This window comes from Azolla caroliniana, unplaced genomic scaffold (assembly GCF_043228905.1).
Source record: "Azolla caroliniana isolate FFs.n. ecotype wild unplaced genomic scaffold, voAzoCaro1.0.p SCAF_12, whole genome shotgun sequence".
NCBI lineage: Eukaryota > Viridiplantae > Streptophyta > Polypodiopsida > Salviniales > Salviniaceae > Azolla > Azolla caroliniana.
Window position 1 is genome coordinate 2,291,444 of NW_028230447.1, and position 71,135 is coordinate 2,362,578.

The following is a 71,135-nucleotide window of genomic DNA, read 5'->3' on the forward strand; positions in this document are numbered from 1 at the left end:
ACCATAGTACGTAAATTTCGTATTTGTCGTCTAGCATAACATTCGTTGGAAAACGAATGCGAATGTTATTCAAACATTCTTGTTTTTTTTTTCCATTTTTTAGGTTTATTTACCTCATAATAAATAGTTAATCCAAAAGTATGGTATTTATCATTCTTTGAGGGTGTTTTTCTTACGCGAATGCACGTATGGTACGTACGGTTCATACTATGGTATTTACCATACTTCGAAAGGGGTGTTTACCATACTCGAATGATTGAGCAATTCACGAATGAGATGCACGTATGGTATCATACTATGAACAAGAGGAGTAATTGAAGTTGGTATTTATCATTCTTTGAGTGTGTTTTTCTTACGAGAATGCACGTATGGTACGTACGGTTCATACTATGGTATTTACCATACTTCGAAAAGGGGTGTTTACCATACTCGAATGATTGAGACATTCACGAATGAGAATGCACGTATGGTATCATACTATGAACAAGAGGAGTAATTGAAGTTGGTATTTATCATTCTTTGAGGGTGTTTTTCTTACGCGAATGCACGTATGGTACGTACGGTTCATACTATGGTATTTACCATACTTCGAGAAGGGGTGTTTACCATACTCGAATGATTGAGCATTCACGAATGCGAATGCAAGTATGGTATCATACTATGAACAAGAGGAGTAATTGAAGTGAAGGAAAAGAAAGAAGCATTTGTGTGTGTATGTGTAGGGGGGGGGGGGGGGGGTATTGTTTCTAGAATTTTTGGAAAGCCTAGCTATAGGGGTATCTTCCGAATTTAGATAAACCCCTAACCATTCCTTCTTCATCTTCTCTCTCTCTCTCTCTCTCTCTCTCAAGTCTCAGTCTCTTTGTCTTTCAATCTTTTTCCCAAGGTCCGCCATGGAAGCTTCAGAGGACGGACCCGCTTTCGCGCATCATCCTAATGGCACTGGAAGAACGGATTCTCCTCTCCCTCCTCCTGCTCCCTCGACTCTCCATCGCCTCTGCCTACACAACAGCCTCTCCGATTCTAAAATGCCTTTCTACACCAGCGATGGATCTCGCAGAGGTACTTTCAAGGACTTTTCACTGTCGCCTTATTTCTCTCTTCTCTCTTCTTCTTCTTAACTAAGCCTTGCGAAATTAAAGAAAGAAAAAAAATGGATCCTCTGTAGCTTTTGTCTGGAGAAATGCATAGCTTTCTTTAGGATAAAATCGTCATGTAAATTTCGATTTTTTATTTCTAAATAACATTCTTCGAGTGATATATATTGTCTGTCAGAATGTCATTTATACGCAGATAGAATGGCTGATTTCCGAGCAGCCCGAATCTTGGAAATATGCAGATAGAATGCCAATGAAAACATGCCTATGGCTCTCATGTTGTGTGAAATAAAGACTATTTAGGAATATAAATTTTCATTTCTTATGACAAAATTTAGTTTTTTCAAGATATGCCGAGATGCCATGTCCGATTGCTTAGTACCTGTATTCTTCAGAAATCAGTAATTGAAACTAGGCTAATCATTTTGTGGTCAACAGTATTCATGTAACTTCCTATCAAGTACTTGTAATTGTTATTTAGGATCTCATGACTTAGGCAATGCCAATGAAAACATGCCTATGGCTCTCATGTTGTGTGAAATAGAAACTAAGAAGAAAGTTTTTCATATCAAGTACCTATAATAGTAATTACACAAAAGATTTTGAGAGACTTCTGATTTCCTGAAAATTAGTCAAATCTTTATAGTTGAGAGGAAATTGTATAATGTTAATTGTGTGTGTCCCTAAACTATGGGAACTAATGGCTGTTCCCAGTGTTTATTTTTCTGATTAAAATTCAACAATTTTGCTAAAAATTAGAATGATTTGCTAGGGTTTTAGCTATGATGCAAACCTCAAAACTACAAGTAATCACCAAATGCATGATCTTATATATATACATAATCTCCAAATTCCATATTTTCTTTTTTCTCAGCCTTGAAATGTAGAATGTTTAGTAAAAGCTTTTCTGCTCAGGACAATGGAACTATGTGGAAATCTTAGTTTGCTCATCAGAAACAATTTGGGAAGATGCATGTTAGGCCTTTCTAGAAGCAGAAACAAGAACAGTGTCAGTTTCATAATTTTTTGTTTCATAGAATTAAACAGCATCTGATTTCGAACTGTAATAATAGTTTTAGATTACGATGTAAGCTCATGATATGTGTAGTATGATATTGCTAAATATATTGATAGATGCAATTATTTGCAAGTGGACTAATATAGAACTTCTGTTTATGTGGAAATATGTGGTACAAAATGATTCTAACAAGAAGCAGACATGTGCTGTGGTTGCAGTCACTTGGTATATTTGTGGACCAACAGTTTATGATGCATCTCATGTTGGTCATGCAAGAAACTACCTAACGTTTGACATTATTCGAAGAGTGTTAGAGGTAAATAGAATTAAGTTCCCTCCCTAAAAATCTAATTTTCAAGAAAGTGATGAGCTTCTTTGCATTCCAGTCTTTAATGCATTTTGATTGTACTTTTCAGAGATACTTCAACTACCATGTGCTGTATGTGATGAATGTCACCGATGTGGATGATAAAATAATTTTACGAGCACGACGAAACCACTTGCTGGAGGAATTTATGAACACAGCTGAAGATCCAAATGAGGTTTGCATTAGCTCAATTTAAGGACTTAAAAATGATTTAAGGTTGCAGATCAAATAAATGCTTCTCATGTACTTTAGATGACTAAGAAGTCATCAGAAAAGCTTTCAGTTTGAATATCATATCTACATTTTCTGTTTCACTTGGTCCTTTCCATGATGTAACATTGTTTTCTTTTTTAATTTTGACATACAACTTTTTCTTTTGACATACGTGGTAATGAAGAATGTGATTTTAAATCTCCTCACATGCATATTTTATGACATGTTTGAGGCTTCATGTGTTTATTCTTTAACGAGTCCAGACTTTGAGTATTGATGATTAGCGTGAAGATTACATATCTTTTTTCACAGCTATGCATGTATTTCCGTACTTCTTGAGATTTGCATACTGTAGGTGAATGTTGACTCGTTACTTTCATGTTCATATGCATGTTTCAAATTCAGTCTTGTTTACTATAATAATTGTTTCTTCCCTCCTTTTTGTCCTATTTTGGATTTTCTTTGCATTTGAAACTCATTAATTTCGAACTCTTGGAAAATTATGCGTTGGTAAACAAACATATTTGATAGATAAGCTACATCATTTGTTGGTATTGAAAAAAAAAACCAAGGTTAGAATGTGAGCTCATGCGTCGTGTGAAATCTTGTTCTGGGACTGTAAATATATATCGAGTGCTGGAGTCTCTAGAGCTGAGTAATCTATATGCTATTCTATTGCACAATAATCTCGTCAAATTGGACTCCCACTCCCCCTGCTCTCCTAGAGTGTTGTTGATCCAGGTGTACTACATTGCATATGTAGCTAATATTCACTTTGTTTTCTAAATTCTGAATGTAATGGGCAATCTGCAGTTAGGCATAAATTAGAGCCAACATTCCTCAGTGGTTTTCATCTTGTTTTGTCTGAGTAAGTTTTGAGTTGCCAGGGGCAAACTATTCGATTGGAATTCTTCTTTTTTGAACATTATTTATGTATTTACGTGTGTTTATATGTAATATTAAACTCTATTACCTTTTTGTGTAAGAAACGCTCATTTAGCATTCTGTATATGCAGGTGTTGAAAGAGCTTGAGCTTGCTTTTGATAAAGAGACGCGCAAGCAAGGAACTAAGGTATACACTTAGTGACTTGTTTTTCACATATTTGCTAACTTGTTTGTTAACTGTTTCAATTTCTCAATATTATATAGGTACAGGAGGCTAAAGATGAACTTTCAAAGGCCAATTCAAACAAGCAACGTCAAGAACTAGAAGATGTGAGTTTTTGTATTTTAATGTGAAATGCCTGATATATTTATATATTGAGCTATACTTTTTATGCTAATCATATGAATTGGTTTACTATATCTAGGTTGATTATCATTTTTCCAAGCATCTGATGACATGCTCCTTGATCTAAATATGTGCATGTTATAGGCTATAGCCATATAAAGATGCTGGTTCTTCTTATAGATTATTTTGTTTCCTTACTTTTCATACTTGATATCATTTCGGTTGCAGAAATTGAAACAAGAGGAGTTAAAGCTAGAAAAACTAAATCAATCTTTTGCAAGTTTAAAAGTTAGGGAGGGCAGTATTGCCGGCCTCGATAAGAAGGAAGGAATCCAAAAGCTAGTTGATGGAGGTGCCTCTGATGTTCTTGCATCACATCTTGATGACCTTAGGAAAGCTGAAATAACTGATTTGGCTATATTTCGTGCACATGCCGCCAAGTTAGTATTTGTTCTTGGCTCTTGTTTTTCAGTGGCTTTATATGCATCTTTTGCAAAATGTAAATGCTTTCCTACAAAGTGTTTCATGCTTCTATACCTTAATTTGTTCTTCACAATGTGACATTTCTCCTCAGTATCTTGTTAATTGTGACTAAGCAAATTTGTGATTCATTGTTTGTTCTTATCTGTTTGCAAATTGGATTATAAAGAGATTGCTCATAAATAACAATGGATGCAGATATGAGAAGGACTTCTTTGATGACATGCAAGTTCTGGGAGTTAAGCCTCCAGATGTGCTTACTAGAGTGACCGAGTTAGTGTCAATATTTATATTCTGCCTAGCCAAATTTTTAATTGAAGACATTGAATTGCTAATCTCTTGTAATCTGTTTTCTATTTCAGATATATAGATATTATCATCCGTTACATTGAAAAAATCATCGGAAGAGGCTTTGCATATGCTGCTGGTAACAGTGTCTACTTTGACACAAAAGCGTTCATGTAAGTATTTATGCATGCAGGAGTCTGCAAAATGATCAGTAATAATTACGGTTATTTAGTGATTTAACCAGTTCTATTCATAAACTATACCATGGTTATCATTTTTGAAGATATAATCAATATTTATTCTGTCCTAGTGAAAGAATAATCATGTCATGATCCTATTTAGAAAAGATGAATGTTGCACAATGTTATTCAGTGGTCTAGTGACTGATTAGCCTAGCATATCTTTGCCCTAGCTGCATCTTGTTTTGATGCAATTGGCGAAACGTTTATGTTTTATATACTCAAGAAAATTATGTTTTATTGTTATTAGTAGTATTATTTTTCCTGGAACCTTATGCTGATGCAAGTGTCAAGTATAAATTGAAGTGGGCTCTGACAGCAACCATGTTTGTAGCACATTGATGATAAAGGGGAAGCATGTTTCTTGGCTAGGGGTAGCAAAATCTGTGGCAATGATGTACCTAGAAAACTTCGTGGATCAGTTGATAGAAGATATTCATAGAGGTTCATGCATCAAAATTCTTAGATAGAGGATATGAAGAACTTATTATGAAGTAAAAAAACCTATGTCTTTGATCCATCATCATAGAATTCTTTTTTTTGTTGTACTTGTTATTCAGGGATGCTGGTCACACTTATGGAAAGCTCCAACCATGGGCTGTTGGCAGTTTAGGTTTAGCTTCTGAAAGTGAGTCTGATTTCTTGACAAAGGAAAAGAAGAACAACATTGATTTTGCGCTTTGGAAGGTATTACTCTATTTGCTCGATGCACCAATCCGTGCATAGTTATTACCTTATGCAATAAGGTATGTGAACCAAAGTAAATCTGAATGTCCTATAGGCAAGTAAGGCTGGAGAACCATCTTGGTCCTCTCCATGGGGCCATGGACGACCTGGATGGCATATTGAATGTTCTGCAATGGCATCGGATATTATAGGATCTGTTATAGACATCCATTCTGGTGGAAGGTAATTATCAAGTAGAAAGTTCAGCATTTGAGAGTTTTTGTGATTAAGTAGAAGTCTGTTAATTCACATGGCCATATTAACACTTAGCTTTTGACATTGGTCATATTTAATTCGTAGGGATCTGATGTTTCCACATCATGACAATGAATTAGCACAAGCAGAGGCATACCATGATTGCTCACAGGTTCGTAGATTTTTACAGGAATTGGATGTTCTATTCATTGCTACTATATTTCTATATATCTGTATCTCACAGGCAAATCCTTTATTGTGGTAGTGGGTGAATTTTTTCATACACTCTGGACATCTGTCAATTGAGGGTTTAAAGATGTCAAAATCTCTGAAGAACTTCATTACTATCAAAGATGTATGTATTATAAACACAGTTTGAGTTCAAGCATCCAGTTCTGTTTCTCTCTTAAATGACGTAGCTTGTTATCACTTGAATTTCCTTGTCAAAAGCATTTCGATACATTTAATGTATATTATGTTGTGGGATCAGGCTTTGAAGATGTATACACCAAGGCAGTTGAGGCTGTTATTCGTCTACCAAGCCTGGGACAAGGTATGCACTGCATAATCAGGCCAACTATGATGGGCTTCAGATGTGCTTCAGTTAAATTATAGCCCAAGCTTTATCTTGACATATTTCTCCCTCATTTTTTGGTGGATTTGTAGCCATTGAATTTTAGTGATTCTGTCATGAAAGAAGCTCTTACAAAAGAGAAGGACCTGCAAAGTTTCTTTAAGATTGTGAAGAACTATCTTCGAAAAGCAGTGAGCTAGTTTTATCATTTTCTAACAGCAAGCTTGTGTCATTCTGGTTTTCATATTTTATTGTTCAATAGTCTCTTAGCTATTTCCAAACACTACCATTATATTATCTGCAGGGAATGGATGGAAATACTTACGCAAAAGGGTTTGAAGGTCCTCAACTACTAGGAGAAGAAGAAAAAAAGTTGCGATATGCCTTAGAAGTGGCTGAATCTGAAGTGAGGCTATTTGTACAGCTCTCAATTTGCATTAGTTTCAAGAAATTTATAAATGGAGAGCATTATATTTCCAATGACAGGTTCAAGCAAGACTAGAAGATAACATTGACACAGGTGGTGCGCTTCTTGCACTCCTAAACTTGGCTAGTGCAGTGAACTCATTCGTTGATAAGACGGTAACATCTTGTATCTATTTGCCTTGTATCAAATTTAATTTTCTCTGATCAAATTATGCAACCTTGTTACGGTAATCCTCTTTAGCACAGAGAGGTACAGATCATTGTTCATGGTATGATTGTTTTGCACAGGTCATGTATGACCATGCAGGATTGTTTTGAGAAATATTTAAAAGAAGTTTTGCTTTTCTTGCCTATAAACTCAATAATTCAGGGTTATAACTGAATCTGAAGGTATACAGGGATCTGTTTTTGTATTTTCTCTGCAGAGAAATGAGAGCCCAAGACCTGCTTTTGTAAGGAAGTCTGCAGAATTCATCACTAAAATGTTGGTTATTTTTGGTAAGTGAAGATATCTTGTATTTGTGAAACTAAAAGTTACTCTTGCTAGATAATATTTATAATAGTACGTTTTGTTTTGTACAGGTCTTTCAGATGCTAGGGAAAACGAAATTGGATTTGGATTGGATGTTTCTGTTTCTTCTGGAAGTCAAGAAGCAATCTTGGTAATTGCCTGTTACGATGTCAAGTATTTTTTTAGATTAAAAAGATGTATTGATTAACAAACATTTTTGCAGACTCCTTACCTTGATGCCATAGCTGCTTTTAGGGATGAGGTCAGAGCTGCTGTTAAAGATGGTGTCTCAAAGGTGATCTACATTCTCAATTCTCTGCTTAGATCCTTAAATGCACATATATAGTTGCTGTGTATGAATTTCGGAATGCCCTATTCTGCAGGAAAAGATCATGGATATTGCAGATAGAATCAGAGATTACACTATGGTTGATCTTGGAGTCAGGCTGGAAGATACTGCAAGTGGTTCCATTTGGGAACTCGTAGATCCACAAGTACTGAGAAATCTCCGAGATGAAAAGATTCGTGAAGCCAAGGAGGCTAATCTAAGAAGTTTGCAATCAAAGCTGGAACGAAAGGTACCCTGTTTTAATAGTGTACTTGAATTACAGGGCCAGTTTTCGTACCAATGATATTTGCCTTGTTTGTAACTTGGTAGTCATAAAACTAATGCAATTTTTGTATGGAATGGATGATGTACTAAATGCTTTTTCTGATTGATTATTTTGGGGTTTCATTGATACATTTGTTTGCTTATGTAGCCCAAAATAATGTAACCCAAAAATAATCAATAACATCCAATTATGTAGTCATTAATCATCTTATCAATGAGTGAGTGGATGTATATGAATGCAAGCTCAAAAGCAACAAAGTCTTCTGTATTATGCAACTGGCCTCTTAAATTCATTGAAAAGATTAGACCTTCAGTTGACAGTCTGTTAACATTCGTTAAAAGAGTAATTAGTGAATTCTTGTATAGAAAGTTTGTTTATCATCCTATTTTTCAATTGTAGGTTAAAGATTTGGAAAAATATGAAGGAGCATTGGGAAATCCATCTGAATTCTTCATCAAGCAAAAAGCTGTGTATAGTGCTTTTGATGCGGAAGGTATTCCTACACACATTGCAGATGGTAAAGAACTTTCTAAAAAAGCTCGGAAGGTAATGGAATTTTTTTTGTGTTTATGATTCACCATGTTTTTGGCTGCCAAGAATTTACTGTAGATATTTCTCCAATATAGGATGTCGAGAAGAAGATGAAAAAAGCTATTGAAGAACACATAGTAGTTAAAAGGAAGGTTGAAGAAAAAGAAATTAATTTGGATCAACTAAGGGCAGATATAGACAGTTTGCAGAAGCAAATTGATGAAGCTTCCAATCAATCAGTGTAACTATATCAAGGAGTTATTTCAAATTTCACGAGTGTTTTTAAAGCTCCACTCATGATATGTAAAAGTTCAGCTGTACTATTGATTGAGCAGCTTGTGTTTCTGAGATTGAAAGTGTATATAAAGTCGGCTTGGTGTATGGGGTACCCAATATACCTTTATTCATCATATAAATTGAGAACAATTTGAGATTGGACTGATGAAATTTTGATTTGTTGCGCATTTGCTTTTTGTTCTGAGGTTTTCAGCCTTGGTTCCTGTTACATCTTATGAATGATTATTAGCTTTTAATAAAAAGCTCCAAATCAAATTATGTTTAGGAAGAATTATTTGCTTCTATTAAGTTCCAAATCAATTTTATTCTTATGATGATTTGTCTTCAATCAATGCATGTTCAGCTTGATAGCATATACGTTAAATATAATAACACATTGTTTATACAACAGCTTGAAACAAGGTTGGGCTGCATCAAGTTAATGGCAGTTGCTTCACTGATGCACAAAAAAAACATGGGGAATCTTTTGGCAGATATTTATCAACATCTGGCTTCTCATTTCTGTGCAAAACAGATTCATTATGAGCGTGTATAATCCTTGAGTCACAGGAAAAAATGTGAACATCTTTGTAACTTGAACCTTAAGCTTGGAGATTTATTTGAACCTCCCTATTGTGGAACTTTGGATGTTCTTGTGATGTCTTTATTGGGCGAATGAGTTAATTGTCCAGTTACTTTACTGTGGGGTTCACTACATTAGCCATGGATATGCAAGTGAAAATTTATACTATCAAGTTCACTACGTTGGTATGATTCTTCTTCCAATGTTTTTTAACAGCCCCTCTAATAGCATAGAGCAAAAGTTAAAATCACAAAAAGTTCCATGCTTGTGTAACACTGATTTCCCAGAATTTAGAAGAATGATTTTAGACACATGAACTTTACATTTTTCCATTTTTTGATATATACGTCATCTTAGACCTATTTTTCTATGTATAACTTCCCAGCTTCAATTGTGATGAGGCTTTCTCGGTCCCGAACTGGCATCTGTTGGAGCAACGAACTACCCCAGGATTAGCTTCGTTTTTTGCTTATTTCAATAAAATTTGATAAAATGTTAATGTTGTTGCTTCAATACAACATCGAATAGATTCAAATTTTAAGCTCTTGTGAATTGTTTGCTATTCTGCACCTTGGAATTTCTCCTGTACCTTGAAACAAAAAGTGCAAACACAAGCAGTACACTGAGCATCAAACTAACGCTCACCATTTTCAAATGGCCATTTACTAATTCAGCAATGCCATCTGCACCATTACTAGATACTCGTAACTGTTGTCTTCGAAGTGTGATATTATCGACTGATTTCTCCTTGATAAAGAAGGATACTGTTGTGGTTTCTTCATCCACATCTTTCTCATCATCCCTGTTCTCCTGAAAACCCGATGACTTATTTAAAGATACTTGTCCTTGGGCTAGAATCTGAGGTTCGAGTGTAAAATCCAGACGTGTCAAAATCTCTTCTTTAACATTAACCTTCACTGTATGGCTTTTATACCCGGACATACAGGCAGTGACTGAGAAAAACATTTTGTACATGATTAAAATCACTCCAAGAAACTGAAATTTTCATGTGAATTAATGAGGAATAGAACCTTCATATTCATCCCCTGGAGTGAGCAGCCTATGATAGTCGCCATGATTCTTGCTTGCAAACACCTGGATATATCCAAAGAATTTCAATCAAATTTATAGTTTATCAAAATTCTCTGCAACAGGACTATCCCTATTACAAACTAACTATTTTACATATTTACAGTACTAATTTGTACAAGAAGTATTTAATCGTTGCAACAAATTTTATGAAGATCAATACATACAGTGAAATTGATACCCTTCACAGAAATACTTGCAGGAAGAGGCCTGCCATCTAAAGATGATACGACTCTCCCATGGATGCCATACTGTAATGATCATACATAGCTGTAAAAAGGAAATGATTAAGATAAAAACAAGGAAAATCTTTTCAGAGTTCCTTTTACCTTCAGAACGCTTGCAATTAGCATTAGCATGCTAAGGCGATTTTGCTCCCAAATGTTTTCTATCTTCAATTCAAAGAAATTAAATTAAAATAATGTTATCCAAAACATTACAATGATTATAATAAATTAAGAAAAATCTTGATAGAAAAGAATTAATGTCACTCATGAATTCAATAAAACACTTGACAGAGTGAATCTTAGACAGTAACTCATTGGAAACAAGTAGAGGTTAACAAAGTTTGATTTCAAAGTGACACCTTGATCTATACATGGAGTACAATCAATCAAATGAGACACAAGAAAGATATGGGGGTTACCTCAGTTGCTAACGGCCATTTATCCTCAGTAATCTCCAATGTCAAATCCATGCACTGCCCATGGATATAATTCCAGTCTTGCATACCTCCATATAGAGGATACCTTCAGAAGAACAATATTTATCAGCTAAAGATATAGGCTTTAACAATATCCTGAAAGTTTGCACGCACGTATTATAAAAATTTGTTAACAAAAATTAAAGCTCGGGCTAACTGGGAGATATGAATGCATAATAAAATATCTGCAATCTACAAATCATCATAAGACTAATCTTAAAATTTGAGGTAACTGCATGAAATTGCGCTTATCAGTTACAGGTAACATACAGATCAGCACCTAAATAAGGGAGTTTAGAATATTTTAGAAGATGACCTAAATAACGAAATCATCAGGGAGTTTATATCATGGCATGCACAACGACATTAAGGAATGATGACATAAGTGCTAACACCAATATTCTAGAAATTTCTAGAAAAACCTGATTTTTCTGTGCCTGGATCATGACTCATGAGGATAAAAAGAACTTGGGCTTTAACAAGTCTTTTGGAGATAAACCTATATGCCCCATCCTCATTCCTGAACTTTGTCACTCTTCATCATTGTTCCTTGTGGACATGACTATGGTTGTTCTTCCTGAGTCCTTCATGTTGCCTATACCTACGATAGTTTTGGTTTCTTGGTGTTTTCAGAACTTTCCATCTGAACCTTCAAGGATTGGTTTTTCTTTTGCATCTTTAGAAGGTTACTAAATGAGATTGAATCCATAAGTCCCTTCCCAGCATCTTGTTTTTTCTGAATTTCCACGTTTTTCGGTAGACCAATTTGGACTAATCTAGTTGATATCAATACTGGCCAATTTGTTGCAATGGAGCCAACTGTATTGTGACATTTTCACTTTAAGACAGTAGTAAATTAGTTTTCCAGATTCACAGCAATATGGTAATATGCTTTCTAATCAAGAGAGAAATAGAGAATAAAGCTAGAGAGCACAAACCATGCAGCCCCATTTGTAATACCCCCAGAAAATTCATTGCTCCTTGACATGTTAGCATGGAAGGCACTGTAAATCTTGGCAAGGTGGCGGAAAGTCTTATCATCATCACACATGGAGTACTTTGTCCTACGAACATATGAAAATCTTTGAGATAAGGAAATCTAAGCATACAGACACATCACTAACTTCAGTTTTCAGTTTTGTATACCTTCCATCTGCAGTTCCATCCCACGGATAGTTTGCAACAATGGCACCCTAAAAACTTGTCCAAATTTAATATGCAGTTAATACTAAATGCACAACTAAAAAAGTGACATAGATGTAAACATAACAAATAGAAAAATACCCCATGCAAACTTGCTGACGCCACAAAATGATTGCTCCTTGTCCAGTTCATAATGGCTATGGTCTCTGGTTGTCTTAGACTTTCATTATTATTTTGAGGGAAAAACTGCATAGGACTTATACCTAACCTTTCAGCACTAAAAATATTTGAGGCATGATGCACAGCATTATATGAAATATCACGTAAATTCATTGTGATGACACCAGAATAGAATCAGTATCATCAGTCAAGAGAGATGCATTTCTTATTTTCTGATTTACATTACTGATCATTATAACATGAAACCCATGTCTAACGATTTATTTTGGGTTTATAACAAAATCAGTTTTTATGAAAGGCCAGAGAGAAAGAAAATCCTACCTGGTCTGGGAAATCACGATTTAAATCAATGTTCTTTGCATTATTACGAGATCTGAGCTGGAATCCATCAGGATTCATAGATGGTAAAAGATGGAGATGTAGCCCATTGACAATGCTGGTAGCCTGAAAACAAGAACCAATAATACGAAAACCAACATTCATTAGGAATTTTTTACCCTAATAAAAAATATACTGTGAGATGCTCAATGAAGCATTCAACAAATGAGATGAATATAACAAGTGCAATTCATTTAATATTAGAACTCATGTTTGTTAAGTACTTGCCATGCACTTCACTTCCCATGCCTTTCCAATGACATCATTTTGGCAAATGAGCAAGAGGCAAAAAGGAAGAGATACAAAAACCTATTGGTCACAATAGCATGAAAGGGCCGCAAAAAATGTAAAAATAAATAAAGTCACTTTTGGTGCTCTTTTGAGCTGCTTCTTTACTTTTTCGCTCTAGGTTAGGACTTAAACATTCATAATCTCTCTCTTTCCATCTCATTTATATCAAAGAGCTTAAGTCTTAAGTATTATATCAGCAGTACTTAAGCTATCTTGTATTAGTGTGGATTAACTGAAGTCAACTACGTGTGGGGAATTCTCCAATTGTATTGGTGGTGTGTCACTTGATTGCACCTTCAAATGAATATAATTATCTCTTTACTGAGTATAGTAGAGAGCTTAATTATTCGTCCACTGAAGTGGCTCATACTTCTTTAGTGGTTGACACATGTTCTTATCCGGCTCACATCCAATAGGGTAGATGCCAGCTTGAATTCCCCCAACACAACCTCAATGTGAGAGAATTCTGCAAAGTAAGAAAAGCACTCAAAGTGACAACACTTCGGGGACAGTAAAATATTAAACACTTCTAACCAAGCCCATTATTCCATATTCCAAACCCTAAAGTAGTGTGGCAGCACTTGCAACCAAAACTTAACCACAATAAAGCAGAGCAAAATATTCAGTACAATATCCTATCCATGGCCATCTTAGCATTTTAACTACCATATGATTAGAGGTATAAAATCCTCATATCACATTAGAATCTAACAAAGTGCACTTAACCAACATAGTCCCACCTGAAAAATGTTCACAAGTGACAGGAAAATCAAAATTTTCCAAGAAGAGAAAATCCTAACTCACAAGTGGCTGCTTCTTATAGTTGTCACATAGCCAGTTCGCTAGAAGTAGCAGTAATTCGCGTCCAACAGGTTCATCCCCATGCAAATTCCCTACATACTGCTTAGAGAATCAGAACGTAGATGTTTATACAATGCAAGAACTCTACTGCAGTTGCATTCTTGTATGTAGTTCATTAACCTTGAATGCAGGTTCTGCTTCTGATTCCCCTGGCTTATCCGAAATTTCTAGTACCCACTGCATAATGGTATTTATAATCAGATTTTTCATTTGAAACTAAAAGAAAGTGAATGAAATGAATGCTTACCAATGGAAAACCCATGTGACTTCTTCCGATACTATGTATGAGATAGTACATCCAAGTGGTACAACCATGGACAAAGGTTGGAAAAAGAAGAAACAGAAATAGTTGTAAAAACAAGGGAAAGTACACAAAGATATATTATAGCTTTTAGTCTAGATATTTGTTTAGATAATAATGCAGGTGTTATAGATAATAGCATTAGAAACTTTATAACAATCAACTAGGACTGACCAAGATGGTAATTAAAGTAAGGAAAACAAGGAGAGACAGTGGCACATGGAAGTATGCAATAAAGACAGTTTCATTCATCAAGTCAGAATGCCTTTAATGGAGAGATAAACTATCACTTTAATGAGTTAAGATGAAACCAAGTTTATTGAAAAATTTTAATTTTAACAAATATGAGCAAGTCTACATTTGAATGACACTCTTCAATCCAATATGATTCATAAAGCATCTCATTATTTCATTTCTCTAGTTAAAATGAAATAAAACTAGTTAAGCTTCGCCATTGTTTCTCTTTTTGAATTTTGATTTGATTCTAAAATCTATAAACACTAGCAAACTTATTCATGGTGGTTCTTACAAATTAAGTGTATGTGCAAGTGAGTAAATGAATGAGTAAATGAGGACAACTTTAGTAGTGATGCAACTGACATTAGAGATGGAGGAGATATGGACATTTCCAAATGTCTTGTTAGATATAATCAATGATCAGCCCAAGTTGTAAATCTATCCCCATATGTGCTCTTAGAGTGCACATTTTGTGATAGTGCCCCAAATGAGGAGCGGCTATTGTGCAACCTGACCATATGGGTCGATATGGTGTTAATCTAGGAAACCGTAGATGCGTAGGACACAATGGATTTAGGAAAGAGCAAAACAGGTAATAGGATCAGCCAATCAAGTCAACTAGAATATTTTGTGGGCAAGTTACAATGTACTTAATCTTGAAGTATGTGCCATTGACTTCAAGATAAGTACTATCTAGCACTAGCCTGTATCTAGGGAGTTGGATCATATTAAATGACAAGTCAATTGACAGAAACGGAATATCTCCACTACTATCAACTGACATGCACATTTAATGTTACACTCAGACCAAACAGAGAATATAATCCACTCTCTTACACAGTGGTGTATTTATCATCAGTCACCACTAATTTTGCAGTGCGTTGGTCCAGATCCCATCTAAGCTCTAAGGTGTGAGTGCATGGGTGAACTACCATTGTGAGCTACTCTCATATGTAATAGAAGTTTTGTTTTCATATATCCATCTCTATGGTTGTAACTCTATATACCTATCTAATCGATTCTCAATATTTCTAATATCGTATCAGAGCTGAGAGGTCAATCTAGATTAGGTATATACGGGTAGTTGCTGTCTAGCAGCACAGAGAAATAGAGAGAGTATTAATGGCCTTGTCCACGAATGTTGTGGCTGCTCCACTGCACATTTGTCCACCTCCATTGTCTGATGGAAAGCTAGATGGAACCAACTACACTCTATGGAAGTTCAAAATGTCTGCCATTTTGGACTCCTACGAGTTGTTGGAGACAATCATGGGACCCACTAAAGGCAGCACGAGGATTAGGGTTTAGGTCAAAAACAGAGAGGGAGAGAGTCTGAGTGAGAGAGAGAGAGAGATGCACGTTGTCTTGGATACAAAAGAGTGTACCTCTTTTTTTGGTTTTTAGATATTATGTATATAAAACTCAAAAGTGTGCTACGAGTGCGTTCACTCTCGTGCACTAATAAAAGGCACGATGGCCCTTTATTCCCAACAACCTCCCACCTAAAGGCAATGTGCCGTGAGAAAAAAAAACAAAAAAAAATGTCAGCTAAGTCCAAGTATGTACAAAGCTGAACTACATACATACATCTATCCAACTCCCATCATCTGTCGGCAATGAGCAAATTGCTCAGCTGGAAGACCCTTCGTGAGAAGATCTGCAGGATTATTATTTGTATGTACTTTGACAAGCTTTGACAAGCCATAAAGCCTCTTTGCATGCCTCAGTGGCAGCAACATACTCTGCCTCTGTAGTAGACAATGCAACACACTTCTGTAGTCTGGAGATCCAAGAGACCACTCCTCCTGTGAAAGTAAACACATACCCAGAAGTAGACTTCCGGCAGTCTGCGTGACCAGCATAGTCCGCATCCATAAAACCAACGACAGATGCCTTTTGCTTTCCAAAGCAAATACACAAGTCCTTTGTGCCTTTGAGGTATCTCATAATACCTTTCACCGCTTCCCAATGCTTTTTGCCGGGATTTGCCATATACCTACTAACCACTCACACTGCAAAGGCAATATCAGGGCGTGTAGCAACCATCGCATATATCAAACTGCCAACGGCAGAAGCATATGGAACCTTGGCCATTTCAGCCTTCTCATCATCAGATGTAGGGCTGTCTTCTGCACTGAGTTTCAAATATGGAGGCAATGGAACCCCAATTGTTTTCCCCCCCTCCATATTGAAATGCTGCAAAACCTTAGAGATATACTCCTGCTGAGATAGAAAGAGTACCCCTTTCGATCGGTTTCGGAGTATTCGCATGCCAAGGATGTGATTTGCATCACCAAGATCCTTCATATCAAAGCTGCCATGAAGGCTTTGCTTCAATGAATTCAAGGCATGAACATCCTTGCCAGCAATCAACATATCATCAACATACAAAACCAAGATAATCAGGCTGCCATCTCCGGCCTTCTTGGTGTACAAGCAATGGTCCACTTGACTTCTACGAAAACCTTGAGACTGCATAAATGCATCAAATTTATGATACCATTCTCTTGGTGCTTGTTTCAACCCATACAAACTCCCTTTGAGCTTACAAACCATCTTCTCTTTGCCTTTAGTGACAAAACCTTCAGGCTGCTGCATATATATGTCTTCATGCAGATCGCCATGTAAAAAGGTGGTCTTCACATCCATCTGTATGAGCTCCATATCTTCAGCTGCAACTAAGCCCAAAATGATTCTTAATGTAGTCATCTTGACTACAGGCGAGAAGATCTCATCAAAATCAACTCCATATTCCTGCTTGTATCCTTTTGCAACCAATCTAGCTTTGTACTTTGGCGAGGAATCAAAAATGAACTTCATTTTATAAACCCATTTGCATGGAAGTGTTTTCTGCCCTTTAGGCAATTGCACCAAATCCCAAGTATCATTTTTCTCTAGAGATTCCATCTCTGACAACATGGCTTTATACCATTTCTTATTGTCCTGTCTGTCCATTGCTTCCTTGAAGCAAGTCGGTTCGCCACAATCAGTTACCATGACATAATCAACCACATTGTTTGCATCAGGAACAAATCTGTCAGGCTGTCTAGTAACTCTAGACGATCTCCTAACCCAATGCTCATTGTTTGGTAGCTGTTGAGCCTGCAAATCATCATTTTCAATTTGCAGTCCAGGCATTTCAGCCTGCAAATCAGCATTCACAGCTTGCTGTTCTAGCTGTTCCTGCACATTTGGTGGCTCATCATTATTGGCAAAGACTGGATAATCATTTCCAACCTCATTTTCTGCATTTGCAGGTAATTTTACAGCAGGTGTTTGCTGCTGTACGGCGGGCACATTTTCCTGTCTAAAAGGTATTTCTTCTCGGAATACAACCCTACGTACTTCCTCAGTCTTTTCGGGTTGTTTATGCATGCAATTTTCCCGGAAGATAACATCATTGCTGCGTACTATTTTTCTTTTCTCGGGATCCCACAATCTATACCCCATTTCACCCTCGTCACCATATCCTAGGAAAATACATTTGCAGGACTTTGGCTCAAGTTTGTTGCGTTGTTCTTTACGAATGTGCACAAAAGCCTCACAGCCAAACACTCTCAAGTGAGCATATGAAGGTGGCTTGCCCGATCACGCTTCTTGGGGTATTCCCCCTCCCAAAGACCTGTTAGGTGACCGATTAATCAAGTGAACAGCTGTCATAACAGCCTCTGCCCAAAAACCATGGGGTAACGCAGCATGAGACAGCATAGTACGGACCTTATCTTGAATAGTCCGATTCATACGCTCTGCAACTCCATTTTGGGGTGGATTATAAGGGGCAGTGAGTTCCCTCTTTATCCCTTTGCTGTCACAAAATGCTTGAAAAGCCTTGGACACATATTCCCCACCATTGTCAGAGCGAAGACACTTAAGTGTCTTATCAATTTGATTCTCAACTAATGCCAAAAATGTTCGAAATTTGTCGAGCACTTCATCCTTGCTACGAATAGGGTAAACCCATACCTTCCGTGTAGCATCATCGACAAAAGTGACTAAGTATTTCTTTCCCCCTAATGATAGCCCTGGCATCTGACATACATCTGAATGTACTAACTCAAGCGGGGACGACTTCAGCGAAAGAGACTTTTTATGAGATGTTTGTACATGTTTACCATAAATGCAATGATCACAATGTTCAAAATCAGCATAACGAAGACACAGCAAGTAACCCAAAACGAGAAAGTACTTTCATACCAGTTTCACTCATGTGTCCCAACCGGCCATGCCACAAAGAAACACTAGGCTGCTCGGTTATGGCAACAACATGGTCACTCACACTAGATACATGGAGAGGATACAAAGTATCACTTTTACTACCCTTGGCAATAACTCTAGATCCCTTACAAATCTTCCATTTCCCATCACCAAAGGTTTTGTGAAATCCATCATCATCTAGCTGTCCTGTGCTAATCAAGCTCTTCTTGAGCTGAGGTACAAGTGTGAAAGCAGAACCATGCTGAAACTGTAATTGCACAATGCCAATACCTGCAATTTCACATGCATAGTTGTCCCCAAGATGGACAACACCATGTCGACCCCCTATGTAATCTGAAAACCACTCACGATGAGGGGTGACGTGAAAAGAAGCACCGGAATCGAGTATCCAAGTGTGCATGTCACCATCCGTATCTGCAAGTAAAGCATTTCTCTATGGCATGATGAAACAAAGAGTACATCATTTCCACTATCACTATCATGAGTGACTACATTCACCTCTTCACTTTTAGTATTGCCTTTCCTCGGTTGAATGTCTCTCTTTTCTTCTATGAAATCATCTATCTTCTTGCCCTTTCCTTTCTCTTTCTTCCATTTGAAACAATCACGTTTAAAGTGACCCTTTTTGCCACAGTGATGGCATTCTACATCTTTACCACGTGATTTACTACGGCCATAACTATCAAATTTGCCTCTTTGTTGTGACCTACCCCTCATATGCAACGCACTAGAGGACTTATTGGATGCATTATTTTGCCGACTCATCTCTTCCATGAGTAGAGAACTCTCTACATCAGCATAAAGAAGCATCGCATTTGAATTGCTCATAGCAGTCCTGAAAGTATCCCAACTTTCTGGCAAGGTGCAAAGTAAAAACGTGGCCTTAAACTCATCATCAATGATGAATTTCAAGGCAATCAACTGGCTGAAAATGGAATTGAACTCACTTAGGTGAGTTGACATGGGTGTGCCCTCTGTCATACGCAAATCCATAAGTTTCTTAAGCCAATAAACTTTGCTAGCTGCCGTCTTTTGGGCATACAGTTCCTCTAGTCTAATCCATATAGAATAGGCGGAGTTCAAACCTTCGATATTAAAAAGCAAGGCATCAGAAATCGACAACTCAATAGTCGAGCGTGCAAGCTCATTCAACTCTTGCCAATCATCTTCGTCCATATCTATAGGCTTTACCCCTTTGACTTTTATAGGCTTTGCATGCTTCTTTTGCAGCAAGATGTTGTAGCACTGCTTTTTCCAAACCGCAAAGTTATGTGCGCCCTCAAGCTTCTTGATGTGCATAAGGTGGCTACTTTCACTGCTGCTAGTCATGATTTTAGCCCAAATGGAGGACCAAACCTACACTACAGAAAACGTGACCTGCTCTGCAAAAAACCTTAAACTCTGCCTGCAGAAAACCCTAAACTTTTCTCTGCATAAAACCCTAAACCTTGGCTCTGATACCAGTTTGAAGGCAGCACGAGGATTAGGGATTAGGTCAAAAACAGAGAGGGAGAGAGTCTGAGTGAGAGAGAGAGATGCACGCTGTCTTGGGTACAAAAGAGTGTACCTCTTTTTTTGGTTTTTAGATATTATGTATATACAACTCAAAAGTGTGCTACGAGTGCGTTCACACTCGTGCATTCACACTCGTGCACTAATAAAAGGCACGATGGCCCTTTATTCCCAACACCCACAAGAGGAGACCCTGAGCCCATGGTGACCTTTAACCCTGCACACCCTAACACATCAATCCCTCCAAATGCTGATCTACTTCGAGCCTGGAAGAGAAGGAATGACGATGCGTTGTGTACCATAGTCACTGGTGTATGTGACTCTGTACTAACATTAGTGCAACATACAACCAGGGCACATGAAGCTTGGAGCATATTGGCCAGCCAATATGAAACCAGAAACTATACAAGGATACAAAACCTCGAAAATCAGCTTGCTGCAGAGAAGCTCACTGATGGAGAGAATGTAGAATCCTTTGTAAAACGGATTAAGGATCTTCAAGATCCGCTGGCAGCTGTTGGAGTAGTTGTCTCTCCAGAGGATATGGCTCATCAGTGCATTCGAGTACTTCCTTCCAAGTATGATGGCATTGTGACAGCATTGAACACTCAGGTTCGACCCACTTCTTTCAAATTTGATGAACTAAGTGCAATGTTGCTTGAAGAGGAGCTTCGGCTGAAGACAAGAGAAGGAAGGGAAGATTCGGCATTTGTCTCTAGGACTAAGGGTAAAGGGGCATCCAATTCAAACAATGCGAATAGGATATCAAAGAAGAAGAAGTTCAACAAATCGTATTTCTACTGTGACAAGAAGGGCCACACAATCAAGGATTGTCGGAAGAAGATTGCGGATGAGAAGAATGGTTCTAGTAGGACTTCTTGGAGAGAGCCCGAGTCCGCCAACAATGTCGTAGATGAGCTTGAGTTATGGGTCGCAACTGAATAAGTTTGTTCTTCAGTTGACACTCAAGTTGTCGACGACTCTTGGATTCTCGATAGTGGAGCATCCCGACATATGACCAATAATCGTGACTGGTACAGCTCTTGGACACCTCTACAAGAGCCCATCAATGTTGTGGTCGAGAACAATGCTCGATGTCCAGCCAAAGGAACCGGAACCGTCTCCCCCAAAGCAACGACCAGAGGGGCAAAGCATCTCTCTCAAGTGTTGTACGTGCCAGATCTCAAGAAGAATCTATTGTCCATTTCTGCGCTGACCGACAAGGATCTTGATGTTCGATTCAAGAAGTCGGGTGCAGAAACAACATATTCTGCTGGCAAGGTTGTAGGAATAGGGGTAAGGCGCAACAATCTCTATGAGCTGAGCGCGTTTACAATTTCTACTGACCACAACACAAGTACTAACACAAAGCAATGGCATGAGAGATTTGGGCATCTCAATGTTGTCGTGTTGAAGGAGATGAAGAAGTCGAATATGGTAGTTGGGTTGCAACCCTATCTGACTTAAGTCATGTTTGTGATGCTTGTATGATGAGCAAGCATCAAAGATCAATCATTCCAAAAGAGAGTCAAAATCGGACAAAGATTCCTCTACAGCTAATACACATCGACCTCTCTAGAAAAATGGTGACTCCTGCAATGGGTGGATCTCTCTACTATATGCTAGTAGTTGATGACTTCAGTAGAAAGATGTGGGTTTACTTCCTTCGGGAGACGGCTGAAGCTTTTAAAATCGTCAAAAGATGGCATAAGTTTGTCGAGCGGGAGTCCGGAAAGTTAGTGAAGGAGTTACGCTCTGATCGAGGTGGAGAATTCTTATCAATAGAATTTTGTGAGTTGCAAAGAGCATGGAATTAAGCGCCAACTTACAACTGCCTACACCCCACAACAAAATGGCGTTGTCGAATGTCGAAACCAAACAGTTGTCAAGATGGCTAGGTGTATGTTGAAGGCACAAGCATTGCCCGACCCATTCTGGGCTGAAGCAGTGAATACAGCAGTTTACATCCTCAATCAGAGCTACACGAAGGCACTTCAAGGGAAAACACCCCAAGAAGCTTATTCAGGCAAGAAACCTTCAGTGCTGCACTTCAGAACCTTTGGGTGTACGTGCTAAGCACATGTTCCAGATGTGAGCAAAAAAAAGTTGGATGCTAAAAGCAAGAAGTGTATCTTTCTCGGATATAGTGAAGAGTCAAAGGCCTATCGACTCTACGATGCAGAGGCAAGAAAGATATTGACAAGCCGGGATGTGGTGTTCGATGAGGAACGACCACAGCTAGCTGAGAACAGCAATTCTCAAGTTATCTCATCAACCAAAGAGGTATTCCCCCCAAACCCAACCCACTGTCCAGAAAAGGAAGCTGAACCATCTGATGGTAATGGCTCACTAGTTCAGCCTATGCCCGTGCCACATGTAAAGACAATACCTAAGTGGGCTCAACAACTCTTCAATGACCGTACTCCTAAAGTTGAGTTTCCTGAAACTTCAACCGATGGATTACGAAGATGACGAAGAATACAGGAGCAAGGGAGAACCTCTGACCACATTGTCAACATGGCTCTGATGGTGGACATCATAGGCTCAGTGAGTGAGCCGACCTCGGTGGAGGAAGCCATGGCCGACCCAAAGTGGAAAGAGGCGATGATATCAGAATACGATAGCATCATGAAAAATGACACATGGGAGTTGGTAGAGAGGCCAACAAAGAGGAAGGTGATAGGCACCAAGTGGGTGTGGAAAGTAAAGTATAAAGCTGATGGTTCTTTGGAGAAATTTAAGGCCAGGCTAGTAGCGCAAGGATACTCCCAAATTGAAGGGTTCGATGTACAAGAAACATTTGCCCCGACAGCTTGCATGAAAACAATTTGAATGGTCATAACGTTGGCTGCTTCAAGAGGATGGCCGATTTATCAAATGGATGTCAAATCGGCATTTCTGAATGGGCATCTCAAGGAGGAGGTATACGTGACACAACCACCAGGGTTTGAGATGCCGAATTCAGAAAACAAAGTCTACAAGCTGAAGAAGGCGTTGTATGATCTAAAGCAAGCACCGAGAGCTTGGAACAAGAGGATAGACAGCTTCTTATAATCAATCGACTTTAAGCAATGTGCTTCAGATGCAAGTATGTATGTCAAAATGAAGGACAGGAAACAAGTCATCATCATCATATACGTGGATGATCTAGTACTTACTGGTGACCATGAAGAGTGTATAGGCCAAACACAAGAGTGTTTGAAAATTGAGTTTGAAATGACAAACTTGGGGATTTTACACTACTTCCTTGGAATTGAGGTTTGGCAAACCTCGGTTGGCATCTTCATGTCACAAAGGAAGTACACAACAGAGATCTTGAAGACCTTTGGGATGATGGACAGCAAGTCGAAGTCGGCTCCAATGGAGTCAAAGTGCAAGCTATCCCGACTCCAATGGTTGACATAAGGAAGTATAGACAGCTAGTAGGAAGTCTAATTTTCCTATGCAACACTAGGCCGGATATTTGTTTTGCAGTCGGTGTGGTGAGTCGATTCAGCAACAAGCCGAAGGAGACTCATTGGAAAGCTGCACTACGTGTATTAAAGTACATTGTGGGTACTTTAAATTACGGAATCTTCTACAAGCCAACAATTGACGAACTTAGTGGATATTGCGACTCCGACTGGGCTGGAGATAGTGATTCTAGAAAATCAGTTTCTGGATATTGTTTTTCAATAGGCTTTGGAGCTGTTTCATGGAGTAGTAAAAAACAACCAACAATGGCACTATCTTCAACGGAGGCAGAATACAAAGCAGCATGCATAGCGGCATGCGAGGTAGTTTGGCTAAGAAGAATCCTTATGGATGCGGCAGTTCCAATAAGGACGGCAACGGTATTGAGGTGTGACAATCAGAGTTGCATGGCCATTGCCAAGAACCTCGTATTTCATGCACGTACTAAACACATAGAGATTCAGTATCACTATGTGCGGGAGCTAATAAATGATGAGACTGTGGAGCTTGAGTACTATCCGACATCAGAAAATGCTGCGGATATCTTCACAAAGGCGCTTGGAGTAGAACAGCTACAACAACACCTTCGACGACTAGGAGTTGGCCCAATTCCAAGTGAACTCAATGGGTTGACCATTGAGGGGGCGTGTTAGATATAATCAATGATCAGCCCCAAGTTGTAAATCTATCCCCATATGTGCTCTTAGAGTGCACATTTTGTGATAGTGCCCCAAATGAGGAGCGGCTATTGTGCAACCTGACCATATGGGTCGATATGGTGTTAATCTAGGAAACCGTAGATGCGTAGGACACAATGGATTTAGGAAAGAGCAAAACAGGTAATAGGATCAGCCAATCAAGTCAACTAGAATATTTTGTGGGCAAGTTACAATGTACTTAATCTTGAAGTATGTGCCATTGACTTCAAGATAAGTACTATCTAGCATTAGCCTGTATCTAGGGAGTTGGATCATATTAAATGACAAGTCAATTGACAGAAACGGAATATCTCCACTACTATCAACTGACATGCACATTTAATGTTACACTCAGACCAAACAGAGAATATAATCCACTCTCTTACACAGTGGTGTATTTATCATCAGTTCCCACTAATTTTGTAGTGAGCTGGTCCAGATCCCATCTAAGCTCTAAGGTGTGAGTGCATGGGTGAACTACATTGTGAGCTACTCTCATATGTAATAGAAGTTTTGTTTTCATATATCCATCTCTGTGGTTGTAACTCTATATACCTATCTAATCGATTCTCAATATTTCTAATATGTCTCCTTTGGCCCCTTTGTGTTCCAGAGATGCCAAACTCTTATACATCTATACATAATAATAGTCCCCACTAATTTTGTAGTGAGCTGGTCCAGATCCCATCTAAGCTCTAAGGTGTGAGTGCATGGGTGAACTACCATTGTGAGCTACTCTCATATATAATAGAAGTTTTGTTTTCATATATCCATCTCTGTGGTTGTAACTCTATATTCCTATCTAATTGATTCTCAATATTTCTAATATGTCTCTTTTGGCCCCTTTGTGTTCCAGAGATGCCAAACTCTTATACATCTATACATAATAATAGCTAAGATTTTTTTCTGACTGCCCCTCTACATCTCGAGCCTAACAATGTTGCTCATTCACTTTCCAAAACATTCTATGACATACCTGCTTTTGAATTTTGAATTCTCCATCAAGAAACAAATGAAAAGTAGGTGCCAATGCAAAATCTAATTTATCTTTATCCATGATAAAGAAGAAAACAAGCAAAGCAAAAGAAATATCTCTAACCTGTACAGCCGTGTTATGTTCTGACATCTTTTTGTAAAAAACTTCAATGACTCTTCCAACTCCAAATTGTTCCTGTAATGTAACTCTGGACTGGGAAGTAATCAGAATGTTTCCTTTAAAAGAAAGGTCGTGGAGCCATAAAAGTGCAAAACAATAATAAATGTCTGAACTTGTTTGCCTTACTTGAATTATCTAGATGTTGTCTGTCACTGAGAATTTCTCTTGCTTTAGAGCGTTCTGTTTGTAACCACCCTTGCCTAGAAGTGGAAACTGAGATATAATACATAAACGTTGATTAAGAAAATATGATTGCTAAATAATGTTACTTGCAGAAGAACACTTCATATTCCTAGTCATTGGCACTCTAAATGATTTTTGGAAGGCAAAAAAGACACTAGTATATTGTCTTAAAGGTTATGTGAATCTAATTATACCTTCTACGTATCACTGTCCATCAACTAAGGTACACAATCCCCCTGAGTTATTAATATTTAGAATTTTAAATGAGGTTTAAACTATATATCCCAATGTCCATCAATTACCATATATAACCTCATTAAGTTGCTAATATTTCGCATAAATGGGGTTTAAACAATATATGGCTTCTTAATGGAAATAACGGCTTGAATTACAAAAAAAGTGAGCTAAAACTCGAAGCACTGAAAAAACAGAGCACCCAATTATGCTGCATACATCCAGATTTTACTACAATGCAGCTGGATAAGTGTGATCATGTCATTGAACTTGCACATTACCAGCATAATGAATATCAAAGTAGTATGCACAAGAATCCAATTCCATTGAACATGGAAAACATAAGGCAGACTTAAAGAAGCGGTATCGTCTTGCAAGTCTACCTCATTTGAACATAACTTTGCTGAATAAAGAAATGCAACAAAAAAGCCATATGTGAGGATTTTTTAACTAGATCTAGAAAAATCTTTGTAATAACTTATTCCATGCATGAGGCATGTTTGTGTGTGTGTAGATGTTTAAGTATATAAAGAGGTATCTTCCTGAAGTAGCATCATGTGCATCTTGCTTTACATTCTTTCTCCATTCTCTAATCTATTGATTGCCTCTATATGAGTGGTAGCAGCCAAATATATTTGCACACTCCGAACTCAAGGAATGTGATGCAGACATGTTTGTGTGTAGTATACGTGCATCGTCTCCTACATGTTTACTACATTCACTCTAATCTATGATGCACTTCAATATAAGTGGTAGTCTACAGTTTAACCAATCATCCTTGCACACTCTGAACCTTATAACTGTTTGGGTGCAGTATGTAGGGCTCTTCTTTCAGATTCTTATGACACATTCTCATCCAACCATATTCTTACTACAAACTTCACATGAAGATGTTTGAATCCAAGGTGTTCATTCTAAACATCGTTGGATGTAGCATGAGATGCGCTCACATATCTAGCCAGTTGATGTACCTCCACCCCACAGGGGGGTATTAATGATTGGGTGAAGAATATGAACGGATTCACACTCATTCTCTGACCTGAAGAGTCTGAACATGTGACAGAGGATGACTGTGGAATTTGAATCTGGAATGATATTTGAGTCTTGTACTTGACATCTATTATCTACATGTGTTAGTTTGATTAGATAAGGTCAATTAACTAATCATATTTATTAGGCTAATTATAGAAGATTGTTCAATTACCTTCTATTTATTTTTTAGATTAAAAGGCGGTTATTCATACCCAACCTATGACTTTCTACAATATTTCTATTTAACTAATCATTCTGTTGTAGGTTTCAATTTATATGGCTAAAGTCAAATAAAACCATGTTTGCTAGGTTTTACAATTTAAGCTGGATAGAACCATGTTTACTAGTTTATATGATTATAAGTCGATAGAACCACATTTTACCAGGTTCCAATGTTATATAAGTAAAGTTGAATAAAACCATATCCACCATGTTCAATTTTAACGGCCAAATTTGAATAAAAATCATGTTCATTAGGTTCAATTTATATGCCTAAAAACCAAATAAAACCAAGTTTACAAGGTTTCGATTTCTATTATTGAAAAGAGTGCATTCAGGATCTGAAATACTATTTCCATGATGATTGCAATGTGAACAGTATTTACTGTAACAAAAATAAAAAGGAAAAAAAAGAAGAAGAAATGGATCACTCTCAATGTCAGTGCGTGATGTTAAAACAGAAATCAAAGGATTTTCTATTTCTTCTTAATTCGTTTCTGAATATGTGTGTGAGTGTGAGTGAGTATGTCGAACAAAGAAGTGTACAGAGATACAGAAAAGATTTTACACGCAGAATGGAGAGAGAGAGAGAGAGCTTACCGATGGGAAGAGAAGCGAAGATCGTCACCATGAGCATCATCAGGAGATCCATGGATTAACCAAAACAGCAGCAAAAGAAGACGATGAATAAATCAGAAGATTTTGCGCTCTCTCTCTCTCTCTCTCTCTCTCCTTTTCTATTATTTTTCTTTTTCTTTTTTCTTTTTCTTTTTTCTTTTATATGTTTCTTTTTTTTCTAATTTTTCTTTTACTTTTTCTTTTCTTTTACTTTTATTTTTACTTTTTCTTCTTCTTTTTCTTTTTCGTCCTCTTCTTCTTGTTCTTCTTTTTCTCTTCTTTTTCTTTTTTTTCTTCTTCTTTTTCTTTTTCTTTTTCTTTTTCTTTTTCTTTTTCTTTTTCTTTTTCTTTTTCTTTTTCTTTTTCTTGTTCTTTTTCTTTTTCTTTTTCTTTTTATTCTTATTCTTATTCGTATTCCTTTTTTTATACGTTTGTTACTTATACTTTTTTACATTATTTATTTATTTATACTTTCTTTTCTTTTTTTAAACCATGCCCATGTAAAACATTCCTCTTCCTTTGGGCCTTCCTATTTGACCTTTTTGTTGAAGATTGGATGGCAAGCTCCCAGGGAGCTCCACAAGCTTTCCGACATTGTGTGTGTGTAAGTGTACGAGTATGGTTGGTATTGGTGTCATGGCTATCCTAAATGAAGAGGCATTGTATTGGAGTGAAGCCTCCTTCATGAACTTTAAAGACGAGTCACTTACTTAGAGGGGGAGATTGTGGTCTTTTGTCAATTGCATGGCTAGGTAAAAAGCTTTGTCAACAACGCCATTAACCATGACTAAATAAAATGCCTCCACTCGATGCCTAAATGGCTAGGTAAAAAGCTTTGTCAATAGATCCACAACCATGACTAATAACTATAATCCCTCCACTCAACGGTTAAAGCTCCCTTTCCTGTATGAACCCTCTCCATATCACGTTTCCGACATATTTAGACCATAACGAGTATTGTTGGTATTGGTTCATGGCCATCCTAATCAAGGGGGCTTTTGATTTTCAGCGAAGCAGCCTCCACCAACTTTAATATATGAGTAACTTAGAAGAAGAATTGTGTCGTCAACTTTGTGGCTAGGTGAAGCTTTTTGTGTTGATGATGGAATGTTAATAAGATGGGTTCCATGATCACAACTAAAAATTCCTTCGTTGTAGTAGTTCACACGAGGCTAAGGTTATGCATGTATAATTATCAACCTCTCATTCCAATTGCATTCTACTTATTGGGACTTACGTCTATCCAAGAGTCCCAATGAAGAATTGTCGTGTGTAGTGGATACCGCATATCTTTACGCAAATTTAAAGCCGTAACCTTTTAATGTGCCATGTTGTAAGTTTATAAGGGGAAAGTAAACCTCAATGTGATTGATTATTGTCTAAGGCGAAAATGAAAACACTCAAAAAGTTGAGATTAATCACAAGATGTGGATTTGAGATCATTAGTGGTAGTGGTCGAGTAGTTGTAAATGTGCCAAATGTGAGAAGTTGCTTCAATGATAAATGACCAGTAACTAGGCTATGGATAATGGTAGCTTGATTGATTGGGCGCAATTGATGGTTTGTAAATCAAGGAGCAATTGGCACCATGAAAGTAAGTTATTCACGAGTCATTCGCCCAATGCAGTTTCTAGTGTTCTTCCGGCATATCCCATCGGTGTTTCGAGTGTTTGGCTCGGTTAATTAATTTCCAAGGCTCCTAATCATCACTGATTAGTTCTTAATTACCTTCATTAGGCAGAGCAAACATATCACCATTAAGCAACTTATTCACGAACCCTTGGCTCAATGCAATTTCTCGTGTTCTTCTGGCATATCTCATTAGTGTTTCGAGGGTTTGGTTTGTTTAATTAATTTCTAAGGCTCCTAATAGTCACTAATAAGTTCTTAATCACCTTCATTAGGTAGAGCAAACATATCACCATCACTAATCAAACATAATTAAGTTAATCACCTCCCCTACGCAGAGAAATGATCATTATCTCTGTTTTTAACAGTGTTGGCCGATTCCCTTTTCGTGAAATGTCGCAGAAACCATCTCGATTGGAAAGAAGACATGAAGAAGAAGAAGAAGAAGAAGAAGAAGAAGAAACAGGCACATGCATAATTTTCTATTCAAAGACAAGTAAGTAAATGATTGTATTTAACATGGAATCATCTCAATTGATCCAGAAAGCGTAATGCTGTTCAAGTATCAGAGAAAGAAGAGAGATCTATGAAGAATCAAACGTATACTATGTATACTGACTGACACATACATCCATGTGCATATCAATATCAGTAACAATCTCTCTCTCTCTCTCTATTATATATATATATATATATATATATATATGTATGTATGTATGTATGTATGTATGTATGTATGTATGTATACTTGATTCTTCACAGATTATTCTTCATGTACATACACATACACGTACACATGCACCTACTGCATGTGCATATCAACATCGATATCTATGTATATGTCTGCTTGATTCTTCCTAGATCTTTCTTCTTTCTTGAATGTAGGTCAGTGTAACCATTTAAAGAGGAGTTCACTTTTCCCATAGATATGGATCATCCTCAATGTATAGCACACTATTTGCGTCGATTACAAGAATGTTGTAAGAACAGAGAAATCTGTGAGGTGAAGAGAATCCATGCCTTACTGCTCGAAAATGATAGTCCTGAATCACATCAAGTGGAATTACTTGACCATCATTTGATTCATATCTATGGAAAATGTTTCTGTCCTGATGATGCCCGTTGGCTATTTGATCACATTTCTCAGAGAAATGTGATCACTTGGAATATGATGCTTTCAGCATACTTGCAAAATGGTCTTTTGGCACAAGCCATTTGTTTATTTCAAGAGATGAGAAAACAAGATGTTGAACCAAGTGCGGTAACTTTCATCACTACATTGAAATCATGCACTCAATTATACGAAGTTCAATATCTACATACATTGATCCATAAGAGTGGATTTGAGTCAGACGTTGTTGTCTGCAACGTGTTGATTCATATGTTTGCGAAATGTGGCAGCATAGGTATGGCTTTTCGTACATTCTTGAAAATGCCAGGGCGGGATTTTATCACGTGGACAACATTGATTGATGCCTTAATACAAGATGGGAAATCAATGGAAGCTTTACAATGCTTTAAATATATGGTGTCAGATGATGGGTTGCATCCTTCGGCTATGACATATGCCACCATCTTAAATGCATGTAGCTCTCATGAAACTTTGGAAGAAGGAAAATCTATACATGATCATATCATCAAGATTGGCTATGATTCATACGAGTTTATTGTTTCATCACTCCTCACGATGTACGGTAAATGTGGTGTGGTGAATGATGCAGTATGGTTATTTGATAATAACATTAGATTAGCTACTACAACATGGAACTCGATGATCTCAGTGTATGTAAGACATGGGCATTCTAACGAGGCACTTCAGCTTTTCCAAGAGATGCTTCAACAAAGTATCGAACCAAATAGTGTTACCATCATCACAATTTTAGATGCTTGTACTGAGGTGTCGGCATTTAAAGAAGGGAAGTTGATCCATAACTGCATGCTTGACGTGGGAATTAATTCAAATGCTGCATGGAATGCATTGTTGAACTTCTACGGGCATTGTGGAAGTCCATTTGATGCAATTAATGCATTCGATAAAATGACTCATAAAGATGTGGTCTCATGGACTACAATTATTCAAGTATTTGCAAATAGTGGTTGCCATGATCAGATTTTTCAATCATTAAATAATATGCAAAAATATGGTGTCAAACCGAACAAGGTCACATTTGTTAACGTTCTTAAAGCATTCAGTAATTCTGGTAAAGTGGAAGAAGGCATGATGATACACACCATGATTGTTTGTGAGAAGCTGGAGCTTGATATTGTTATTTGTAATACTCTTATTACTATGTATGGGAACTATGGAAATCCCATAGAGGCATGCAAGATTTTCTCCTCAATGTTGAGATGGGATGCTGTATCATGGACAGCAGTGATTGCTGCTCATACCCAGAGTGGGTATGGAATAGAGGCTTTTGGGTTCTTTTTGCAAATGCTCAAAGTTGGAATTTCTCCGACCAATATCACATATGTGAGTGTTTTTGATGTGCTCACTGCCATGGAAGAGGGCAATATAGTGTACTTTCTTACTGTCGATAGTGGGATTGAATCAAATACTCTCCTCGGGAATGCTTGTATAAACTTCTATGCAAGATGTGGAAAGCTAGAAGATGCATTTCATGTATTTGAGAGCTTGCCACATAAGGATATTGTCTCTTGGTCTACCATTGTAACATCATATGCTCACCAAGGTAAAGGCAAAGAAGCTTTTGATCTTGTATTGAAGATGGGATCCTTGGGTATAAAGCCTGATGACATTACCTTTGTTAGTGTGCTTTCGGCTTACAGTCATGCTGGATTAATCATAGAAGGCGTTCAGTTTTTTCATATATTGCATGAATATGGGATTCAACCATCAGAGGAACATTATCGATGCATCATGGATATGCTTAGCCGAGTGGGATTGCTTGATATAGTAGAAATCTTCATCGATAACTTACCCTTGCATCCAACTATAGTAGAATGGATGACTTTCCTCAGTGCATGCCGTGTCCACAGTGACATTGAAAAGGCTGAGTATGTTGCAGAGTATGTGATCGAGTTAGACTCAGAGAATCCAGCTGGTTATGTGATCCTTTCCAACATCTACATTGCAGCTGGTGAGCAAGTAAAAGGGGATAGGGTAAGGAAACAAATGTTGAATAGGGTTAGAGAGGATGTAATTGGTGGCATGTTCATAGAAGAGGAAGATGTTATCAGTGATCTTGCAGTTGGTGCTTGAAAAAAAAACATTTCACCAAAAGATTCGGAAAAGAAACTATATGAGATGTTTTAGGCGCCATCATCAAATGAGAGGGGATGTTTTTCAGCCATGTTGGCCCCATACCAGGAATGTGTCAAAATTTGGCTTTATAGTGTTGAACTTCCAATCAGAGGGCCCTCTACCATCAGTTTGTGGAGACGAAAGTTTCCATCAAAGAGATGTGGCCCAGGAAGAAAATATACTCTTTTCCCCTATTCTATCATCGACTCTCTAACAGTATTTGTCATTGGTGTATAAATGACTTTGGTAATTCCATTGGTTTGTGAAGAAGATTTTCCATTTTGAAGAGTTTTGCCAACTTCCGAGAGAAGATTAGTTTACTATTGGTCTGAAGAGCAGATGAAGGAACTTGGGCTGTGCCATGAACCAATAGCAAAACAGTGTGGTTGGGCAGGTGGGAAAATTTTAAAAATTTGCCCTCTGAAATTCTGAACAAAGGAATTCCATTGGTTCTAAAGTCCATTGAACATGTCTGCCAAAGGAAGAGTTGTTACATTCTTATGCAAAGCTTATGAAGAAATGAAGAATGTGCTAATTATTTTTTGGCAATGCTTACCATGTAGATCACTGAAGACTTTCTCCAAAGTGGAAGATTTGATGCTAACATTGTCGTTTGGGAGTTAAAATCTTGATATAAATGAGGTTGTAAAGTTGCTAGGATTTTGTAGATATGCTTACATGTAACGTGGGCAAATGAAAAGTTTAAACTAATGGAAGAGTCTTGGAGCCGATAAGGATGCCTATAGACTGACCTATGGAACTTAAGCCTTTCAAAGTCAAATTGGGACTAAAGAACTTGTATTCCTATAATGCCACCTCTTCAAAGTGTTCAAAGTAAACACATTTTCCTAAGGGGTTATCTAACCTTCGATACAAAAGTTTGCATTTGTTGGAGAATGCACAACTCATTGTGGAGTGGACCATGCCTCCATGAATGAGTGCTTACATTTGTTGAAATATTTGGATGTATTACAAAGCCTCAAAATTTATGGCGATCTATTTGGTACAACGTTATGATAAAAATGTTTTTGCTGTGCTAGATATATTTGGCCAAAGATAATTACTGTCATAAGACCTTAATGCATCTCCGCCAAGTTTGTTTACCAAAATTGAGCTTACAAATTTTATAGCAATCTGTTATATGATGAAAGTAATTAGAGAATGCATCAATATGGTGATCATGATCCAAAGATTACGTCCAAATTTTATTTTCCTCAATTGTATACCAAATTCCTTGTCTTTAAAAGATTGTTGTGGATCTATATTGCTTGTTTTTTGGACTTGTTATTTGATTGATTGATTTCAACGAAAACATTGTTTTATGAGTTTGTTACTGCATGCAACATGGGAGGGATTGATAAGGAAACGGATATCCTTATGACGATAATTTAGACTCAGCTAGAAGGAAACTAAACCTAAAATCAAAGACTACATAAATGTTGGTGATTGTAAAAAAGACTACACAAATATTGAACTTCATTGAAAGTTAATTATATCTATGAGCCATAGCGGCTATATTGTTGCCCATGGTGCTTCATACATAAAGCTCCAAGGCTATAGGCTAAAGGTTCTTTGTATCCGCCACTCATCCATACCCTGTCTTCTGGTTTGGACATGACCTTTTGGAAACTTAACTACTTGAGTATCTTAACAAGATATTTCATCCAATAATATATAACAACAATAAGAGAATATTACAAGATTAGGTGACCTACTTATTAGGACATGAAGTTTTTTGAATGGGAGTTAATAAACTTAAAAGTACATTTGAAACCCTACTTTCAATGTTGATTTCCCACGTCCATGGTGCTCGATGATCAAGTTATGTATCATTATTGGATGCCACGTGGTGCATGCAAAACTTAAAAGGTTGTATGGTTTGACCATATTTATATTTATATTCTGTTTTTGTGTCCCTCGTGGTTCTCAACATTAGCATGTTTTCTTTTTTGCGACTTTCTTGCGGTATCGATGTTTGGGAGGACAAGGCTTGCATTGAATTCTTTTGAAGATCTATTCTGAATTTATAACTAAACTTATACCAAATTTGCAGACATGGTAGGGTAGGGGAAAGTGACACATACAAACTATACACCAAAGTAGGTGACCTTAGGGACAAGTTGTCTTCGGAGTTCGAATCTATAGAAAAACGCATGTTAAGCGGGAACCTAAAGCTCGAGGGGTTCGGACTACAGCGGGCATGGTCATGGAGCCGGACAAAAGAAGCGAATCTATAGAAAAACACATGTTAAGGGGGAACCTAAGGTCGAGGGATTCGGACTGCAGTGGGCATGGCCATGGAGCTGGACAAACCTAACGAAAATGCGGAATGGACGGGGTGGAGGCCTGGGATTGGGAGACCCTCTAAATTTAGAGACTGCCCAATTAGTCTATAGAAAAACACATGTTAAGCGGGAACCTAAAGCTCGAGGGGTTGGGACTGCAGTCAGCATGGCCATGGAGCTGGACAAAACTAGCGAAAATGCGGAATGGCCGGGCTGGAGACCTGGGATTGGGAGAGCCTCTAAATTTAGAGGCTGCCCAATAAGCTATGAGCTAAATTTACATGTGGTCTTCTTCTACTACTACTACTACTACTACTCCTTCAAGTGCTCTGTTTCAGTGTTGGGGAAGAAGAGCTCATTAGAGAGAATTGGGCCCCCAATTCCTTTGCAACTGGCTTTACCAGAAAGGGCTTGGCTATGGCTTCTTTCATCACACTTCAGAGTTCAAAGAACAGGTAAAAAGAAGAAAAGAAACTAGGAAGAACTGAGTCATGTAGCTATATCTATGAGAGAGAGAGAGAGGGAGAGAGAAGAGAACGTGGAAATAAATAATGCTGCATATTTCACCCCATCTCTCTGCACGTCTTTCACTTCATCGTGTTTTTTTTAAAAAGATTGGATCTCCATGGCTTCCTCTTTTGCATCTTAACAGTGAACACCATTTCCAAAATCATCAACAACAGCAGAAGACATTGTTTCTTCTCAGCTCTCTGAAAAACGGTATGCTTTAATCTTACGTTATATAATTCCTTGTGAAAAAGCTCGCAAATTTTCCCTTTGTTTCCCCCAAATCCCCTTGCTCCACCCCCTAAATATACAGTCACTTCATCCCCTTCTTTCTCGATTATATGGTCAATTCAGCACCTTTTTTGTTCTCTTCCTGCGGCTTAAATTAAAAGGTGTTTCGTGAATTAAGAAAAACTCATTTGAGAAAATAAAGAAAAAAATTGAGGAGTATTTCAGAGTTCCCATTTCCCTAATGGTATTCAGTTAGGTTTAGGTTTAAAGAAAGTATTCAATTCGATTATTATGGATTCATCAATTTAAAAAGTGCAAATTTGTATAAAAAACTACACCTTTTTTTGTTCTCAAGTTGAAGGGTGAGGAGTTTAAAAATTTATTAAAAAACTTACAAGACTGCAGTCAATTAGGCTAGCTGAAGTGGTTGGATCTTATTCTTTCTTCTTCTTGACATGTGGAATAAAATTCTCGTCCTTCTTCACAATTAGAGTTCTGTGCAAGAGAGCCATTTTGAACTAGTTATGGCTACTTCCTCGAGGAATTTTTTACCTTGTGGATATTTGTTCAATATTTTAAGATTGAGAAGCAAAGTAGTTTTCACGAAGAGGGAATGTAGCAATGTCCCAATGTTTTGCAATGACCAGGATTTCCTTGTATATTGTTTCTTCCCTTAAATCTACTTTTTATACAAGGATTGGAAACAATTGAATCTCAGTAGGGAAAGATAAAAGACATTAAGTAAAAATCAAATCATGTGCTAGAGTGTTTTATATCCACTTACAAATCTGTTATCGGGAATGTTATATATATGCACTAATCCTCATTATTGGTTGTCTACTTTCTTCCTTTACAGTTTTAAGGTATAATGGTCAAGTTGACAGCGATGCATTATAGGTATGTTGGAATCCTTCGCATAAAGATTGGGAAAGTTCTATGCCATTTGTAGAAACTCATAATGTTGTAGAAGCTTATAATGCTCGACAGTGTAGGGAAGCATAAGATCAATGGCCTCCTTCCTGTAAAAGGAATGCCAAATACTTGTCTAACAAAAAAATTCTGTGTAAATATTGTTAAGAGAAACTCTGAAATGGCCTTGAGTTTCTCATAGATTCCACAAATGCCATCAGTCAACACTCTCTTGATATTTCAGAGTTTTTCCTGATTAATCATGCATTTTTAACGTGAAATACAGGCAAGTGGTTGAGCATGCTGTCTTATTAAATTTGCCATACCTTCAAGGAGACCAAGAGTCACAGATCTTGCGAGCTCTTTATAACCTGCAATTTGAGTTCGATCCTATCCTTCAACTCTCAGTAGGTAAGAGGTATTTGTATTAGCCTTTATGTGCTTTCTTTTGTTTAGGTTACTATCTTAGAAACATTGTTCTGGGTTATGCCAACATTTTTGTCGAGTTCAAGTGCTTCTTCATGTAGAGACATTACCTCTTTGTGCTTATATGGAAAATATGGTTTTTATGTGACCCAAAATATGTTCAGGTCGTGTGCTCGACAATCAAAATCTGGTTACTCATGCTTTAATTATACGCTTCCCTAGTATTCAAGTTCTACTCGATTACTATCAGTCAAATGCTCATTCCAATGCTTTTGCCAAAATTGGTCCTCATTTACATGTAAGTACATACAGTGATACATACTAGAAAAACCTTTATTATTGGCACTACCTTTGTCAGTTATATACATGAAAAGACATTTTAAAAACCTTTATTGGAATCTACCTTTGTTGTTATTCATCTTTGTTGGTTATATACAAGAAAAGACATGTATTATTTCCTACCTTCGTTGGTTATATTTGTCATTGCCACATGAGATATAAATGAGCATGAATGAGAATACCTTGATGTTCACCATTTTGGTGACCTTACAACTTAAAAATGCTTTGCAGGGGCAGTACACGGTAGATTATTTAGCATCAGTTCATGATTATGGAAATGGTGGATCCGTAAGTACACATTCTTTCGGTATGCCTAATCATAATGTTCTTAATCATGTGCTTAAAGTGTGAAAAGCTTGTGAATAATTTTGCAACTAATATAGGAGGGTTTGTAGGTTGGCCCGAAATGGATAAACCTTACTTTCCTCAGTTTCAAGGATAATCTCCTCCCAGGAACAATAGAAAATGTTGTGCAGTCTCTCTTTGATTTAGGAGGACAACTGGATTATGTGATCAAAGACTTGACTGTGGGTGAGTAATAACCGTGTGCATAATGTCTTTTTCTTAATGTACAGTTGCTATGTTTTGCACTCATTGTTAAATCACGCTATTGCTAAGAGTAACAAGGAAGATAGATATAAACATCACCAGCATCTATGGGAGACTGAATGTTGATGATTGGGATGGGTCACAGGGCTAAGTCCATGTTGATGATTGAACTTGGGTCCCCTCAATGTCATGACTAGAACAAGTAAATATATTTTCACAACCCTTTTAATGTATTAGATTTTCGGCTCATTACGAGTCGCCTTAACAAATGGACCTCCTTCACCATTTATTCAATGATGTTTCTTTTAAATCTTTCATGTCTGTAGGTTTCCACCATTTTTGTCCACATTTCGTAAGGCATGTAGGCCGCATGCACATGTCCTATGCTTCTTGTATGCAAACAACCCACAAAGATGAATAATGAATAGAACCATGTGGATTGTTATAGGTGAAAATCTTGTTATTCAAGATGGAGCTTTCACCCATGCGTTTGGTGTATATTTATCATCAGGTTCATTGGGCTTCTAATTTTTGGATCACTTAACATCAATCAAGGCTTAGGGTGATAAACCCAAGTCTGGAGTACCTTGAAGTTTTTCTTCATTTCCACAAATACACCTAAAAAAGTTCTCCTATTTTCCCAAATGCCCTCGGTCAACCTCCTCAAGCAATTATTTGTGCTATTTGAGCAATTATAGAGGTGGCTTGATGTCACCCTCCTTTTCCTCTCTTTTGGAGGTTAACCAGGGTCATTTTGGAAAATAATGAGAACTCAGGGGCATTTGGGGGGGTTAAAGAAAAACATGAGGGGATAACTCTGAGTTTTTCCCTATTTTTTAATAGGTCATTGTAAAGCAAAACAAATGACTATGAATGTTTTTGCAGCCGAAGATTTGGAGAGGTTGCCGAACAATCCTCGTTATGCTTCTGTAAGTGTTGTAATTTTATTTATTTGGCTGTAATCCTTCTGGATTCTACACTAATCTGCTCGGCAACTGAAAGTTGATAGGCAAACTATTTCTTTATTAATGTTAAAGATTTGTTGGTCAGGTCATTAATGATAAAGTTGTTCCGGCGGCCGCAAAACTTTTCTCGGTGAAGTTTTTGGCGTTCAAGCCATTTTTGACCGCTCGTCTCTGATGTTATTCCTTATCCACTTCTCAGTTAACATAAAAAGTTTTGCTACTTTTGAAAACACACTTTTGTATTTTCAAGTTTTGGTCTTTAGCTATGATGTATTGGCATCCTTCACATTGGTATGGGAATAAGTTTTGGTTTTCGGGTTAGATAGGAGTTCAAAATACTGAATGACTCCGACCGACTATCTCTTACTTGTTGTGATAGCTGAGATCTTATTCTATAAATTCGTTGATTTCATTCTCTTGATTGTGTTCTCGTACTCAAATGTTTATATGGAATTTCAAAGTAATCTTGGGTTTGATTTATGAAGATTTGGAGAGGAATAGAAAGGTTTTAGGGTTTTGGGTTCAACAAGAAACATGGCCACAGCTTGTGTTGGCACTTATAGCATCAAAGGGAATCTTCAACTTAAGGCTTATAATGATACTCTTGCGGTGGATGTATCGATTTCATGAGAAAGAAGAGCAGTCTTATGATAAATAAAAGCAATTTCGAGCAAAAAACTTTGTTAAGGCCATTTATAAATTGCCCTTAGAATGCACCTGTTAAGATGCATTCATAAAATAAGAAATAAGAACATTCTTGGTTTTAATTATTATTTTTTCAGTAAAAAAGCCTAGAAGTGATTAGAGAACAGGCATATGTAGAAAATATTGACAATAAAGTCAATGAACTTGCATACATATCAAAGAAGTTGATTTATCATCTCCAAATGGAAGCTAGCTAGACATAGCATCTGTTGAGCTCTCATGGATTGATCCAAAGTGGTTAATCATGACATGGTGGAAGCTCATACCTAACTTATCTCATGAGGTGCATGCTAGAGCTAGTGCAGTCTTGTCAACTTCGTCGAAGCATTCCTAATTGCCCAAGTTCACAAGGAGAACTTTGTGGGGTATTGAGTGATGTCCCCAATAAGCTCTAATAAATCCTACAACTGGAGTTCAAGCAACATACCTTATCGACCCAAGTGAGAGAAATCAATGCGAGATCTAGGTGGACACTCAAGCTTATGCCAAGTTCTTAAAGTTATGTCCCACTACATTTTAAAATTGTTATGCTAAAATATTAAAATCTCTTAAAACGCTATCACCCACTTGTTAATATTTAAATAATTTGGACAACAACATTCCTTGAAACTTGGATCTTTGGATGTATCAAATAGCACATCAGCCAACCAAAGCTCTTTTTTCCCTCAAGGTTTACACCGTCAATTTTATCCATTTTTACTCCTTTTTTTTCCAAAAACTATCCATTTTTACTTTTATACCCTTACGAATGAAGGTAACCCATCTACTAATTTCCTTTGATTGTAATTTGTACCACCAAATTAGGGTATGGTTCTTAGGTTGTGGTTAAAATGTGCAATTGGTTGCCTTATGCTATTGGCATGGTCACATAAAAAACAAGGGTGAGTTGAGGCTTGTAACAATAGGGTTGCCAAGGGAGTCGTGACCTTATGTGCAACAAAAACAAGTTATAACTTCACACTCAAATTGTTTCCCAGCTTTCTACTCTTGAGGCTGTGACTTGTTTAAAGTTTGCCCACACACTTATCATTGCTTTGAACGGAAGACATGTCTTAAAACAACTAACAATTGTAATGTGAATTCAGTGCACAACAAGTTATGACCTTAAATGACTTGTGGACAACATCTTGATTTTCTCTATACCTTGGCCGCTGCCTCTATGATCATTGACCTAAAACTGTCTGCACAATGCACTTGTCGTTGTATCGACCATGCTGTCTAATCATGGTCTACATACTACATAGTACATACTTGATAAGTGATAACACACCTCAAAGACATCACGCGAGCATGTGCGCACCCGCCTAGATTAAGGAAGGTATTTATTTTCTCATGTGGGAAAGAAATGCCCACTTTGCTTTAACATATTATTCCCATGTGGGAAAAAGCTACCCACTTTTAGCAATGTTTCCTTAAAGATTGCAATGACAGTATTAAGTCAAAGGCTAGAGTAGATTAGACTAACCTAGAGTGGACTGGAGTGGAGACCAACAATAAGCATTCAAAAAATAGTAATGTTAAATTAAGTGAGAAGCATATGGCAAAGAAGCAAGTTAGCCAACATTCATTCATTCCATTCATTGACAATAATAAGATCTCATATCTTCTCTCATATCATCTGATCTGATTGAGGCAATCCACAGATCATGCAGGCATTCATACATATACATGGATATACACATACATACATACATACATAAAATGGAATGCATTACATACATACATACATACAGTATATACATATGATAGACAGTCAGATACATACATATATACAAATGTCATACATTTATGCATACATCATATACGGATGTACACACTCATACACTAGAATTTATGATATATTCGAGCTCATGAGGCATACATACATACATGCACATATACAATGTCATACAGACATACATACACACACATACACAATGTCACCATTCATACACAGATACACATACATACATACATATACACACATATACAATGTCACCATTCGTACACAGATACACATACATACATACATATACACACATATACAATGTCACCATTCATACACAAATACACATACATACATACATACCAAGGCACATCTAATATACATAGATGAATATCAACATATATACATGATAATATGAATGTCTGAGTTTCGATCTTTGCCGGAAATGCATATATGTTCTTGGAGACCCCCAAAAATATTGTCAATGGTATAATGGATACAAAAGAAGCCACACATTACCTTAAATTTAGTTGATGATGAAAAAAAACTCCAAATTTCAATTGTACTGTCTCTCTATACATATACACACACATACATACTCAATAGAAATTGGGCAGTTGCCATGTGCCCATCACATATATATAATTGTGGTGTCCACAAACTCAATGAATTTGCAAGCACTCACTAAATCTAGCCAGAGTGATCAAAAGCCCTCTCAAAGATTCTCTTAAAACCCTTCTTTCAATTGCATACATATAAACATTTGTTTGTATAGAATGTTTCGGAAGTTAAAGATTGGTTATCACTAGATACAAATGTGAAGGAAAAAAAAGAGCTCACAAACTTAGCAGAAAGGAAAAGAGGAAGAATCAAGGGATGGGATAGGGTTATGATTTGAATAAACACATGATGTACAGAATAATGAGGTGAGGGAAGGATCAAAACAAATGAATTTGAATCTTATTTAGAGCTTCTTTTGCTGGGAGAAGAACAGGGGTCTAGCAGCCGGCCGCTTGTTGGCGTGGTACGAGGAAGAGGTCGAGAGCTTCGATCGAAGGGGCGTGAGGTAGAAGCGGAGGAGGCCATTATTGCTCTGGTGATACACACTAGACTGGTGATGGTGAAGATACTGGGCCCCATTGGCATTGGGATTCACATTCTGATGGTTGTGATTGAGATTGTGGTTAAGATTGTGATTGTGGTTGAGATTGTGATTGAGATTGTGGTTAAGATTGTGGTTAAGATTGTGGTTGAGATTGAGATTGAGATTGTGATTGTGATTGTGATTGGGATTGGGATTGGGATTGGGATTGGGATTGAGATTATGAGTATCCGAGGAGGCCGGAGAGATTTTGGAGGTGCAACGAGGTGGGGCGACAACATTAGGGCAGTGTTGGAGGTCTATGGTGGTGGAAGTGTTGGGGGTCGGGCCCAACGCGGGCCTAGGCCTAGTGGTACGGGACCGCCAGAAAGTGCCCGGACGGCCGCCGGCCGGCTTCATGGATTCAGAGCCACAAATGGCCGCCCCGCAGCTCCGGGAGCGCACGAGGAGGATCGTGGGCGACGATCCTCCCCCGCCACCCGGGCCATTGGCCTTCCACATGGCGCCACGCCATTGGCGGCCGCAGCACCTCACGCCATGCGGGACCTCCTCGTGTTCCTCCTCCTCATGTTCTTGTCCATGTGGCCTCGTTCCATTGGCCGATCCGCCACGTGGCCTCTTGCCATTGGCCGGCTGTCCCCCCGGCTTCTCTCCATGCAATTGTGATAGACCAATTGGAGTGGCCGAGCTTCTCCTGCGGAGCGTAAGGGCCGAGCTTATGGACCGGAAAGAGCTCCTCTTCTGAATCTCTAGTACCAAAGAATTGCAAGCATTACTACTCAATCCATGACTGTAATCCATTAGACTTGTCAAATTACCTCTTAATTCCTTAACTACAACAATACCTTGATTTAATTCCTTCCTCCTTATCAATTCTCCTCCTCCTCCTGCTGCTTCTTCTTCCATTTGCTTCTTCTGAATCTCCATTAATCTTTCTGCATCATCCGCAGCAAAGAGAGCTCGCAATGTAACCTTCTTCTGCATTAATGGACCTGAAACTAACCCTAAATTTGTCACATTCACTTCTTTTTCTTCTTCTTCTGAATCTCTTCTTTCTTCTTGTCCACTTGAGATTTGATGGAGCCCTAATTTCACACTAGTCTTTTCACACACCGATTTGCTTCTCCCAAATCGTCCCATAACTTCATTTGATCTGTTATCATTCTCTCTTTCATTTGATCTGTTATCATCTTCTCTTTCATTTGATCTGTTATCATTCTCTCTTTCACTCGATCTGTTATCATTCTCTCTTTCATTTGATCTGTTCTGATTCTCTCTTTGTGCCGCCATATCTCCTGTGGCTGCTCCTGACATTCTACTCTTTGCTGCTGCTGCTTCATCACCGCCATCACTTTCGTTTTCTTCTTTTTGCCTCTGCATTCTTCCACAAATTCTAAATTTCTGAGAAGAATCATCGCCATCGCCATCACCATCACCATTTCTGCCACCGCCACCGTCCTCTACCCTAATCTCCTCACCACCATCCATCATCACTCTCTCATGATCAATTGTTGTTATAATTTCTTCCAATTCTTGCGGATCTTCTTCTCTTATTGTTGCTGTATCCTCTGTATTATTGTAACTATGACTATAGTAAGCCAGGGACAGGAGCTTAGCCGTCAAGCATGAGCTGCACACACCCATGGTCTTGCTGTGGTGAGGACATATTGATGATGATGATGAAGAGGAGGATGCTGATGATGATGGTGGATTAATGGAGTTTGGACTCATCAATTACGAGCTTATAAGAACTAGGGTTTATAGGTAGTCTTAGGGTTAGGGCTAGCTAGGTTTAGGGTCAAATTCTACCTTGAGCCAAATTCCAATACCATATATATATTTAAGTGTGAAGGTTAGAATTATGGTTAGGGTTAATATAAAGGGAAGGTGTTAAGATTAGAATTACGGTTAGGGTTAGATGGGTTTTATGGTTAGAATTAAGGTTAGGGTTAGTATAAAGGGAAGGTTTTAAGGTTAGAATTAAGGTTAGGGTTAGTATAAAGGGAAGGTTTTAAGGTTAGAATTGGGGTTAGGGTTACATGGGTTAAGGCTCGAATTAGGATTAGGAGAAGGTTTAGATGGGTTACGGTGACAAATTTGAGAAGGTGTTAGGGTTAGGATGCAATAATTGGCCTCCTCAGAAAGAGAGGTAATGAATCGGCAAAATTAGGGTTAGGGTTAGGGTTAAGGGAGACATGTTGATTAGGAATTAGAGATATGGTTAGAGGTAATAATATGAAGCTCTGTGTTGATGACAACTTTTATTTATTGATTTAATTTTAGGGTCAGGAACTGAGAAGGAGGAGGAGATGAGATGACTCTGCAGACTGCAACACAAAATTGAGCATACAGAAGAAAGAAGAAGAAAGAAGAAGAAGAAGAAGAAGGAGAAGGAGAAGGAGAAGAAGGAAAACAGAGCAAAATAATGAGGTGTGAAAATGAAGGGTTTTGGGGGGGGGTGGGCGGGGGAGAGAGAGAGAGAGAGAGTGCGTGTGTGTGTGTGGGAGAGAGAGGGAGAGAGAGAGAGAGAGTGTGTGTGTGTGGAAGAAGGAGAGAGAGGGAGAGAGAGAGTGTGTGTGTGGAAGGAGAGAGAAAGGAGTGTTTGTATGTGTGGAAGGAGAGAGAGAGAGAGAGTGTGTGTGTGTGTGTGTGTGTGGAAGGAAAGAGAGAGAGAGAGAGAGAGTTGTGTGGAAGGAGAGAAAGAGTGTGTGTATGTGTGGAAGGAGAGAGAAAGGAGTGTGTGTATGTTGTGTGGAAAGAAAGAAAGAGGAGAGAGAGAGAGAGAGTGTGTGTGTGTGTGTGTGGAAGGAAAGAGAGAGAGAGAGAGTTTGTGTGTGTGTGGAAGGAGAGAGAGAGTGTGTGTGGAAGGAGAGAGAGAGAGAGTGTGTGTGTGTGTGTGTGGAAGGAAAGAGAGAGAGAGAGAGTTTGTGTGTGTGTGGAAGGAGAGAGAGAGTGTGTGTGGAAGGAGAGAGAGAGAGAGTGTGTGTGTGTGTGGTGAAGAAGAAGAGAAAGAGTGAATTGTGTGTGTGAAAGGGGAGAGAGAAAGAGAGATACAGAGAGAGGGTTTCTGTAGAAGAAGAAAGGGAGTGAATTGTGTGTGTTGGGGGGGGGAGGAGAGAGAGAGAGAGAGAGAGAGAGAGAGAGAGAGAGAGAGTGAGTGAAATGTGTGAGAGAGTCATGGGGTAGAATCAGATGGTCGGGACAGGGTATGTGTCCATGTGACCCTTCTCGCCTTCGATGGCTCTCTCCCTGACTGGCCAAAGGAGCGGGCATAGCCAGCAGGGCTAGGGCATTTTAGACCCAAAAGGAGCCTTTTCGCCCATCCATCTCTTTCGTCCCAGGTCACCCCAATGTATAGAAGTATGGATACATATACAATGATACATATATGAATGTCCCTCCTCTTTGCATGCCCATCTCTACTTTTCGGGTTCACACCCGGACGCCTTTCCTTCTGGCTTTTTGAAGCTTTTTCTTCTCCTGCGAGGGAGAAAGGGGAGGGGAGGGGAGGGGGGGGCAATGTCTCTCTCCCTCATACGTTATTACTATTTCCTAGAAATTCAAAGCTCCCCCCAGACACTAGCGATTTTCGGAAAGATATTTCTTTTTTGTACAAATGCATAAAAGAAATGATTTCATGAGTGAGAGAATGTGTCGACAACGATTGATGGATGGATCAAGGTTTTCAATGGGGCCTCCCCCTTCGGACACGCAATCTTGGATACGAGAGAAAAGAAAGCATGGGCGGGCGGGCGGACGGATCCGATAGAGCATATAAGACCAACCAATGCCCGCCCTCCCCCCCGAGCGGCTTTCTTTCTTTCTTTGTTTTGATAGGGTGCCGGGATCGCCCGGGTTTCTACCGAGCCTCGTAGAAGAGACTAATGTTTGTGTGTGGATTAATTCGCTCTAGAGAGAGGTAATTCGATCTAGAGAGAGGTAATTGGTTCTAGAGAGAGGTAATTCTCTCTATAGAGACGTAATTCTTTCTACCAGGTAATTCCCTCTAGAGAAATGTAATCCTCTCCCTAGGGAACCGTTAGTTCTTTCTTTTTGTTTTTCTTAATTTGGAATAGTTGTTTTTATTTATTCGATCTGCATATGTACATAATTCGAAGGCTAAAAATAAATAAATAGATAAAACCCAAACAACAACAAATAATAATAATAATAATAATAATAAAGTGTTTTTGGTCCTATTCGAAATTCTTCCTTCAAATTTTGTTTTTGTTTTTTTTTTTGTTTTGTTTTGGTGGCTCCTAAAATTACCACAAAAAAAATACAAATCAAAATTGAAGTTTTTTTTTGAAGCGTGCAGATTTTGAATGAGAAGATTTTTTGGTTTTTATTTAGTTTGAGATTTTTCATTGATGAATTGATTATCCATTTATTCATATTATTCATATTATTCAATTATTAAGAAAAATTTATGCCACCCTCTCTCTCCCGCCCCTCATTATAATTTATATTCATTCATTCATTCCTTCACACCCTTTTGATTTCACCAACTTCTCACCCTTAGACACACACACACTCTCTCTCTCTCTCCTAGTCCCTAAGAACACTCATTCTTGTCTTGCCTTCCCTCAGCTACAAGTCGACACTGAGCACTCAATACATATACACATGTAACATGTCCACAATGAGCTGAGTGAAGGATGGCATGTTTGATTGAACGATAAGACCATCGTTGTGTTTACTGGCGAAGCAAGAACAGTTAAATTTACACTAACGGGGTCTCATGCGGCCTGTTCTCACCAAATCTTGGGTTATGGCTCCTTGACCGCACATCAATTCTAATCTTGTTTGTGTGTAAGGGTGTCCCCATCATATCATGGTTTGTTCATTTTGTTATTGTCAGTGTCATATTTCCCACAAAACTTTTGCACTCCTCAAATGGATTCTCATAAAAAGACATCCGTTACTTTTCCTTTCTCGTCTCGAAATAAGTTCACATTGGGGGCAAGCCCAAAAACTCTATAATTTTATCACTAGCTGTCGTGCATGTTCTCGAATATCTAGGCCAATAGTTCCAATCCTCTCTTTTTCCATCCTTCGAACTAATTATAATCCAAGGAACGTTTATCTACTTCACTATTTATTGTCATGTATGTACATGCTCACGATTCGAGGCTAACTAGTTTAACAACTTTATCATACAAAGTCAAAATGTCTTAACATTTTGTGAAACTATTGCTTCACTATTTCTTGCATTGTCTCATGTTACCCTTAACCTTATATACAAATCCAACCTAGATAATCTTGGAGCAAGGTTAACTCCATTTGTTGCTTTGTGTTCACTCCCCTAAAACATCGTGCATTTTGTAGGGACAATTTGTAGGTCCGTAAAATATCCATTTGATTCCCTCCTTACTTATACCTTTGCAAAAAACGAGGAAACCACATATATACATAGTGTCCAATATGTATACATTTGATCTCTTTTCTATATCTTCGATAGATCCAATGATATTTACACTCCATAACCTTGCAGTGGAGGAGGAAACTACTTTTGTTGTCAATATTAGATGGATCCCTTTTCAATATCTCCAACTAGATTTACACTAATAAGACATGAAAGGATATACTTGACCGCGAATTACATAGTTTCCTAACTTGATTCATGTCTTACGGCCATATTATGACCATTATGCATTTTAATGCTTGTCATTTGTAACATGCGGAATAACCTTGGGTGAAATGTTGTTGCTAGTAATTCAAGTTAATGAACAATCTCTGTGCGAAGAAAATGTAAAGGATAATTTAATCATCGATGCCAATGCATAAAAAATCAAAGTCATCTACGATGTGAATTCATAGAAAGCAAAGAATGGAAGAAAACATATACCATTCAAATCAAATACATGTAAACCAAATCTGTTTTACAAACTCAAGTATACCTTATAATACCCAAATTGATATAAAAGATCTAGTCACATGACTTCTAGGTTTTATAAATCACAAGATGTGAAGAAGCTTAATTTGATAGATCCATTAAAATGGTTTGGTCGCATAACTTCCAGTTTTGTGGGTTGATGCTTGTTATGTGCCGAGACATTTGAATGTTTACTATTTGAATTGTGAACCACTACAGTTTGATTTTTGAGTTCTATCACTAGAAGGGCGTGGTTGATCATGTTGTAGATACCTAGCATTATAATTTATCACACATTATCCTCATTCTGAAATGATGTGATATGAGTCCAACAAAATACATAGTATCTGTATCCGTATATGAGAAGGTAATGGCTATTGAGGAAAAGATGGTTGAAAAGTATTGTATTCCATGGGAACTAAAAAATGTGTGTGCATGTTGATAACATATTTTATTTTAGTTTCATAGTGCAACAATTTCACAACAAATTAGAACTCCATCATGGGTTTACTACAACAAACAAGGGACATGATGTCGTGTAGGTTTTTGATGGACTTAAAAAATGATGTGGGTGGTCCTAATAAATATATTATGAAGTGTTAAAAATTGACTAATGCCTTTGTCCACTATGTACTCATCTCACTTAGCTCAATGGCTGGAAATGCTTACTAATTTGAATACAAAGTTGTCTCCGAGCATCTATGGGAGATGGTTTTATGAAATTGTAAACTTGATTGTGTATGTCCTTCAATTATCTTATCAAACCAAGCATACTATTAAGACCATGTCAATATACAACGATGGTTATGATAGAAGTGTCATTTCCACTATTTGGGAATGTATCATAGCGTTCCATATTAACGAACACTTTGGGAGGTGCAAGTAACTCAATGCAAAACAATGCACCATATGACTAAATTTGTCCAACTTCTCTCTTAATGTCAATTTCTCATTCAAAGTTCTATTTTCATAGTACCAACAAGATACTGAAACATTTTTTGTATCTTCTCTTTTCTCTCATTGATGACAAAGTCAAACAACAAAGAGAATGCGATCTTGTTCATTATTTAAGTTTATGCTCCAATTGCTAAGTGCATCGTGCATTAGTTGAAGTCTAAAGTGGAGTTATTGAAGAATCATATCATGCATTAGTTGATGACATCTAAAAATCATATCATGAACAATGAATATTGTTTCGTGATTAGAACCTTCGCGGGGTTTAAAAAAAATTCAAACTAACGAAGATTGTTGAATTTGAAAGATAATGGATGTTGAAAATATATTTATAGAAAGGGGATGAATTTTTTTATTTCATTGCCAAAAATTGTCTAACATGTTGTCAAATGGAGATGTTCAAATTTTGCTAATCTAATGAATTGGGTTTCCTCGAATGGGCCGACACGACTTATACCTTGGTGTGGCACTTCCAAGGGCCATTGCCAAGTCCCATGGGTCGTTTCCCTCATGGTGGGCTAGTTGAGGGATTAGGGGACGTCACTCCCAATTGCAAAGACCACATCAAAAGCACTTAATTTCTCCATTCCGTGCAACCATGGAAGCCTGAGAGACTTCATAAGTTAATCTAACAATTCACACAAACCTAATCACTACACTGATTAAGAAATATGCTAGTCTAAATTAGATAGATGAAAAAAGAAATAATAAGGTGCTTTAGTTAAGTTGATAATTACTGATTACTAAGTATAGAGCATGTATATCTTTATTGCCTAGTGTGAAAAAACTACATGACAAAAAGTGTCTCTTAGTGTATGCAAAGGAAAGAGAACAAAGACGAAATGCTATCCCCAAAATTGGAGCACCCAAAAGCCTTTTTTATATGAGAACTCTTGCCCCTTTTTCAAGTTGGAAACCCTCAAATGTCCGTTTCACATTACAATCCCTTCGGTCATCGGTCATCGGTCATTCCTACCTAATAAAGAGCAATTCTCTACATATGATAATAGAACATGTTTCTTACAAACATTTCGCCTATGACCAATATTCTAGCTTGAAAGTATTTAACCATATAGGGTTGTTTGTAACGTTATTTCTCTTAACATATGAGTCATTCAATACACTAACATTAGATAACTACAAGGCCCCAAGACTTCCTCCAAAAACATTATTGTGTTTTAGTAACATTTCACAAAGAAGTCATGCTCTCCCATTCATGCCATCCTCCCTAACAAGATTTTTCACTTTGAATATTGCATATTCCCCACGGGTCACCGTTATTGAAATTTCATTCTAGTTTGGTAACTTAATGAAAATGATACTACATTAGTTTGCACTTAAAGAATGCTCTAGTTGGGCAATCCCACGTGTGATAAACTTTTAAACATTGAGTAAATGTAGTTTTAATCAATCATGAAATAGTATATTCTTTGTTATACTTGAGCAATCCCGGTTGTCACATTCTACATGCACTCAATCCCCCTCTATTGGGATTCCATGTTCTTTCCAAAATTGCTTTGAAGTCATACTAGGTTGCATCATTTAAATCACATCATTTTGTTTTGTGTTGCTGTAATGGACAATATAATTAACTTCTTTTCTTTGATCCAACAAATTCTTATTGGTAGGTAACAACTGCCATCAACATTGGTCATCTATTTGTCTTTTCCACCTAGAGTCAAACTATCTAAAATATATGTTCTTTGGTTGAATGTGATGAAGAACTCCACAATATCTTTTAGAAACCTCAACATCCACAATCCACCTTCAAATGACACATGTTTTGATTGTGCATAATATCAACATAATAATGATGCAATATTCTTTTTTGGACTGAAAGCTGCATGGGGCGTCAAATGCGCACCTAAAAATGTGAGGAATGATGTGTGCTTTGATAGGAAAGTTCACAATTCAAGGGGTCAAGATCAAAGTTCAATCAAAGTTGAGGATGTGCATACTTGTGGAGATCGTTTTCAAGAAATGGGCGATAAGGTCGAGAGGAGAGGGGGGTATACAATGTGCATATCAATAAACTCTAGTCTCCTCCCACTCTTTATTAAAAAGAGAATGGGTTGCCACAACCTAGATAACAATAACCCTAGGGAGGACAACATGGAAAAGACTCTAAGCATCCATGACCCTCTACATAAGCCAAACACCCTTTGGCATCGTTTTCTTCTAAGATCACATTTACAAAATGGTAGCACAAAATAGGCATTAAGCAAATGAATCTTCTATAAGTAGACAACCACTCTTAATACATACATTTTTTATGGGAATGTGCAACCTACACAAACACGGAAGAAAATGAATAAAAAATAGTGTGTTTGGCGAGCTTTGGGCCCACACATTCACATGTTTCTCATCTCTCTCGCAACATATGTTCTTTGAAATCCTTATAACCGTGGCAAAAGTCACCACTACATAGAATAAATAAACATAGATGTGCAATGGGCTCTAGACCAACTTGGTTTAGTATGTATGTTTTGTTCTACATTTTCAAAGTTCCTTCAATTCTTGTTTGCCTATAATGTTTACCCTTGTGTCCTATGTATTTCCTTTGTGTACATTGTACCTTAGAATCATGTACACTTCAAGTGTTGTCAATCTATACATATCCTTGCGAGTTAAGTAATCACACCTATGCATACACAAAGATTTTACATTGATTGTACATTTTATGTATATGTGTGCAAAACAAACATTTTACGCTAGTACCTCAAACCATTTAATGCAGGTTGGCAACTTGTTGTGCATGTTTTTTGTCTAATTGATTTCCACACCACGAGCACTTCTTCAAGTATATGTTTAGGAGTGCACACTTGAGATCTATTTCGTCTACTCCTCGTTGTTATTTAGGGGTATTTTGGACTATTTGAACCGTGAAAGAAATCCACGTCAATATACAATGAGATAACTGACAATTGGACTAAATGGAATTTTCTAAAATAGAATTTGTGACATTTAAACTAGGGTATGTATATGGGAAGAAATAGGGTATATGAGGTACACTATTTGTGTGAAAAATCTTGCCAATGCAACAAAATATCAATGTTGGAATTGCCATGCATGGATTGTCATTAAATCTAGATTTTATGTTTCAAAATTTGAAAGTCCCTTGTTGAATATATCACATATCAAATCCTCTAATATATGTGTGCGTATCAATGCACTAAAATCGACACAAGTACTTAGTAACACGTAGAAATGAAAATAAAGTGAGAGAATCAATCTCCATGCATTTGTAGAGATCTTGATAGAGATGGAGGAGTCCAAACTAGAATAAGGTCATGAAGGAGCTAGAAAGAGAAATATGTTAGATTGTAATCTCTACAATCTACATGTTCGAGATTAATCTAGAATTTACACGTTTACAAAATCGAAGTGAGGTAGTATACCCATCCTTCACATCATGGAAAGCACTATTTGCTACATTGGTCATCGATTAGTGGCCAACCCAAACGGTATTATTCAAGTAGCTTTTAAAGTGGTAATAAAATAAACAAATCACTTTATAATGTCTAGATGGTCCAATAAATAAAGTTGTAGCCTAGTAAAGTTCTAGAAGACAAGCCCTTAGCGTGGGATGCTACCTTCCACACAATATCTTCTAAATCTATTTCAAAAGAAAATTTTATGCTCAAAAAGTCAAGATTGTTTTTCAAGGGCCCTTTGTATGTGAAGAGGGGCTTATTGTAGACTTTGGTCTTAGTGCCTCATAAATTAAGGAAGAACAATATAATGCCCAAAGGGGTTTTCAATCAAGGACTAACACTCCTTATTGCATCATAGTGCACGTCTTAATGTTAAGGGACACTAAAAAGGGGGAAGGGGTTTGGATCAATGTCTCATTCCCTGTAATGGAGGTGTATTTCCCTCCATAACTTCTAAAGGGAATAAACTTAGTGCCCTATAAAGAAAGATAGGAGGGTTACTGTAATGGAGAGGATTGGTTTTCAAATTTCGATCAAAGTTTACTATCATTCATCGCATTATAGTGTCCCTCTTAAGAGGCAATGCCCTCTTAAGGTTAGGAGGGATAATATAACATGAGGAGGGCCTTTGAATGAATGTTGCATGCCCATTGTGACACAAGCGTTCATCCTAACTTTAATCGGCACTTTGCCCAATATATAACTTTGGGATTTAGTGCCCTTTTAAAGCTAGAAGGGACAATATAAAGCAATGAATTTTCTTTTTCTTTTTGCTCTTGACCTCCAATTTAGGAGTTTTCAGATTGAAAAATAAGGATATGAGTCAAGCTCTACAAGGTATAGTTTAGTTTCACATATTATTACATGGTCTACAAATTGAAAAAATCATATATTTGTTATTTGTTATTTAAGTAAATCATTTGAATAATTCATACTTAAATCAATATTGTATGCGTGATGTAAGCCACGTCGAGCACTTTGAATGACCCAAGGGGTAATGTAATGTGTGATGTCCTTCCAAAAATCATCATTTGCTTAAAACTATCCTATTGTATAGCCAAGGTGTAGTGGAAGTACATATAGGTAAACCCATAGCGGTATGTTGGTAGCCTAATAACTTACCGTTAAGGTAAGCTCATTATGGAGACATAGAGGGAGAGCATACAAACAAAACCTAAGCTTATCATATTGAATATATTATATACATATGGGGCTAAGTGTATCTTTAGTTTCGACAAACACCTCATCTTCTTATGTTGTTGATAAGAGAAAGTGGGAAGATGTGTTATCTAGGGTCATTCCAGGTGTTAAATGTAGCTAATATCACCAAGACAATCAAGCAAGAACGATTTAAATGCCTTTCTTAAGAGCAATAATCAAATATGTGGATTTTTTTTTTTTAATGGATGATCTAAGAGTATGTGAAACTAAACTAGAAACTATGCTTGATATAGTAAAGTTGTTTATTATGAGTGACACAATAATGTGGTAATGGGCCCACTTGGAACTTCGTCTACAACCCCTCGTGTTATAAGGCCTTTTCTAACTTTATGATGTCCTACCTCATTTTATGGGGCACAAAACCCAATGCCTATATTGGACTAAGTGTCGCTTAAAGTTAGGCGGGACAAAAGCGGGCCAAATTTTCGGTGTTGCGCATCTTGTTGCTAAACAAAATGAGAGGCAAGACCAAGTTACATATCTCTCTATGCACATTCAATGCACCCCTTGGGATGGATAGACCGACAAGGATGTATCGTTGACCAAATGTGTACTATGATAACGTGAGAATTTGGAATGTGTAAGAAATCAGTTTTTGTTGGCTATCATAATTACATATGGTTTTTAACGTCTCTCTAGGAATGTAAATTAACAAGTTAACGGGTTAAAAGGTTATCATGTAACAATCATAGGACCGTAAGTACTTATTTGTATCGAGTTTAATTTAGAAACTAGTCGTTTAAAATTTATTCATTAAAACTTGACCGTGTTTAAATAGCTCACAATCCCTAAGTTTTAAGTTTCAACTTTTAACTTTTGAGTCTACCATTGAATCTACTAATGGTAGAAAAAAGAAATTCTATTAAAGATTTTTATTAGAATTGTTGTGTACTTTTAATGATGAATGTCACTTATTTTATATTTATGTGGGGCAGACAAGGGTTATTACATTAAGAGACTTTACAAGACAAAGTTATTCTTTAATTACATATTTCTCATTTAAGTTGGGAGTGGAAACTCAAATGTTGTTTGTCCATACTCAAAATGTTGATTAATGGTATAAAGTCTAGACAAGGCTTATTACAATAAAATACTTCATTTAATCAAAGTTGTTCTTTAATTACATATTCTTCATTTTGGTTTGGAGTGGAGATTCAAATATTGTTTGTCCATACTCAAAATGTTGATGAATGGTATGTGCTACATCTAATATTAGAGACTTGAACCTACCTACACGAATAGACTAGAGGCTCTCCCAAACATAATACAAAACAACTCTTTCTCTCTTATTATTTACAAGTTGAGATGGGCCATAGGTGATGCATATTGTTTCTTGAAGAAGTTTGTGATTCTAAGTATCACACTTTGATACGATCCCCATCTTCGACAACATTCCTGTTTACCTTTTTGAACATTGTCAAGTTGGTCCAATCTCTACATATTTTTCTCTCATAATAACAATGTGGACTTTCAATTGCAAAGTTTGTTAGAAACATTCTTGAACATCGAATAATGCTACACAACTCCACACACTATAGCTCATAAGTCATGTTTGACCTTTGAGGATGACGATAAAATCTCCTCCATCTCCTCCTAGGACCATTGCACAACGCCATAGAATTAAACAACCTAAAACTGTTTGGGTCTCTATCTCATGGAATCTCATAGGACACGTTCAACCATATCGAAAGATAGTGTACTTTCACACCATTGGTAAGTGCAAAGTCTTGTATGCTCCATCCCAATCCCAAATAGAAAACATGGGAGGCAGAATTTCTATAGAAGTACTACTTTCGAAGGACTTGGAAGTAAGAGATGCCCCAAACCACTTTGAAGAAGAATGCAATAGTCTCTCCACAAAGATAAAGAGTCATTGTTGGGAAACATGGACAACATGAGTCAAGACTCCTTAAGCACATTAACACCATCAAGATACTCTGTCCTATGGCTTTAGGATGGGTCAACATAGGAAGATTTACTTTCTCATGTATGTTTGGTGTCTGTTAAATTTTATTTCTTGAACAAGCGAAGAAACTATACAAAGCAAATTGTTTTGCGACCATTGGCTCTACATTGGCTTTTTTAGAGATATAGTTTGTCTTCTCTCTATTCATAGATATGATTGAACCAATTCTCCATGTCTTGATTGATTGCCAAAATAAACTAACAAGCATAACCAAGATGTTTATACACTTTCTCATTCCCAGTCCTTTAGCTAGGGAGTGTTCCTAGTTAAATATAAGCATAAAAAAACTCTACCTACTTTAAGGAAAAGGGAAGAACATGTAAACCTTTTCACAATTGAATCCAAGGGAGGTTTCCTTGGATTCAATTGTGAAAAGGTTGACATGTTAGAGAGTGGGCTCGTATGATTGCTTGTGGGCTTCTAAGAGTTACTTTCATTAGCCACCACAACACTTGGCACATCCAAGCAGTCATGAACACATCTTCTATCCTGTGTCCACGTAATATTAAGATGAGACAATGGATACTTCTGAGAGAAGTTGGCGAATAATGTTATTTATATTTTTTATCCTTATTTTTATTTGTCAAATTAACACAAGATCTTGACTATAAGGATGGTTAATTGCATGTATTATATCACATATTATATTGATTCCATTATATCTTTTAAACCAAGGTATCATCGCTTCCATTTTCCATTGTGAACAAGTGGGGAAAGTTCATCTTAATATTCCTCCATAAGGGCATTGTTCTTGATTAGAAGCTCATGAATGCTGCAAAAATTGATGTTTTTACCTTGCGATTTCCTTGATTTCCTCCTCCCAATAGGTTCACCCCTTTTTCCATCAGATCACGTTGAGGTCAAGTACTATTGTTGGTGGTGTTAAAGTGTGTGAATGAGCATGCTCTACCTTTTTCCATGAGGTTAGATCAAGATCATCACACTTTTTCAAATATTTTCCAAGAAACTTGGGTGATGTTTTGATTACCCAACAAAAAATTTGGTCCACACCCATTCCAACACCACCATATTCTCATAAAGCTCCTCCTTGCGTCACTTGAAACTGTTGTCACGAACATAAGTGAAAACTAATGTAATTCACAAGAATTATAATTAAATATGTAAAGTGACTTTTGCTCAACTATACAAGAAAATGGATAAATGATAAAGAGATAATGCATTATATGATGAGGATTTGCTATTAGAAAGATCTAATGGTTGGGCAAGGCATAAGATAACCATAAAAGGGCTCAAGTTTGGTGTTGAACAAGACTAGATTAATGTTGAGCGAGCAAGCTCAACGTGGGCTAGATCGGCTGAATAAGTTGAGAGCCGGATTAGATGAAGACCGATCGGCTAGGCACAGATCGGATCGTTGAGCCGGATCCATGAGAGCCGATCGGCCGTTAGAGGCCTACGAGCCTAGTCTAGTAGACAGTCATATTTTTGGGAGTTAGTGTCAGTAGCTCAGTTATTAGCATTGAAGTACTTGGCAATACTTCTGACCATCCTTTAAGGCCTTGTATAAAAGTGCTCTCTGAGCACATGGTATGTACATAGTGTTATTTTGAATTTGAGTTTGACTGTGTTTAACTCTCTTTGTCTCTCCTGCGTACTCTGTGTGTTCTTCCATTGTTTTCTTTGCGAGTCCTGTTGTTGTTTGGCTGAGTCAGTTCAGTTCAGTTTTAGCTTTCGCATCTTAATCATTTACATGATATTAGAGCGTGTCCTCTGCTGCCGACAAACATTCAACATAGACAAACCCTAACACCCCGGTCAGAATAGACAAGAAGAAGAAAATGGACAGAAGCATGGCAAGCTCACTTCTGACGGAGAAGCTCGATCAGAGCAACTATGCATCCTGGTCTTATAAGATGCACTTGTATCTTCTTGGACACAGATACTGGAGTTATGTGGAAGGAGCGAGCGAAGTATCGCCGGATTCAACACACAAGGATTTTCCGGTGTGGGAGCAAGCAACAAGCAAAGTCTTGTATTGTCTTGCATCCTGTGTGCACGATCAGATGCTGGGCTACATTCGGGATGCAAAGACACCAAAGGAGGCTTGGGAAAATCTAAAGAAGATTTTCGCCGCAAGTACCCCGACCTAGAAGTTGTAGCTCCGGCAAGGGCTCAACAATATCTGATAACGGGATATTTCGGTGATCGACTACATCACCAAAATAAAGGAAATCTATGATGCATTGGCCTAGGTCCATCAATGTGATGGTGGATGAAGATGAAATGGTACAGATTTGCCCCGGTGGTCTAGCGCAAAGGTACGGGCTGATCCGGACGATGATTTGCAGAAGGGAGAAGCCATGGTCATTCTTTGACCTACAATCGATGCTTTTGGTCGAAGAAAACCACGCGGGTGCATCCAGGAGCACGCAATCCGATAGCCGGATGTTGTACACAGAGGCGGATTGGCCCCGTAGTCGTGGCAGACGAGGTGGATCGACACACAATGGTGGTGGCTGACAAGAGCAGAGTAAAAAGCATAATCGACATGCCAACAATAGTTCCAAACCCTCCACGAGCAAGGGGAGTCAAGGCAGCGCCGGAAATCGGCAATGGAAAGCCAAGACAAAATGCTAGTATTGTGGCCGGAAGGGTTGACATCGAGAAAGTGAGTGCTCGAAGAAGAAAGCCGATTCAGAAAAATTCAGATCCCATAGAGCGGAACAAGGGAATCTGCAGCGTTCGCACTACCCCCAAGGATTGGAAGGATCCGGAACCGGAAAGGACCCAACCTTGTGATGAAGCACAAGGCAAATTCGATGAAGAAGAGCACCTCAAAACTGAACAAGGTGTGGTATGTCGACTCCGGAGCGTCGAATCATATGATGAGCCATGAAGAGTGGTTCTTATATCTAGAGAAACTGGAGCAACCGAGAGTCACCGAAACTGGTGACGACACCTTGCATCAGATCGAACATGTCGGCGATGTCCCCTTAAGTCATGTCGGACAGAAGGGGAGACTTATGAACGTACTGCACGTCCCAACAATAACGAAAAATTTGGTGTCTGTCGGATAGATTGTCAACCAAGGGATGCAGGTCCGGTTCACACATCTCGGGTGCTTCATCACGCAAGGGCACCCAGAATCATCACGCAAGGGCACCCGGAAGGGAGGATGTTTATCCTCAACATGAATGACGTCGACACCACTTTGTTCGCCAAAGGACAAAAAGTCGAGTTGGACATTGATTTATGACATAAGCGGATCGACCACGTCAACTACCAAAGTCTTCAAGAATTGCAAATGAAACAAGTTGTGTTTAGTTTGCCGAAATTTAGTGGCTAGAAGGCCCAAGTTTGTGAAGCCTGCCAGCTAGGGAAGTAACACCGATTTCCATTCCCCAATGAGTGTAATCGGAGCCAGAACAAGCCGACTTGATACATTCGGATGTATGGGGACCGACACAGAATGTTACTTTAGGCGAGAGTCGATACTTCGTCTCATTCATCGACGACTACAGTAGGCACATGTGGATCTACCTGATTGAAAAGAAGAGTGAATTCTTCGACTGTTTCTGGAATCTAAAAAGCTTAATGGAGAGGGTTAATGGAGAGGGAAACAGAACGAAAGATCAAGTGCATGCGGTCGGATGGTGGGAAATAATACTTTTCCGGCCAATTCAGTTGTTATCTACAACAGATGGGAATTCAGCGAGAATTCAGTTGTAGATATATGCTGGAGCAAAAAGGAGTAGCCGAACGAAAGAATTGGTCGGTTGTCGAAGCGGCATGGGCAATGCTGGAGGAGAAGAGAATCCCTAAGTTTTATTGGGCCGAAGCGATTTGAACAATGGTCTACATCTAGAATCAGATCAGAGAGAAGGTGTCGGCATAGGAGTTGTATTTCGGGCGAAAGTGGAACTTGAGGATATTCGGTAGCATTGCACATGTGCATGTGTCGGATGAGAAGAGGAAGAAGTTGGATGCGAAATAAAAAAAGTGCATATTGGTCAGTTACTCACAGGAACAAAAGGGGTATAAGTGTTCTAACCCCTCGGACCAAACAAGTTTGAGTCAACTGAGATGTCGTGTTAGTCGGCGTCCTGGTACTCCCTTCTGACCCCTGACAACTCCGACCTCCCGATTACTGAGAATCAGGCTAGTGAGCCCGATATGATTTAGGAAGAAGATATCGGCACTCAAGAGGAGAGTATGATTTTATTCCGGTTGAGTGGCCCAAATGAAGAGTTGATTCGGGATGATCAGCAGAATGAAGAGTCGGCGAGCAGTGATGACTCGGCCGTGCACTCCTCGCGCAAGGAACCGACAAGACGATATACGCGAAAGGAAAAGGGGAAGATGAAGATGCCGGAGTATGACACAGATAAAGCAACGTTAGATCGGGGAGAACCCGATACCAAGTAGAGCGAAGACAGACCTCAAGAGCTGAGGCCGGATGCGGCCAAGAGGGCCCTCAAATCAGCGAATGAGAACCTCCATCAATCGACTTGCCACAAGAAGCCGGTAATCCGGTATGGTTATAACGAGTACATGGTGCACCATTATGTGTACATGACGAAGGTGGTGGAAGTCCGCGAGCCTGAGTGCTATGCGGAGGCATCACAGGATGGCAAATGGCGTTCAGCCATGGAGGAAGAAATGTGGGCACTTGATGCCAACGACACATGGGACTTGGTTGACCCTCCCTGACATTGCAAACTGATCGGTTGTAAATGGGTATATAAGGTGAAATATAACACTAACGGCTTGTTCAATCGGTACAAGGCTTGATTGGTGGCCAAGGGATATGCGCAGACCCACGGAATCGATTACGACAAGACCTTCGCACCGGTGTCATTAAGATTTTCGGCAATAGTGTGAAAATCGTGTGGAATAGACAAAATCGAGAAGGTGTAATGTGCACGTGTGCTCAAACATTTGTAAATATAAGACTAAAACCTAGTACTATAAGACTAAAAAATAAATAAAAGGTTCATTAATTCCCTTCTTTTTATTCTCTTGACATTAGAAAGGGGACCTCACACTAATAATATTTTTATATAATAGATGTAAATATATATATTTTTTAAAATAATAAATAATAAATAAATAAACGAATGGTTATGTAATATTCTTGGGGTCATTTTGTATTCTTGAATATTACGGATGTCAAATACTACGAATATCACACATGGGTCAATCTATGGCTACTATTAAGTGCTTCAAATTTTGTACATTTTCTTTTTCATATTCAGTATTCCATAGGAAACAAACACATAAAAAACCATGTGCACAAACCCATGGTTTTAGCCTATGGTTTTACATGGAGAGATCTATAAAAGCCTTTAATTGGGCTTGGGGGGCCAAGCTATCTATTGAATGAAGAAACTTTTAATAAAAAAATGTAGTTATCTTATTGGTGATGTATCTTGTCTCTCAAATATGAAGTCAAGGGTTCAATCTCTCTCTCTCCCTCTCAAACTGTCTCATAGTTGGAATCTTTCCAACTCCGTCTCTCAATCTCTCTCTCTCTTTTCTCTTGAGTACTTTCTCGCTTACACTAGTACAAACTTCGAATCCTTCCGGTTCAGGACCTCTGTGGTCCCGCTTCATTTCGTGAACACGCAAGGATTTCCTTGACATCTTTTTTGGTGAACCCGACGTGAAAGAAGCAGTAGGAAGGATCAAGACGAGGATCGACCGATACTTGGAGATGGCATCCTCAAGCAATCAAGCGGGAGAGTTTGAAAGGATGATGGTAATCGTTGAACAAATGATGAGATCTCGGGACAATGATGCGAGCGTGGTGAAGGCTGTCGACCATGTCGTGGAGATCGAGGGTCAATTTGATGGAAGGAACATTACGAAGTTCCTTGATGCATACAAAAGGGAGATGAATCAGAGGGACTTGTCTGAAGCACGTCAAATCTCAAGTTTCAAGAGAGTTGTCGCCAACAACATCCAAAGGTGGGTCATCGAGCTTTAAGAAGGGAAGACAACATGGTCCAAGTTCGAGAAAGCAATATTAGCGGAGTTTGCGATGGAAGATTTGTTGAGGATGACTCGACATGTTTGGATGAAGTGGATAGAGAAGAAAAATGAGAAGATGAGCGTCTCGAGGGTATACATCGAGTTTGACCAGATGTTTAATCGTCTCCCCGCCACAGATCAACTACTGCTTGAGGAGGACAAGACTTTGTACTTCCTAAAAGCTGTGGATATGAAGGATAGACGAGAATTGGGGACTCTCCTCGAAAATGATACCCAAGCGAACGGGCTTGCGATAGACTAGATTGCAGTGAAGCGAGCGTGCAACAGGCTCGACAATCAATGTCAATGGGTTGATCACACGGACTAGGTAGGATTGAGCGGGGAGAAAACGAGATAACCAAAAGTGGTTGAACCACCCAAACAAAGTAACCTGGAAGAAAAGAAGATTGATGATGACATCATTGAAGAACTGGTGAAGAAGTTCGAGATGGTCTTGTTAGCGAACATGAATCATTGGGGCCCGAAAGGAAAAGAACCCTTTATATGTGTGCGGTGCGACAACATGGACCATATGAGAAGGGATTGTGCGAGCCTTCGAAAGGCCATTCGACAAAATATCGTATACATGGATGGCAACATGATCTACGCGAATGAAACCAAAAGACCCCTTGCGGGTGAATTTTGGAAGAGGGGGAATGAAGAAAGCTATGGAAGATGCCGAGGCGACCCATGTGGATGCGATGCACTATGCTCGGGAAAGATAAATATGAAGCTGCTAGAACGGGAACAAAGTTTTGGTCTTCTGTTCTCGAGTGTAAGAAAATGGGCAAAGTTACTTCGGACGATGTAGAGCTTGCAGACCGAAGTGTACAAAGTATAATTGGATGGTTGGATATGTTGAGAAACAAGCTCAACAAAAGGTATGTGATGCTTATTGAGAAGTAAGATCTTCTATAGTAGTTATTAGGAAATTAGCTACTAGTGGACATATAAGTAAAACAACTATTTAACTACTCACAACTATTTAGCTATTCACAACTATTTAGCTAGTAATAGCTAATTAGCTACTCACAACTAATTAGTTGCATATATAAGTCACTTATAACTTAGGTAAAAAATGTAAGAGAGGAGTTCTAAGAGTAGAGAACAAGAAAACATAAACCTAATGAGAGCGAGTTGAGCTCTGTGTGTAATGAAATAGAAGAAGCCTTTTGGTTTGCTACATAGAGGTAAGTCTCCTTCCCTTTACTTTTCTGTCTTGAGCACTAAACGATCCAGCACATCACGATCCGTTGTACACAAAGAAGGGCCGGAGCGCCTTCGTAACATGGTATCAGAGCAGAGTTGCTCGCAAAGAAGATTAGAGTAGTACAGAAATGAGAAGTTTTGTTCTAGTTGTTGATCTGAATTAGAGAGTTGTCTGTGAAGTTAATCGTAGCAAAAGCCCTAATTAAAAGAGAGAATGACTGCTGAGAATGGAAGCCAAAAGTTGGATAAAAACAATTTCCCAGCGTGGAAATTCAGAACGACAAATTTCCTGATGGGAAAAGGATACTGGAATTACATTGAAGGAGACCTAGAAGATGCTTCGGAGATCCCTTAAGAAAATGCAACTACTGCACAAATTAAAGCATTTAAGGAATGAAATCAAGGGGCAAGGAAAGTATTGCATTGGTTGTCACTTAACATCTTAGATTCGATGCTTGGACACATACAAGATGCTTTGCTTCCAAAAGAAGCTTGGGACAGTTTAGTAAAATAGCTTGTAGTAAACACAAAGGCTAGAAAGCTTTAGTTGAAGACTGAGCTAAATACCTTGGAAAAGGTAAGATGTTAGCGAATGAGTATGATCTGAAAATAAAGAGCATATGTGAATCACTTGCTTCCATTAATGTGAAGGTAGAAGATGATGATAAGGTGGAAATAAGCTTAAGAGGCTTAGGACCTCAATATAAAAGCTTCAAAACATATATTCTCACAAGAGATAGCATCCCAAGCTTTCCAGATCTGGTTTCAATGCTTGTCGTGGAAGAAAGAAATAAGATGGATGATGTAAACAAAGGAAACTTTGAGAGTGAGGGGCAAGCCCTCTACAATAGTGCTGGAAGAGGCTGAGGAAGAGGCCATGGAAGATTTGGTTCAGTTAGAACCAACAACAATTATCAAGGAAGAGGACAATAGGCTGTAAGTGGAAGAAACAATATCAGAGGCAGGGGGAGCAATCGAGGTAGAGGTAAGCAAACTTATTTGAATGATGATGGTTGTTGGTATTGTGGAAAACTAGGCTATACACAGACTGAATGATATAAAAAGCAAAATGATGAAAAAAGAGGGAAGAGACAACAAAATAACTATGCTTCAACTAGTGAAGACTGTGATAAAGATGGTGCATTTGTGATGCAACATGAAACAACAACAATGGCTGAATGTTCACAAAGATGCAATGAAGATTATATGTGGTATGTAGATTCTGGGGCGTCTAATCATATGACAGGACATGCAAATTGGTTTGAAAGTCTAAGAGAACTAGAGGTTCCTGGTTATGTACAGACAGGTGATAACACCACTCACACAATTGAGCATGTTGGAGATATCCCATTGTGGGAAGAAAAAGGAAAAACAAAGTATACGCTGAATGTGATGCATGTTCCAAACCTTGCAAAAAATTTGATCTCTGTTGGACAGATAGTAGAGCAAGGAATGCAAGTTAAGTTTAAGCAAAGTGGATGCTTTATAGAGAAACAGGGAAAGCTTATTGCATAAGGAAAACGACAAGGAAGGATGTTTGTGTTAGATGTGGATATGCCTAAAAAGATTACAACCATGTTCGCAGAAGGAATGAGTGTAATCTCAGATGTAGAAATGTGGCATAAAAGAATCGGTCACATAAAAGAATGTGGAAATGTTGAGGAAAAATGCAGTGGTTGGACTGCCTAAGTTAAAAGATTGTGAGATGAGCAAAATATGTGAAGCATGCCAATATGGAAAGCAAAACAGGTTACCTTTCCCTCATGAAAGTCATGTAAGCAAAAATTTGTTGGATTTGGTACATACAGATGTATGGGGACCAACAAAAAATGCATCAATTAGTGGATGTAAGTTTTATGTAACATTTATTGATGACTTCTCAAGGAAAACATGGGTTTACTTCATGAAAGAGAAAAGTGAAGTATTTGATTGCTTCCGTAAGTTTAAATGCATGGTAGAAAAGTAGGCTGGAACTAGAATAAAATGTTTAAGATTTGATGGAGGAGAATATTTCTCAAATGAATTTTCTGATTTTTTATGTAATCAAGGAATAAAGAGACAATTTACATGTAGATGTACTCAGCAAAATGGAGTTGCTGAGAGAAAAAACAAAACTCTGGTGAACATAGCAAGAGCCATGATGACTGAAAAAAATATGCCATTGTATTACTGGGCAGAAGCTGTAAACACAACAAAATTTATTCTAAATAGATGTATAACATCTGGAGTACATGAAATAACTCCTGACGAATGTTTCTATAGAAGGTGTTGAGAATCAAGCTCAACCTAGTCTAGTGTGTGAACACACCTTTGAGAGTGTGCACTCAAAGGTCATAAGTCACCACTCTTATCTACACATTAACTATATGTCATAGAATCATATTCTATGACACATAACTAATGAGTTTTCACATTCCCCATGACCCATGAGCTTCGGTAGTTAATGAAGAGAGAGAGTGACTATATAAAGCACTCTCCTCCTACTTTGTAATTTGTTCGGTTAATCTCCTTTGTAATATACATCTTCTTGAGTATTCTATTGTTGTTCAAATCTATCTATCTTGTGTTTCCCTCTCACTCACTCACTCTCTCTCTCATACACACACACACACACACACACACACACACACAACACACATATCTCTACTCTATTCCGCTGCACAAGAATCACCATCAATTCTTTACATGGTATCAAAGCGGTTTGGTAGCTTGATCTCGCCCATCTGTGTGTTGAGCTCTACACCGACGTTCAAGTAGAACCGGCTCATCGATATGGTAGTGCGACTACATAGCTCGTATTCAAGAGAGAAGAAGAAGGAAGAAATCTACATCGAACACCATGAATACTCAAATGGGGAGCACTCTCCCTAGCGAGAAGTTACCAGACCGAAACAACTTCGCATCTTGGGAGTCCAAGATGCATCAATATCTTGTCGGTCAAGGCTATTAGAGCTATATCAAAGGATCACAAGAAAACCGGCCCGACCCGAAAGATGCCGACTATGCAACATGGGAGCAAGCGGCGAGTCGAGTAATGTATTTCTTGGCAACAAGTGTTCATGACCACATGCTCAATTACATTTGAGAAGCCGAGAAGCCGAAGGAATCGTGGGAAAATATACGAAAGATTTTCGCCGTCAACATGACTGCAAGGAAGCTTCAACTCCGCCAAGAGTTGAACAACATCCAACAAAGGGATATGTCCATCACAAGCTACACCTTGAAGATCAAGGAGCTTTGTGATGCACTCGGCTCAATAGGCGTCCATGTGGAGGATGACGAAATGGTGCAAATAAGCCTCGGCGGCCTTGCACCACGATTCGGCGCGATGCGAACCGCCGTACTAGCACGGGAGAATCCACCCTCCTTCTTCGATCTTAAATCTATGTTATTGGTCGAAGAGAATCATGCTCGAACAAGGAGCAACGCCTTGGAAGGCCACATGCTCTACACGCATTCGAATGGAGGAAGAGGACGCGGCCAAGCAAGAGGCCGATTTGGCCAAGGACGAGACGACGGACGAGGTCCGACTTACGACAACAACTCCCAATTTCGGCAACAAGATGGAAGCCATCAAGGAACCTTTAGAAGAAGGGGAGCTTCCATTCCGGTTTGAGTTGAAAAAACTCGATTGAATGCGAATATTGCGGAAAAATCGGCCATCATGAAGAGGAGTGTCGAAAGAAGAAGCATGAGTTGGCTTCCACAAGTTGACAACTCACAAATTATGCCACTAATTCCGATTATGAAGACCTTGGCGGAATGTTCGTGAAGAGACATAGAGCACATTCTATGTCGGCCTCTACTGACTAATGCCTCCAATCCGGAAGATGTATGGTTCGTCGACTCTGGTGCTTCGAACCATATGACGTCCCGTCAAGAATGGTTCCAAGACTTACGAGAGCTAGATCGATCCGGTTATGGTGAGACCGGAGATGATACCACTCATCCTATTCGACATATTGGCAATGTCCCATTCGGGGAAGACGACGAAAAAACTTGCATCAAAAATGTATTACATGTACCCACTATAATGAAGAATTTGGTCTCGGTCGGCCAAATAGTGGAGCAAGGGATGCAAGTTCGATTCAACGAAGGTGGTTGCTTCATTGAGAAGGAAGGTCGACTCATTGCTCGGGGTTGAAGGGAAGGTAGAATGTTTATCCTTGAGTCAAACGAGGTGAAATCGCCCATGTATGCAAAGGGCCTCAAATCCGACACCGACATAGAGCTATGGCATAAAAGAATCGACCATATCAATCTCAACAAGCTCAAGGCGATGCAATCGAAAGGAGTCTTCATTGGGCTCTCAACATTCAAAGAGAAAGAGATTGAAGGAGTATGTGAAGCATGCCAATTCGGCAAGCAACATCGGCACTTGTTCCCAAAGGAGAGAAACGTGAGCAAAGGCCTATTGGACGTAGTCCACTCAGATGTGTGGGGACCGGCACAGACAACTATGTTCGGAGGATCTCGGTACTATGTTACCTTCATCGACGACTTCTCTAGATACACATGGATCTTTCCCATGAGGATGTTTTTGGAAGTGTTTACACACTTCCAAAAATTCAAAAGTGAAGTTGAAAAGACAACTAGGCGTCATGTACGATGTCTTCGGTCAGACGAAGGAAAGGAACACTTCTCTGATGCGGTCACAACATATCTTCAACAAGAAGGAATTCGGCGAGAATTCACTCGCCGACACACATTGCAACAAAACGGAGTGGCTGAATGAAAGAATCGGCACATCCTTGAAGTAGCACGGGCCATGATGAACGAAAAGCATGTGCTGAAGTCGTATTGGGCAGAAGCGGCTAACACGGCCGTATACCTCATTAATTGGTGTACAACATCAGGTGTGCACGAACTTACTCCGCACGAGAAGTTTTTCGGAAAGAAGCCAGACCTGTCACATGTTCGGATATTCGGCTCCATTGCATACGTGCACATCCCCGACGAGAAGCCACAAAAGCTCGACCTGAAGTCGGAGAAATGTATCATTGTAGGATACTCACTGGAGCAAAAGGGGTACAAGTTCTATAACCCCTCTACTCGGAAGGTTCGTGTAAGTTGAGATGTCCTCTTTGACGAATCAACATCATGGTACAAACCCGAGCCGATTCCTCCTGAATCATCTACGAATGACCTCGACAACACAGACGATGATCAACTAAGGTCAATACCCGAGGAGAGTCCTATCTCAACCAGATTGACCGGACTGCAAGAACCTCCAAGCAATCAAAGCACATCTCGGCCAAGTCCAAAGATGGACAAAGGGAAAGCCAAAATGCTGGAATATGAAGATGACAACAACGCATTGACTCATTCACTAGATAGTGAGTTCGATGGCTTTGATATGTGTTACGGGGATGACTATATAATATCCTATGGTGAGAAGTTACCGTAGTATTCTATACACGTGGATAAGTGTGAGGGTTAAACGAGAGTGTAAAGAAGGGGAGGATTACTTTTAATCCTCGAGATTGAGACAACCCATTAGGCCAAGTGTGAACTTGCCTGGGGGCCTTGGGTATTGCTATAAATAAGAGGCCTAGCAACCCTCATTTCATCATCTTGTTGACTACGTTGAGACTCTATTTTGTGGTGGGTCAACTCTTGTAGGGAGCGCGCCAGCACTAGGTACGACTCGACGCCACGGCGGTGGTATGGGACACCGATCGAGGCTCGAGTCCGTCTCGATCCCTTCGCTCGGGGGTGGTCGGGTGGATCGGCACCCTTCTTTCTCTCTCTCCTTTCTATCTATCTATCTATATTCTATCCTTAACTAATGCTTACATTAGGTCATGTCTCTAACAGTTGGTATCAAAGCTCATGTTCTAATTTTTCTTTTGTTGGTTTTGTCTTCTTGATGGATGGTGATCGATCAACGTGCGGTCGACCTTGTTCCAAACAACAATCAACAAAGGAACTTCGGTAATCTTTCTTGTTTTTTCTATTCTTTCTTTTCCCAATTTAATCATGTGTATGGTTAATATGTAATTTTTTTTATATATATTCAATGATGTTGAAGTGGTAATTAATTGGTTGTATAAAATGTTTACATATGTGTATGAGGTCAATACCTCATTTGACATATATTGAATATGTGATTAGTGTCGTATGCGCATGAGGTTAATACCTCAATTGCGTATTACACTCACATACATATGTTACGTATGCGTATGAGGTCAATACCTCAATTGCGTATTACGATTAACCCTTATTTTTGGATGTTTCGTGTGCGTAGAGGCTACATGCCTCGATTATGTGTCTCGATTTCATCATATGTTGGCTATTTGATGTTACGATTTCTTTTAATATACGCATTTGTGGTCACGTGTATATGTATTTGATCGTATATATGTGATAAATAAACATATGTGTATATTTGATATTACGTGATCTTTATATCGAATGTTTTCCTTTTCGAGGAAAGGATCTTGGTGGCCGTCCTCACATTTTTGTGAGAATGGCGTTGTCACCATCCTTTTTTTCAACAATTTTTTATGGTTGACATTCCCGTTGGTGACTTCGATTTTATTACGTAAAGAAATGCCTATAGCCACAATGATGTTGAGAACGTAGGTCTTGACCCACTTCATGTGAGGTCGCTCCTATGACACACATACCCAACATCCCTCCCTTGTTACATGGATACGATGCCACCATGAGATCATTCTTACGAGAGGCATTTGTAATGACGTAACCATGTGATGGGCCACGTGGGCCTACTACGAAAAGAGGGCTCATTTGGCTTGACCATTAGGTTGCACTTTGGCGTATGCCATCGTAATTACGAGACTTGAGGTTAGGTAACGTACCAACATATTTTGTAGTAAACGAGGGGGAAATAAGGACTCTTGACATATATGTTTCTTTTAAAAAAACATATATGGGCAAATGCCTCGCATATCTCTTATACGCATGAAACATTAAACATTCAAGAAGAGCAACCTACTTGGTTGGCTCAAGTGTTTAATGCATTTGTTCTTGAGGTCTCGAGTTCAAATATGACCAAGACCATACAACATCGTTGTTACATATGACTGTAACACATGTTTAGACTTGAGGTCTAAGTGCACTTCGGGGTCCTCATAATAGGACTTAAAGAGCCGAAACCACATATGTGGGCACAGAAACATAGTTTATTGTTAACATTTTTTTTGTGTATAAACTACTCATGACGCTGACATACATGGTTGAGCCTCGGGGAGCCGCCATGAAAAAATTGATATAGAGATAAGGAAAAGACATTAATTTGTCACCCCCATGGTTTTTAAAACACCTTTGTGTTACCATAGTAACTTGATCTTGAACCTCATCTCATACGTCTAGAGGGGTATTGACGTGAGATCATGATATCGATTAATGTTGCCCATGATATGTTTACATCAGGACATGATGTTATGACTATTTGTTTGACCTTATCCTATTTCTTTGCCAGAAATAATCATTCAATGGCTCAAAATAACGACCCAATGTCATTCGCTAAAGCAGAAGGAACTCAAGGAAATCGTCCTGGACAAATGTCTATTGAGATGTATTTTTCGCAAATAACCCAATACCTTAGTTTCCATGACCAAACTTCGACAATCTCAAAGTGCTCTCGAGGCACGTGTCATTAGTTTACAACGTGAGACTAATAGACCTGATGAGCGATAGGGTGAACCATCGTTTGTTGTTAAGCCATTTACGAGAGAAAAAAAGGAAAGAACCGAAGAAGCAATCTGCACGTGGCTGGGCCGATGGGAGTCTCATTTTGAGGTCTATCCCACGCCATATAGTACGAAGATTGCATATGTCGGCCAAGAACTAGGGGGTAAGGCCCCACCTGGTGGCGTGGGCTCCATACTTTGGGGAAATTGCCCGATACTTGGACATATTTTGTCACAATTTTCAACAGCCAATTTCTGCAACCTCCCTCTCGAACTGAGGTAGCACAAGCTTTAATGAACCTGTCTAGCTGGAAATTTTCCTCGCTAGAAGATTATTTTC

At 38.4% G+C, this 71,135-nt stretch overlaps 5 protein-coding genes across 11 annotated transcripts; 3 read left to right on the forward strand and 2 right to left on the reverse strand.

Moving 5' to 3' along the window:
• The first annotated feature begins 867 nt into the window (after positions 1–867).
• On the forward strand, positions 868–8,946 carry LOC147856802 (uncharacterized). Its single transcript, XM_087328651.1, has 22 exons — positions 868–1,062; positions 2,334–2,431; positions 2,532–2,657; positions 3,712–3,768; positions 3,846–3,911; positions 4,156–4,367; positions 4,606–4,680; positions 4,770–4,868; positions 5,495–5,621; positions 5,716–5,843; positions 5,961–6,027; positions 6,121–6,210; positions 6,346–6,408; positions 6,522–6,620; positions 6,734–6,835; positions 6,916–7,011; positions 7,281–7,353; positions 7,438–7,517; positions 7,590–7,661; positions 7,750–7,944; positions 8,380–8,526; positions 8,607–8,946. Exons 1-22 carry the CDS (start codon positions 894–896, stop codon positions 8,754–8,756), a joined length of 2,391 nt encoding a protein of 796 aa, XP_087184777.1. The 5' UTR covers positions 868–893; the 3' UTR covers positions 8,757–8,946.
• A 612-nt stretch (positions 8,947–9,558) lies between these two features.
• Positions 9,559–27,959, reverse strand: SOL1 (carboxypeptidase D). Of its 3 annotated transcripts, none has more exons than XM_087328661.1 (15): positions 27,856–27,959; positions 25,714–25,800; positions 25,531–25,615; positions 14,263–14,293; positions 14,136–14,192; positions 13,959–14,054; positions 12,807–12,929; positions 12,447–12,551; positions 12,309–12,355; positions 12,101–12,226; positions 11,106–11,208; positions 10,789–10,851; positions 10,627–10,710; positions 10,402–10,465; positions 9,559–10,323 (listed from the first exon to the last, which is right to left on the reverse strand). In XM_087328661.1, exons 1-15 carry the CDS (start codon positions 27,905–27,907, stop codon positions 9,908–9,910), a joined length of 1,539 nt encoding a protein of 512 aa, XP_087184787.1. In that variant the 5' UTR covers positions 27,908–27,959; the 3' UTR covers positions 9,559–9,907. The 3 variants fall into 3 exon arrangements, with proteins under 3 accessions (XP_087184787.1, XP_087184788.1, XP_087184789.1); XM_087328662.1 differs by having other exon boundaries at positions 25,531–25,620; positions 27,856–27,873; XM_087328663.1 differs by lacking the exon at positions 27,856–27,959 and having other exon boundaries at positions 25,531–25,602.
• Positions 27,960–29,846: 1,887 nt separating this feature from the next.
• LOC147856804 (pentatricopeptide repeat-containing protein At4g39530-like) lies at positions 29,847–33,810 on the forward strand. Of its 3 annotated transcripts, XM_087328707.1 has the most exons (3): positions 29,847–29,998; positions 30,429–32,626; positions 32,658–33,810. In XM_087328707.1, the coding sequence occupies exons 1-3, from the start codon at positions 29,896–29,898 to the stop codon at positions 32,664–32,666; spliced, it is 2,310 nt and encodes a 769-aa protein (XP_087184833.1). In that variant the 5' UTR covers positions 29,847–29,895; the 3' UTR covers positions 32,667–33,810. The 3 variants fall into 3 exon arrangements, with proteins under 3 accessions (XP_087184833.1, XP_087184832.1, XP_087184834.1); XM_087328706.1 differs by having other exon boundaries at positions 29,854–29,998; positions 30,429–33,810; XM_087328708.1 differs by having other exon boundaries at positions 29,858–29,998; positions 30,388–33,810.
• A 1,571-nt stretch (positions 33,811–35,381) lies between these two features.
• On the forward strand, positions 35,382–39,301 carry LOC147856805 (uncharacterized). The gene is made up of 10 exons (XM_087328098.1): positions 35,382–35,507; positions 35,705–35,772; positions 36,647–36,687; positions 36,986–37,110; positions 37,290–37,423; positions 37,696–37,752; positions 37,860–37,995; positions 38,462–38,524; positions 38,899–38,942; positions 39,064–39,301. Exons 3-10 carry the CDS (start codon positions 36,659–36,661, stop codon positions 39,151–39,153), a joined length of 678 nt encoding a protein of 225 aa, XP_087184224.1. The 5' UTR covers positions 35,382–35,507; positions 35,705–35,772; positions 36,647–36,658; the 3' UTR covers positions 39,154–39,301.
• A 2,626-nt stretch (positions 39,302–41,927) lies between these two features.
• Positions 41,928–44,332, reverse strand: LOC147856806 (uncharacterized). Of its 3 annotated transcripts, none has more exons than XM_087328063.1 (2): positions 43,843–44,332; positions 41,928–43,785 (listed from the first exon to the last, which is right to left on the reverse strand). In XM_087328063.1, the coding sequence occupies exons 1-2, from the start codon at positions 44,219–44,221 to the stop codon at positions 42,353–42,355; spliced, it is 1,812 nt and encodes a 603-aa protein (XP_087184189.1). In that variant the 5' UTR covers positions 44,222–44,332; the 3' UTR covers positions 41,928–42,352. The 3 variants fall into 3 exon arrangements, with proteins under 3 accessions (XP_087184189.1, XP_087184188.1, XP_087184190.1); XM_087328062.1 differs by having other exon boundaries at positions 41,928–43,797; positions 43,834–44,332; XM_087328064.1 differs by having other exon boundaries at positions 41,928–43,239; positions 43,336–44,332.
• Positions 44,333–71,135: the final 26,803 nt, after the last annotated feature.

Bases quoted from the DNA above. Each gene is read 5' to 3' on its own strand.
- LOC147856804 (XM_087328706.1), top strand. From the start codon at position 29,896: ATGTCGCAGAAACCATCTCGATTGGAAAGAAGACATGAAGAAGAAGAA. The intron at 29,999-30,428 runs GTAAGTAAATGA...CTTTTCCCATAG, and splicing joins AATTTTCTATTCAAAGACAA to ATATGGATCATCCTCAATGT.
- LOC147856802 (XM_087328651.1), top strand. From the start codon at position 894: ATGGAAGCTTCAGAGGACGGACCCGCTTTCGCGCATCATCCTAATGGC. The intron at 7,662-7,749 runs GTGATCTACATT...CCTATTCTGCAG, and splicing joins TTAAAGATGGTGTCTCAAAG to GAAAAGATCATGGATATTGC. The intron at 7,945-8,379 runs GTACCCTGTTTT...TTTCAATTGTAG, and splicing joins AATCAAAGCTGGAACGAAAG to GTTAAAGATTTGGAAAAATA.
- SOL1 (XM_087328661.1), bottom strand. From the start codon at position 27,907: ATGGATCTCCTGATGATGCTCATGGTGACGATCTTCGCTTCTCTTCCC. The intron at 14,193-14,262 runs GTAAGCATTCAT...ACCATTATGCAG, and splicing joins GTCACATGGGTTTTCCATTG to TGGGTACTAGAAATTTCGGA. The intron at 12,227-12,308 runs GTATACAAAACT...ATATGTTCGTAG, and splicing joins GATGGAACTGCAGATGGAAG to GACAAAGTACTCCATGTGTG.
- LOC147856805 (XM_087328098.1), top strand. From the start codon at position 36,659: ATGGTCAAGTTGACAGCGATGCATTATAG. The intron at 37,424-37,695 runs GTAAGTACATAC...AATGCTTTGCAG, and splicing joins AAATTGGTCCTCATTTACAT to GGGCAGTACACGGTAGATTA. The intron at 38,525-38,898 runs GTTCATTGGGCT...ATGTTTTTGCAG, and splicing joins TGGTGTATATTTATCATCAG to CCGAAGATTTGGAGAGGTTG.
- LOC147856806 (XM_087328062.1), bottom strand. From the start codon at position 44,221: ATGAGTCCAAACTCCATTAATCCACCATCATCATCAGCATCCTCCTCT. The intron at 43,798-43,833 runs GTGATGAAGCAG...GTAGAATGTCAG, and splicing joins AGAAAACGAAAGTGATGGCG to GAGCAGCCACAGGAGATATG.